At 39.4% G+C, this 72,089-nt stretch overlaps 3 protein-coding genes across 3 annotated transcripts; 2 read left to right on the forward strand and 1 right to left on the reverse strand.

Annotated features, from left to right (window-relative positions):
- The first annotated feature begins 18,642 nt into the window (after positions 1–18,642).
- On the forward strand, positions 18,643–27,985 carry LOC121981730 (zinc finger CCCH domain-containing protein 36-like). The gene is made up of 5 exons (XM_042534419.1): positions 18,643–18,892; positions 25,096–25,279; positions 25,767–25,939; positions 26,058–27,409; positions 27,491–27,985. The coding sequence occupies exons 1-5, from the start codon at positions 18,712–18,714 to the stop codon at positions 27,518–27,520; spliced, it is 1,920 nt and encodes a 639-aa protein (XP_042390353.1). The 5' UTR covers positions 18,643–18,711; the 3' UTR covers positions 27,521–27,985.
- Positions 27,986–28,091: 106 nt separating this feature from the next.
- Positions 28,092–29,132, forward strand: LOC121981731. The gene has a single exon (XM_042534420.1). The coding sequence runs from the start codon at positions 28,136–28,138 to the stop codon at positions 29,084–29,086; it is 951 nt and encodes a 316-aa protein (XP_042390354.1). The 5' UTR covers positions 28,092–28,135; the 3' UTR covers positions 29,087–29,132.
- Positions 29,133–29,602: 470 nt separating this feature from the next.
- On the reverse strand, positions 29,603–31,052 carry LOC121983234 (peroxidase 7-like). The gene is made up of 3 exons (XM_042536189.1): positions 30,629–31,052; positions 30,213–30,555; positions 29,603–30,137 (listed from the first exon to the last, which is right to left on the reverse strand). Exons 1-3 carry the CDS (start codon positions 30,866–30,868, stop codon positions 29,722–29,724), a joined length of 999 nt encoding a protein of 332 aa, XP_042392123.1. The 5' UTR covers positions 30,869–31,052; the 3' UTR covers positions 29,603–29,721.
- Between the last annotated feature and the right edge of the window lie 41,037 nt (positions 31,053–72,089).

Consider the following 72,089-nt stretch of genomic DNA (forward strand, 5'->3'; position numbering starts at 1 on the left):
TAGTCCAAGCATGTGGCAACTTATTCACCTTGTCTTAATCAGGTATCAGAGCCCTAAAGTGTAAGCATGCTTAAGCTTAACACTTCTTTCACCAACTGTCTAACCGTTAGCTACTTGCTGATTGCCTAGAGGGCAACAGCTTTCACTTGGTTAGTCAAGTAAAGTCATTTAGTCCAGTTAGATTTGACTAATGCTGGAAGACTTGACTTAATTGCTGTTAATAAAGTATTTAACGCCCAGACTCATATTGATGCACAGTAATAAGCATTCTTGAGTCCAGGCTGTACCCTATGCATCTCACACCATTCTATGTTTTGCAAGCAAAGTATATCTAGGTGTTTGTGAGATGCTCTGGCTTAAATCTAGGGGAACAAGATTTCTAGGGTAGATCCTAGGCTAATTCATATTTTTGAAAATTCAAAGAAAATGGGATTTTAAAATCATTATTTTTCCTAGATTTTGAAAAGAATAAAAGAACGAGTTTTGAAGTAAGACAGTGAGTTTTGAAAAATTAATATCTATTCTACCCAGCACATTCCTATTTGCCTTCTAAGTGAGCTGAACTCAAGTTCAGGTAAGGGCTTTGTGAAGATGTCAGCTAGGTTTGATTTTGACTCAACATAGTTGAGTTCAATATCACCCTTAGCTACGTGATCCCTTACAAAGTGGTGTTTCACTTCTATATGTTTAGTCCTTGAGTGATGAATTGAGTTTTTTGTTAGATTTATTGAGCTTATATTATCAATTGAGATTTTAGTTTTATGATACTCCAGTTGATAGTCTTTAAGGGTATGCATCATCCACAGCAACTGAGATGTGCATTCACCTAAGGCTATATATTCAGCTTCAGTAGTAGATAAAGCAACACAGTGTTGCTTTCTACTTGACCAACTTACTAGGCATTGCCCTAGAAATTGACAGCTACCACTTGTGCTTTTTCTATCTAGCTTGCATCCGGCATAGTCTGAGTCAGAGTAGCCGTTTAGGTCAAGGGTGCCAGTTCTAGGGTACCATAGTCCTACATTTAGGGTTCCCTTAACATACCTAAGGATTCTTTTGACAAGGGTTAAGTGAGACTCTTTTGCACAAGATTGGTATCGTGCACACATACCTACTGCAAAAATAATGTTTGGTCGACTTGCAGTTAGGTACAGTAGACTTCCTATCGCACTCCGATAGTATTTCAAATCTACTGATTTACCTTCTAAGTCTGAGTCAATTTTAGCATTTGTAGCCATTGGTGTATTGATTATTTTTGAGTTTTCCATGCCAAATTTTTTAATTAATTCCTTAGCATATTTAGTTTGATAAATGTAAATTCCATCTTTAGTTTGCTTAATCTGTAAACCTAAGAAGAAATTAAGCTCTCCTACCAGACTCATTTCGAATTCATTTTCCATAAGTTTGGTGAATTCTTTTAGAAATCTAGAGTTTGTGAAACCGAAAATAATGTCGTCAACGTAAATTTGGGCTATAAAAATGTCATTTTCTAGGGTTTTTACGAAAAGGGTTGGGTCTATTTGACCTTGTTTAAATTCTTTTGATATTAAGTAATTGGACAGACGTTCATACCAAGCCCTAGGTGCTTGTTTTAGTACATATAGGGCCTTTTTTTAATTTAAAGACATAATTTGGTTGTTCTAAATCTTCAAATCCTGGGGGTTGCCCTACATACACTTCTTCTTTAATAAATCCATTTAAAAATGCGGATTTTACGTCCATTTGAAATAGCTTGAATCCTTTGTGTGCTGCATAGGCTAACAACATCCTAATGGATTCAAGTCTTGCTACTGGAGCATAGGTCTCGTCATAATCTAACCCTTCTACTTGACTGAATCCTTTAGCTACTAACCTAGCTTTGTTTCTAACTATTTCACCTTGATCATTTAATTTGTTTCTAAAAACCCATTTAGTGTCAATTATGGATTTGTTAATGAGTTTTGGCACTAATTCCCAGACCTGATTTCTTTCAAATTGGGCCAATTCTTCTTGCATTGCTAGAGTCCAATCTGGGTCTGGTAGGGCTTCTTCTATGGTTTTGGGTTCGATTTTTGAAATCAAAGCTATTTGGCTCTGGTTTCTATAAGATGATCTAGTTTTGACTCCTATAGTTGGGTCACCCAAAATTTGGTCAGATGGGTGATTTGTGCTTGTTCTAGTTGGTCGTAAATCATTTGAGTTAGTGATTTGTTCTTCAGATTCAATAGGTTCAGGTTGAATTTCGTCATCTTCTCTGTTTATTGGGTTAATATTTTTTGTATTTTCAATTTCATTTATTGTGTTGGATAACTTATTTTCTTCATCAAATATTATATTTATTGTCTCTTCTACCTTTAGGGTATTTTTGTTATACACTCTATATGCTCTACTAGTTGTTGAATATCCTAAAAATATTCCTGGGGTTGTTTTTTATGTAAATTTCCCTAAGTAGTCTTTAGTGTTCAAAATGAAGACTTTACACCCAAATACTTTTAAATAGTTTAAGTTGGAAATTTTATTATAATAAATTTCATAGGGTGTTTTATTTTGAATTTTGTTAATTAAAATCCGATTTTGAATGTAACATGCTGTACTAACTGCTTCAGCCCAGAATTGATTAGATAGTTTATATTCGTTTAACATGGTTCTAGCAGCTTCTTGTAGGGTTCTATTTTTACGTTCTACTAAACCATTTTGTTGAGGGGTCCTAGGACAGGAGTATTCATGTTTGTATCCATTTATTTCACAAAATTCAGTAAAGTTGTGATTCTCAAATTCTCCTCCATGGTCACTTCTTATTCTTTTAATTTTAGTGTCTTTTTCATTTTCTGTTAATTTACAAAAATTACTAAATATTTCAAAGGTTTCATCTTTTATTTTTAGAAATTTTACCCAGGTGAACCTGGAGAAATCATCTATAATAACTAAGCAATACTGGTTCTTGCTTAGTGACTTGGCTCCGTGTGAATTGAATAGGTCTAGGTAAAGGAGCTCAAGTAAACAAGTAGTTGTACCTAGATTGGTTGACTTGTGGGTTGACTTGGTTTATTTTCCTTGTTGACACGCATTACAGATTAAATTTTCAATAATTTTTAATTTGGGCAATCCTCTGACTAGTCCATTTTGACTAATTTTTGAAATGAGTCTTGTGTGAGTGTGACCCAATCTCCTGTGCCACAACTCAGTTTCCTCTTGTTGTGTTAGAAAACACTTTATCGAGGGTGTTGGTAGATAAATTGTGTAGACATTATCTTTCCTTGTGCCCTTAAGTATGATTTTTGGATTATCAATATGTTTGACTATACATTCGGACTTGGTAAAATTAACTGAGTAACCAATATCGCATAATTGGCTTATACTTAATAAATTAAAATTAAAATTTTCAACTAATAACACTTTTCGAATAATAAAATCGGAGTTAAGTGTTGGTGCAACCTTGGTCAAGGTTGACCTGGTTGACCCGACTCGAGTTGACCTGACTCGAGTTGTATTTTGATGTTTGACAAGAACAGAAACTTGGGAGGTTGTGGGTGCAACCCTTGGTCAAGGTTGACCTGGTTGACCCGAGGTGAGTTGACTTGGCACGGAAAAGTCCAAGCAGGGAGCTTGGCACGGGAAAAGTCCAAGCAGGGAGCTTGGCACGGGAGAAAGTCCAAGTATGGAGACTTGGCACGAAGAAGTTCAAGTATGGGAACTTGGCAAGTGGAAGTCGGAGAGGGCTCGGTAGCTCGTTCTCCGGACTATAGTCAGAGAGGGCTTGGTAGCTCGTTCTCTGGACCGGATGTGGAAGTCGGAGAGGGCTCGGTAGCTCGTTCTCCGGACTAGGTCAGAGAGGGCTTGGTAGCTCGTTCTCTGGACCGGACGAAGTCGGAGAGGGCTCGGTAGCTCGTTCTCCGGACTAGGTCAGAGAGGGCTCGGTAGCTCGTTCTCTAGATCAGGAAGGCAGATGGAAAATCCTGGTGAGTGAAGCCAGGTGAAAATCCTGGTGAGTGAAGCCAGGCAGATGGAAAGTCCTGGTGAGTGAAGTCAGGCAGACAGAAAAGTCCTGGTGAGTGAAGCCAGGAAGATTGGAAATCCTGGTGAGTGAAGCCAGGTGAAAACCCTAGTGAGTGAAGCTAGGTGAAAGTGAAAGTCCTGGTGAGTGAAGCCAGGTGAAAGTGAAAGTCCTGGTGAGTGAAGCCAGGCAGTTGGTGAAAGTCCTGGTGAGTGAAGCCAGGCAAGGGAAAGTCCTGGTGAGTGAAGCCGGGCAAGGAAAAATCCAGATGGATCAAGGCTGATCAGACATCTGGTATTGTGAAGGTCAAGTAGGTCAAGGGAGTGACCGGATACTTGGCACGAAGAGAAAAGTCTAAGTGGGTCAAAGGGATTGACCGGACACTTGGTAGGGAGTCTTAGCAGGTCAAGGGAGTGACCAGATGCTAAGCATGAGATACCAATAGGTCAAGGTTGACCGGATATTGGTTTGGAAAGCGTGGGACTTGGTTTGGGCAAAAACCAAGAGCTGGATCGATCAGTGGATCGATCCAGTGATACACTGGGTTATCTGATCGGTCTGGTGACCGATCAGTAACCAAACAGTATGCTACTGTATGTTATCTGATCGGTCTGCAGACCGATCAGAAAGTGTACAGAAGTTCGGGAGAAAAGGAAGGGACATGCATGCTGATTGGTCCCTGGACCGATCAGAGGAAGCTCTGATCGGTCCCCAGGACCTATCAGGGTCTTCCTGGACCGATCAGGATATGTCCTGATCGGTCCAGGTATATCCGTTGAGATTCAACGGGTATCTCCGTCTTATTCGCTGTCTGCTTTGCAGGTGCAGTTGCAGGTGGATGCAGGCTATAAAAGGGCTGAGGGCTTCTACAGTGGACTCTCTCTCTGATACTTCTTCCTTCTTCTTCCTCCTCTGAACTGAGCTGCTGTTCTTCTGAAAGCTGTGCTCTTGAGCTTTGCTGAGCTCCGAAGCTTCGTGTGATCTTCTTCGACTGAGTTGCTTGTTGGCATTCGTCCGTGAAGTTGGTGCTTCATCCGGGACTTCAGTCGACGAGAAGGCAAGCGAGTATTTGTACATTCATTGTGTATTTTGTTCTTGCTCTTCTTTGTATTTCCATATTGTTGTTGCAAGCTATTGTGGCGAGGTTTCTCCACCCACAAGGAGTTTATATTAGCCGGTTTTCCGGGGACTCATCCACCGACGGATTGATAGGCTTCGTCCACCTTACGGACACGCCGAGGAGTAGGAGTATCATCTCCGAACTTCGTTACATCTTCGTGTTGAGGTTTGCTTCTCCTTTTTCGTTTCTATTTGTTATTTCCACTGCGCTAACCCTAATCGTAGGAAGAAACGAGCAATTTGGGGTCGGCTATTCACACCCCCCTCTCTAGCCGAGTACGACGATCCTAACATTAAGTTTGATATTACCTTTTCCGATTACTTTCAGTTTTTCATCGTTGCCGAATGCAACTGATCCTAGGTTCTTTAATTTTAGCTTAGTGAACTTCAACCTATCTCCAGTTATATGTCTGGAGCATCCACTGTCCAACACCCATTGATCCAATTCCTACACATAAAGTAATTGATGGATCAAAAGACAGTTTGATTGAAGTAAGTCTTTAAGTTTGCATCCTACCCAATCTGAGTTAATTTTTTTTAATTTTTGAGAAAGTAGTTAATTGAAAATATCTAAGTTATTTTTAATTTGAAAAATAATTAAGTTAATTTTAAATTGAATGAATGATTAAGCTAATTTTAATTTGAATGAATTTAATTTTAATTTAATGAATTTAATTTTGAATTAATTAATTTAATTTTGAATTAATGAATTTAATTTTGAATTAATGAATTTAATTTTGAATTAATGAATTTAATTTTGAATTAATGAAGTTAATTTTGAATTAATGAATTTAATTTTGAATTAATGAATTCCTTAGTCATCTCACCCGATCTAAATTTTCAATCAGGGACTCCTATAATTTTTATGAGGTGAATTGAGGTTCAATTTTAGAATTATGTTTAACTTTGTGTTAGATTCAGGATTAACTTTGGGTTCAACAAGTAAGCATTCTTTGGATAAACTTCTGGGCTATGGTGAGTCACAAGGAACTCATTAAAGTAATCATGCCTTCGAGGTTTTCCAAATAGTCCTACCCATTGAACTTAATACTAAACCTTGGTCTAACTAGTTAGGATCCATTTAAGGGTAGCTTCGGTCAGTTCCACTTGGCCAAATGCACCAGGTCGAAGCCATATCTTCCTAGACATGCGATGTCCAAGCTTCCCTAACGTACTATCATCCAAAAACTTCACCAGTACCGTGGCTCAAGTTAAACCTAGTCCATTTTATCTAACCTTAATTACCCTGCCGGGTAGACTGTTCTTGTTTACCCATTTCGGGTAGATTAAGTTTGGTTACCCAGTCGGGTAGTTTAGATGCGGGTGCCAGCTATTCTGGATCCTCCTTCTATTTTCAATTAAATTTAGAATGTTTAGTTTAATTTTGAATTTTAATTTAATTTTTTATTTTTAATTAATTTAATTTTTCGGTTTTAATTTTTAATTTTAATCGTTTTAGCTCCCCCTGGATCATAGCCTCGATATGGTCTATCGAGGTAATGTATTTGATCCTTGGAAATCCAATATTGTCCCAGTCCAACTTGATTGATCAGGTTGGACTTGGCAACCCATGCTTGGACCGTTTTTCTATTTGTTCTTTGTATGAGAGATAAGTATGACTTATATTTCTTTTTCGATTTGTATCCTAGTCCAGTTCTATTGTAGATTGCCCTTTGTGTTCCAAGAATCAAGTCAAGATTCTTGGATCCCAGGGAAAATCGTTCTAGGGTTGTCTTCAAATCCATGACTTGATTTTTCATGTTGGAATTCTCTTCCTCAAGTCTTTGAACTTGAGTTGAGGTTCCAGTCTGAGCTGGATCAGTCAAGGATTCGTTATTAGTCGTTTCTTTAAGGAGTGTTACCTCCTTTAGAAGCGACTTGATTCGAATTTTTGACTTAGCTACTTTATGCATTAAATAATTAATTAAGCTATATAAACGGTTTGTACTTACAGAGGGGTTTGGCCCTTCGGAAACGGATGCGGATCCGTGGCTTCTTTCGGACTCGGATTCCGATTCGTCCTCGCTTTCGGATTTGTTGGTGTAGTCCCGGGCTGTTAGCGCGAGAAAATTCGTCTGCTCGAGTTCTTCGTCGTCGGATTCCTCGGAGGAAGACTCGTCCCACGTTGCTTTCAAGGCCTTCTTCCTCCTTGTTTTCTTTGGATCTTTTTGGTTCGAGCAGTTTGCCTTGATGTGCCCCTTCTGATTGCACCCGTAGCAGGTCACTTCGAATTTGGCCTTCGAGCTTGATTGGGCTTCTTTAGACTGGATGGCCTTTCTCACATCCTTTTTGTTGAAGCCTTTCTTTTTGTAGAGTTTCTTTACTAGATTGACTATTTCGGTTGTAAGCTCGTCATCATCTTCCGAATCTGGTTCTTCTTCTGACTCAGGTTCGGTTCTGCGCTTCATCTTTGATTCGCGCATTCTTCCTGTTCCTGCAACCAAAGCCAACCCTTTCTCGGTCGGGCGTGCATTAGTCTGTTCATGTAATTCTAATTCCGAAAAGAGTTCATCTAACTTAATAGTAGATAAATCCTTAGAAACCTTGTAGGCATCTACCATGGATGCCCACAAGGTGTTCCTCGGAAAGGCGTTTAGAGAATACCTTATGATGTCCCGGTTATCTACCTTTTGTCCAATTGCATGAAGACCGTTGAGCAGATCTTGAATCCGGGCGTGGAGTTGGGCAGCTGTCTCACCTTCCTGCAGTTTGATATTAAATAATTTATTAAAGATTAGGTCTCTTTTACTTACCTTAGTGTCAGACGTTCCTTCGTGAAGTTCAATGAGCTTCTCCCACAACTCCTTGGCACTGTTGAAGGGGCCGACGCGGTTGAGTTCTTCTTTTGATAGGTCACACTGGAGGGTGCAGGTCGCCTTAGCATTAGCTTCCACCTTCTAAATCAGAGATGCGCCCCAGTCCTCGTATGGTAGTGGTTTACCGGCGCTATCAGTTGGTAGTTGGAGTCTGATTTTGACTATCATCCAGACTTCAAAATGAGTCTGGAGATATGCCTCCATCCGACCCTTCCAGTACCTGAAGTCGTCTCCGGTGAATAGCGGGGGGCGGGTTGTACTGTAGCCTTCTTGAAGGGCCATTTTAGATCAACTAAAAAGGAAAATAAACAACAAAAAGTTCCAGGACTTAGTCCTGGCTTAGTAATGCGCAAGGAAAAGAAAAGATACGAACTCGGGTGGTGTTGCACCAACTCCGAGCAGAAAAACCAATTCGAGAATAAGAATTAGAATATAACTATGAAGCTAAATTCTAATCGACTCCAAAAAAAATACCACGAAAAAATTATTTTGAATGGTGGTTGCACTGATTCAAAATGACCCCGCTCTGATACCAATTGTAGGATCGAAAGCGCTAGAGGGGAGGTGAATAGCGCTCGTGGCTATTTTTAGCGATTTAAAACTAAGAGTAGAAATGCAGCGGAAAATAAATGCAAACACAGAAGACACGAGTATTTTACTTCGTTCGGAGCCTATAGTGACTCCTACTCGAAGGCCCGCGGTCCTTGACCGCTTTCGGTGGGCAACAACTATAAAATCGAAATTATTACAAGCTAGAGTACAATTAGTGCAATAAAGAAACTATACCAACGAAAAGAAGAATAGAGAACTTTGGAGTTGATTCGTTGGAGTAGCAGAGCTTTGTTGAGGCGTTAGCAGCAGTACACGGAAGAGCGCAATTTTCTTGTTCGAATTCGATGATCTGAGCTGCACATCGAGGCCCCTTTTTATAGCTCTGCAAGGTCTGATCCAGATCCCCAAGTCTCGGGATCAGATTTGACCCGAAGCGGATCGGTCGACCGATCCCAACGTTCGGTCGACCGATCAGATGATCTCCACTGCATCTGATCCGTCCATCCGTCGCTCCGCTTCGATCTGATCAAACTTTTTCCCTGGGATCGGTCGACCGATCCCAATGTTTGGTCGACCGATCAGTCTCCTCTGACCCGCACACCTCGGCTTGATCCAGTCGACACCTATCCCAGGTTCGATCGACCGATCCCGAGGTCCGGTCGACCAATCCTTGGTCGAACCTGGTCCAACTCCTGGCGATCTGGTCTGGTAGCTTGGAGGTTCGGTCGACCGATCCCAAGGTTCGGTCGACCGATCCCAAGGTTCGGTCGACCGATCCCGGTCAGTACTAACCCTGCACAAAAGTGTTAGTTTCCTACAAAACAGAGTTAGAACACAAAAGATAATATATAAACAATTGAGTTGACAGCCTTTGGACTGTCCGGGTCTGACTTCAGGTTTCCGACCGAAAATCCTAGGTCGACCCGACGCCTAATGTTCCCTCTACGGGGAACGCATCCTCACCTACTCCACTCAGGAGATTTACCTGATGTCAGTCCGGTCCTCTAGACCGACTGGACTTTCCGCCTAGGGTTACCACCCCCTAGGACCTAGGGTTACCGCCCCCTAGGGTTTTTCTCCACCTAGGGCTACCACCCCCTAGGACCTAAGGTTACCGCCCCTTAGGATTTTCCTCCACCTAGGGTTACCACCCCCTAGGACCTAAGGTTACCGCCCCTTAGGGTTTTCCTCCACCTAAGGTTACCACCCCCTAGGACCTAAGGTTACCACCCCTTACGATTTTCACCTGCCTAACCGCAGTTAGGACTTTCCTACACACTTGTTTAAGCTCATTAGATAACAAAACAACTTAACTTGAACCCTTTGACATAATCAAAACACCAGTTCGATCGTCGGATGCTTCCCGCACCAACAATAGATGCAGTATCTTGGCAAAAGGCAATGTATTCCGAAATAGAATCTATGTATTCTAATAAGGTCTGAGAACTTGTAGAACCACCTGATGGTGTAAAAGCCATTGGATGCAAGTGGATCTATAAAAGGAAAAGAGGGACAGATAGGAAGGTAGAAACCTTCAAAGCAAGGCTTGTTGCGAAGGGGTACACTCAGAAAGAGGGAATCGATTATGAAGAGACCTTTTCGTCGATAGCTATGCTTAAGTCTATCCGGATACTCTTATCCATTGCCGCTCATATGGATTATGAGATTTGGCAAATGGATGTCAAGACAGCTTTCCTTAATGGAAGTCTTGAAGAAAACATCCATATGAAGCAACCAGAAGGGTTCATTGAAAAGGGCAAAGAGCATCTAGTGTGCAAGCTTAATCGGTCCATTTATGGACTGAAGCAATCTTCAAGATCTTGGAACATCCGGTTTAATGAAGTAATCCAGTCATATGGATTTATTCAGTGTCCGGATGAGTCTTGTGTATACAAGAAGTGTAACGAAAACATGGTGGTATTTCTTGTACTATACGTAGATGATATTTTGTTAATTGGCAACAATGTCAAGGTATTATCAGACGTAAGAGTATGGTTGTCCAAACAATTTGATATGAAAGACTTAGGAGAATGTGCACACATCCTTGGGATCAAAGTTATAAGGGATCGCAAGAAAAGAATGTTGTGTCTATCCCAAGCTTTATATATAGATATAATCCTTGCTCGTTTTAGCATGAAAAACTCCAAGAAGGGTTTCTTACCTTTTAGGCATGGAGTAGCCTTATCTAAAGAGATGTCTCCAAAAACATCAAAGGAGATTGAGGACATGAAGGCAGTTCCTTATGCTTCGGCTGTAGGAAGCCTTATGTATGCAATGTTGTGTACGAGACCTGATATCTGTTTTGTCGTGGGCATGGTTAGCAGATATCAAAGTAACCCTGGACAAGGACATTGGACTGCAGTAAAGCATATATTAAAGTACCTGAGAAGGAGAAGGACTAGAGATTATATGCTAGTTTACCAAGCAGACGATTTACTCTCTGTGGGTTACACGGATTCGGACTTCCAATCAGATAGGGACAACAGTAAGTCTACATCAGGCTATGTGTTTACTTTAGGAGGTGGAGTCATTGCATGGAGGAGTGTTAAGCAGAAATGCGTCTCAGACTCAACTATGGAAGCTGAGTATGTGGCAGCCTCTGAGGCAGTCAAAGAAGTTGTATGGCTCAGGAACTTTCTAATGGACTTGGATGTGATTCCTGGTTTGCCCAAGATCGTCACAATTTATTGTGATAATAATGGAGCAGTTGCAAACTTGAAGAAACCATGAGCCCATAAGGCAAGTAAACATATAGAGTGCAAGTACCACCTGATACGAGACATCGTCAAGTGAGGAGAAGTTGTCGTCGCCAAGATAGCATCAACAGATAACCTGGCAGATCCTTTCACTAAGGCCCTTCCGGCGAAAGCTTTTGATCGGCATGTGGAGGGGATGGAAATCAGATGTATGGCAACAGATATGGCAGCTTAAACTTTTAGTATAAGTGGGAGATTATTGGAGTGTATACTTAAAAGTTTAGTTTTTGTACACATTTATTTTGAAATAAAGAATCACATTGGTCAAATGTTTACATTTATTTGTTAAATGTAATTGTTCAATTAATTTATATAGTAGATAACATGGAGTATGGAGTCACACTTAGAAGATCATGTTGTCGATTCTCTATAAATTATAAACAGTTGCTCACGACTAAGATGGAAAGGAACAAACCATCAGAATAGACGTAGTGTAATTAAGTATTAGTTTATCTCGACTAATAAATTACACTGATACACTTTAAGTGTATTGAGTAGGATCATTTAGGTAAGTTCTTTTTGTACTTACTTAGTAAAAGAACTAGACCTTAGTTATTATGGAAGTGTGTGCTCTTAATCCTAATATAATAACAAGCATGTATATTTAATATTTATTTCTTTGACTTATCAAAAGGTGAGGTTTAGCTCGATAAATCAATATGCCCGATAAGTTGGGAAATGATATTACTTATAGTATGTGTTGTTGATTATAGAAGGAATCTGTGTCCTAGTTATCTAGGTTGAGAATGCCCCCAAGAGGAGCTCATAATGATTGCTATGTTAAACCCTGCAGGTGGACCTAGTCCAACATGACAATAAAGTTGGATGGTACTACTCTTGGAGCTAGATATTAATTAAATGAGTTGTCAGTAACTCACTTAATTAGTGGGCATTCGTAATCTTAAACACAGGGAGACTAACACACTCATGATAAGAAGGAGCCCATAATGTAATTTGGGATTGGTGTGGTAGTGCGGTAATAACTCTCTAGTGGAATGAGTTATTATCGATGAACTTGAGTTGTGTGTTGGGGGCGAGCAAGGGATACTCGAGCTCATCGAAAGGCCAAAACCAATTTCTCCTCTAGGTCCCTGTTGTAGCCTCAATAAAGCCTCAAGTCCATCCAAAGAAAAGCCTATCTTGGTGTCCAAGAAGGGGTCGGTTCATTGCTGGGTGACCAAGCAATGGTCGGCCACATATTCTCTAGAAGTGGTCGGCCCTTGCCTTGGGCAAGGGGGGCCGGCCGCAATATTTAAATTAGAAAGGTTGTTTTTGAATTTTTAAATTTCCTCAGATATTTACAATTTGTAAAAAGAGATATTTTAAAAATTTATAAAATTTTCCTAATTTAAATTAGGCCACAAGGTTTTAAAAGAGAGTTGTAAAATTTATAAAACTTTCTTTTAAAAAAGAAATATTATTAGAGATGTTTTAAATTTTAAAACTTGGTTTTAAATTTTAAAACTTTCCTTTTAATATCCACATTAGAAAAAAAAAGTTTGTAAAATTTTATTAGAAGTTTTCTTCTTTTAAATTTTATAAAAAAAAAAATTCTTTCCCTTTTAATAAGTGGTCGGCCACTTTGCTTGGTGCCCAAGCAAGGGGTCGGTCAAATAATTAAACATCAACAAATAGTTGTTTAATTAATAAATCAATCTAGGATTGATTAATTAAAAGGAAAGAAAAATAAAAAATTAAAAAGAAATAGGAATGAGTCTAATTTTTTATAAAACTCTTTCCATAATTTTCCGTTGGAAAACTAATATAAAAAGGGGGGAAGGGGAGGCCTTGAAAAATATAACAATTGATATTGTGTTGTTGGAGATCATCAAGTGGTCGGCCCCTCTCCCTCTCTTCCCTTTGCTCTCTTTTGCTCCTTTGTGGTGGTGGTGGCCGAATTCTAGAGAAGGAGGAGAAGCTTTCCGGGTGGTGTTCGTCTTGGAGGATCGTCGCCCACACGACGTCTAAGAGGAGGCGAGGGATACGGCAGAAGATCTCGAGGTTTTTAGCATACAAGGAAGAGGTATAACTAGTATTTAATTTTCGCATCATACTAGTTAATTTTTCTTTGTATAAATACCAAATACAAGAGGCATTCGATTCTTGTTTTTCGAATTTAATTTCGATGTTGTGTTCTTTTTCTTTTTTCCTTGTGATTTGATTGTTCCTTTTGGTTAACCTAGAGTTATATAAGGAAATTAAATATTAACTTTCCTTAAAAGGCTTTGTCTAGTCGGTGGTGGTTGCTCTCATATCCAAGAAGGCCAAGTGCCTCGCCATGCAGCACTGGAAGCCAATTTTGGAAACTAATATTTAATTGAATTTATAATCTAGGTAATTTGGATCAAACGTGTTAAGTTCCGCAGGAGATCCAAATCTAAACCTAAAAGAGCATATAAGTTAAACTTGGAATCAAACGTGTTAAGTTCCGCAGGAGATACAAGTTTAACTTAAAAGAACACATGGTAGCTAGGAAAGGTTCAGATCACGTACAAAATTTTTGTACAGTGGAGTCATTGGGTTTTTCGAGTAGCAACCAACAATATGGACTACACTATACGAGATATCCTGTTGTGATCGAAGAATACAACAATGTGAGTTAGATATCTAACATAAAAGATTCTAAGTCTATGAGTTGATGTGTATTCACTCTTGGAGGTGCAGCCATATCTAGAAATCTTCTAAGCAAACGGTAATAACCAGATCCATGATGGAATCAGAGTCTTGACAAATGTAATGAAGAGGCTAAATGATTATGGTAATTCTTAGAAAATATTTCGAGATGGCCAAAACATGTACCAGCAATTTTCATACATTGCGATAGTCAATCAGCAATCAATTGGGTACAGAGTTATCTGTATAATGGTAAGTCTAGACATATACATCGTAGACATAATATCATTAGACAACTACTCTCAACGGGAGTTATCGCTGTTGACTATGTGAAATGTTGGTACAAAGGAAACCCAACCTATGCAGACTGGAGATCTCAAGAACTAGGTTCAAAGGGACAACCTAATTGTACAAACAAAGTTGCTCACTGTGAAAAAACATCCCAATGAATCAGTGAAGGATGGAGGTTAAGCACATGACTTTTAATAATCCGAGAAGAGTAATGTGGAATACTCTTAAGAGATCACCTATGTGAGAAAGAAATGGGGACACTTCAAAGAGAATTGAAGGTACAATTCTTAGAACTTCTCACAAAACCAAACATGTTCATGGCTAAGAACGAACACACTCATGAGAACTGAGTTGTATCAAGGAGAGTCTTGGGTGAGATATGTCAATGCTTATATAAATGGTAGAACAGTTCAAGGGTATCACGTCTACTATCAGTCAATAAGCAAGCAGATCTTCACAAGGGAAGGTTCAAAAGATAAAACCTACCTGTCCTATACTAGACTCAACTGATGAATGCTATCATATACCCTATCCATTCATGTGGGGGATTGTTGGATATATGTGAATGGAGAAGAGGTTGAAGAGGCGTGAAGCTTCATTGTGTATGGGACTTTAGTCCCACATTAGAAGTTTCAAGATATATTGGTTGGTTTATATTGATTCACATACATTGATGATATAAACAAATGCATGAGGAGAGGCTCTCTCACATATGGGTGCGCAGGGAGGGTACAAATCTAGGGTCCGGATTACACTGAACCATGTTGACTAGTGTGTGAGCACGACATGCACGTGCGCCGAATGCCGGACCGATCGGAGCAAATTTGCCCAACTAGAACAACCAACATTTTACCACATAAACTTTTTGCTACTTATTTAAGGATGTAACGGATGCATTAAATTAAACATTAATGCAGCCGAGTGAAACGTTGGTGTTTCACAGCTAGCGAATAATGATCATTAAGCAATCATTAACGCTACCCATTGATTTGAGCTCCTATATAAGGAGGTCGCGTCCATAGGCCAATGGTTACACTCTCAAAAAGATGAAGCTCTCCACCTACATTCCCTTTCTCCTCTATCGTGCATCTCTTGCTTAGCGGAGTACCCGTGATGGCAGTTGGATACCTCTCAGTTCGTCGTGACCATCAGTGCTTGGTGAGAATCATGATTCATTGTTGTATCCTAGGAAATAGACAATCCGAGGAAACCTTGAAGTATAGCCGGAGGTGGGGTGAATCTGTTTCAAGGAAACTACGACCCTCACAGACCTAAGTCCATCCGCCCGCTCGAACTTTGCATTCGCTCGGACGTTAACTCGGTCTACCGCTAACTCGGTTAGTATTTTCATCCGGTCAGTTGCATGCCTGTTCATTTGCTCTGCTACTCGACCGGTCTGCTTGGCCACTCGCACGGTCGCTTGGCTGCTCACCCATCCGGCCGCAAACCTGCTCGGACTCTTAGTCTGCTCTGCCATACTATTGGTCCGTTCAGTCGTACGCTCATTCGCTCGGCCGCAAGCCCGTCCAGCTGCACGCTCGCTCGGTCACTCGCTCACCCGACCTCTTCTTTGCTCGGCTACTCACCCGTCCGACCGCAGCTTGCTCAGCCTCTATGTTCATCTGGTCGCACGCTCATCTGGCCGCAGCTCGCTCAGCCTTTACGTTCGTTCGGTCGCACGGCCATCCGACCAGTAGTTCGCTCGGCCGCTTGTTCGCTTGCTTGCTCGGCTGCTCGGTTACTTGATCTACGACTCACCCATCTGGTCGCTCGCTCGCCCAGCCGGTCACTCATCTGAGTTCAACACTTGGCAGAAAACAACCTCTGCTGATAACCTGAAATTATCTGCTCAGGTCATCTCGACAGATAAATTGAATTTAACTTGGTGTATTTAAATTCAGCTAATTTTCAAAATCTCCGATAATAAATTATTTTATCGAACAGAACCAATAGTTATCATTCTTTAAATGTGTCGAACAAAATGTTTTATAGATAAAGTACTTGTTTCAAATACTTTCCATGTTACTAAGATGATAGTAAATGAGAATTTGGATGAAATTATTGAATTTCATAATAGGTAATTCGATTATTCAATTTCGTATTAATATTTAATCATTTTATAAATATAACTAAATATTAATACAACATTAATTTTAAAGGTTATTATCAATTACAAGATCCCAAATTCAATCTGTATTATTTTACCGTCATCTACTTAAATAATTTTAGAAGAACTTTTGACTATAAAAGTCTATTTTAGGACTATAGTGCAAGTTTATGAAAATAATGAGGTCTAATTGATATTTTACTCTAAATTCCATTGTGATTTTACTCTGTGTTTTGTTAGATAACAAAATCTGATATATAATATATTATTATCTATAATTATGTGAAATAGGATTACACTTCTACAATTTTATGTTGTACTTGTAATCGATTTTGTTTTGTCTGCCTATAGGTTGAGAGTTTTTGGATTTATACGAGGATCGTAGGTGTAGAGGCTTACGAAAATTTATCATATTTATTATGCAAAAAATATCTGAGAAGGTCACTCTAGTGGATGATAATTTTTATTGTGAAAGGTGTGCCCATTTTGACATGATTCGAAATTTGAGATTTGCTCAATTAATATAAGATAATCTTCTACACTATGTTATTTATTAGAGCAATCAATGTATCCTTAGATTTTGATATTTGAATAAAAAATTTAAATAAAAGTTTGTATCTGTGTTTGATATGCATTGTTAAGTGTGCAAGTGACAAGTACAAGGAAAGACCAAGTGTGATCTTGGCAATGGTGAAGTCAAGCATAGGAGTCTTGGCGATATAAATCCAAGCTTAAGGCTTGGCCATGTAAGTCTAACTATCCAAGTGTAACTTGGCAAGATGAAGACCCGAAGCAAGGAGCTCTTGGTAAGGATGAAGACCCGGAGCAAGAAGCTCTTGGCAAGTGAAGTCCCAGAAGCAAGGAGCTTCTTGGCAAGGATAAAGACCAGGAGGTAAGGAGTTTCTTGGCAAAGGAAGACCCGACAATAAGGACAAGACCAAAGGAAGCTCTTGAAGGCAAGACGTGAAGGATGAGAAAACATCCGAGGGACACAAGGTTGATGGAGGAGGTTAGAAGACAAGGTCAAGGTTGTACGGGCGAGGGTGAGTACATGAGTGATTCTACTCGGGGGTAAAACCCAAGTTAGGGTTTTGCCAGTCAACTAGCAAATTCACCAGTCAACTAGTAAAGTCACCAGTCAATTGGTCTAGTCGACTAGGCAGCTTCTGTTCGCTCAACCCATGAAGATCAGTCGACTGATCCATGGTGAGCAGTCAACTGACATCAAGCCGTTAGGTTGTAATAGTTGAATTCCATAGAGACCAGTCGACTGGTGGCGAAAACATAGCTTGGGTGTTTCCTCCCAAGCTCTATATAATGGAACTCGGATGGCTGGATTGGGTGACGAAATTAGATGTGGTTAATCCGTAATAAAGTCTCCAAAGCTCATAGCAATCCAAGAGTTCTTAATCGAGTTTATATTGAGGTTTCTCCACCAACAAGAAGGATTGAGCTAGCCGGAGTTCCAGAGATAAATTCATCAATAAATTGAGAGATCATCCACCATATAGACAACCGCGTGAAGTAAGAGCATCATCTCCGAACTACGTAAACAAATGTGTTAGGGTTTATTTCCTTTGCTCTTATCTCTAGGATTAGCTTTCATATTTAGTTGTGTGTATTTTTGCTGAACTAATAAGTATAGAAAAATGAACGAAGTGGGTAATTATCTATTTACCCCTCTAGCCGATTATTAAGGTCCCATCATTATTTTAATGTGATATATTAGGATTTATTTAAAAATTTATGGTTTGATAGGTTCAAGATTTAAGTCAGAGTTGTAGACAATACTAAAAAAAATACTCGTTTCCTACGTTGGGATAGAGAGTAGGTTGAAACTTATTCAAAAAACAGAACTCTTAGTTGAAGCGCCAAAATGAAAAATAAGATTTTCATCATCGATTTTAAATATATATTTTTTTAATTTTTCTTAATCTATTAAAAATCAACCTAATATTTGAGGACTTCAATTTATTTAAGAAAGTTTTTCAAAATTTATAATTTTTTATTTTCTAATTGTAGGATTTATAATTAATTTAGTCTATTTGTATTTTAAATAATCTTTTTTCGAAGTGATTAAAAATTAATATTTTATAAAAAAGAATTATCTATGTCACGTAGTATTCCTAAAGGTCGCTCATAATGTAATTTATTCAGGAAATTTATATCCGACTGAACGAGTAGAGGGTGGGAATTTTTTTTTTAAAAAAAACTTATTTATGTCATCGATCTCTGGAAGGATACAGTGGGCTTCATTATAAAATCGTGTGGAGCCCCTCTTATTTTTTTCTTCTTCCATTTAGAGTTTGCACTTCTATTTTGATGAAAGGACGTGACGGAAAGTTCTGTAGTTTGAAAGGGCTAGAATGTAATTTTGGTTTAACATAAAAGGTAATTTTTGTCTGAGTACACGGCGGACATTGTTTTAAGGCGCCGTGGTTTTTCTTCGGTGTTTGCCTTGGTAGCCTTCGCCGCCGCCGAAAGATGCCGGAACCCTCGCCGAAGTCGGACCGTGCTTCTCCCTCACTTCCATTGCAGGTTGCTGATTCCCTGGCCGACGATTGCGTGTCCCCGGAGGAGGATCGAAGGGAGATCGGAGAAGAGGGCGAGAGAGTGGCGGAAGAGGAACGAGACGAGGGGCGGCGACGCGATGACGAGGTCAATGGTGTGCCCTTTTATCCATCCGTTTCTCTTCTATGTTTTAGAATCTTTTGGACCCATTTCGTGATTTTGGTTCCTGGTTTCGTTCCTTTCCCGCATTGGATTTTGATGTTTCTGCAGGAGATGATACTTTGTAGTTGTCCTGATGCATCCACTGAGCATATTGAAGTTGAGAAGCAACGATTTGTCTCATTTTTTTATGTACAGGATGATTTAGAATTCTTGGAGGGTTTATGCCCTTTTGCCTCGCCTATTGGCGCACTTGTAGTTTTATGTCGTAACTATTTTTGCTTAGATTTTGTCATCCGATGGCATGGATATCTCTAGTGTAGGGCCTTGTTGCGTTCTTTAACAATTTCACCTGTCCCGATGAAGATCTAGTGATCTACACTACACCCTGATTGGGTTTGCGTAGCAACGATAGATGGCTTGCGGATGGATGACAAAGTTAACTTTTTTGTGGGGGTGTAAGATTTTTACATCCCTCCTAGGTTGCTTTTCCATCGCTTGCCCATCATAAAATTTAATATAACATATTTATATATTAAATTCCCCCTTCATGAACCCACACTACATAAGAAGAGACATGTAGCATGAATGGTTACCCCATAACATGCTCGCCTTGGCCTTCCCTGATTCTTATGTGGGGTGGAGATGAGGTGTTAATCCACGTGCATCCCTAGTAAGCACATAAATGGCTCGTATTTTTTAAAGGTAAATTAATTATATTTGTAACAACCAGGTCCAATGAGAATGGGAAGTTGGGAAGTGATCATTGGGGTTGCGAGTTCAAACATGGTGTGACTCTTGGTAAGCTTCTAAGCCATTTGGGTAGGAAAATCTAGGAACATATATCAAAGCTGAGAAAATGTGACTAGCACTGAGGGTTACTTGCCTTAAATGAATTAAATATGTATTCCCATAATAATTTGGCTTTTGCTAGAATTGACTGATTTCTCTATAAGGACTCTTTAGTTAAGCTATAAGTGGGCTTGGTGTGGAGTAATGTGTAACCATTTGGAAAGCTCCTCACTTTGGCTTTGAATTCCACAATGAGATAAAACCATGAAGTTGATATATATGATACAGACTCTGCGGACAATGCAAGAATGTTACTAAGTACATCGCATGTTACGTACTAGCATCTGAGAAGGATCCTTCTAATATGATATATGGTTTGAGGATGAACCAACTGAAGATGGTGGGGTTGTAATACTCTAGTTTCTTGAGGGTAGGGAATGATCAACAAGCAAAGAGCAACAAGGTACGTTTCTTGATAGGCTTCAAGGCGCAAGGAAAAGGAATGTGTAGGAACACATGTTGAAACAAGAAAAAATGTACTAAACCATGAGTGCAACTTGCCTTAAATAGATTTCTCAACAATGAAATGTCTTTTTGTAATATTTGTTGGTTTCTCTTTAAAAACTCCCGCAGTTAAGCATGATACACGTGAAGCAATTCCAGAATGAGTAATCACTAGGAAAAACTATGAGAATAATATGTGACATTGGCCAAAGTAGGCAACACTTCAATGTTGTTAAGTAAATGATGTGTTACAATATTGACGGTAATATATAACATGATGTGCTAAAAATGTAAATTTATATTTATCTTACAATATTTTAAACTATGGTTTATATATATATATATATATATATATATATATAGTAATTTTATCCCGGGTGACATCCGTACGTGACGCGCATGAAGCTTCCACCAGTGAGTTCCAAGAAAGGGCACATTGGGTCTATTACACGCATTCTTATCTTGTATTTTGCAAGAGGTTGTTTTCACGATTATATAATATATTAAATTAATCAACTTAAACAATAAAAGTAAAATCTACATCTACTTCTTAGCAGTAAATTAAACATTCTTAGTAATTAATAATTCCAAATAAACATTTTGCATATGAACCTTAGCAATAAAAAATGCAGAATGCAACATAAAAAATGCATATTAACCAACTTATATAATTCATATAAAAAAATTGTACACCGATGCATGAAGCTCCCACCAATGTGGAGTCAGGGGAAGAGTCTATTATACGCAGCCTTACCTGCTTTGCAAGAGGTTGTAGGTCGCACAACAATAATTTTACCGGTTCGCTAAGGCTCCCCTTCCAACTTATATAATTCATATATGAATGATATATTGTATGTTTCTTTAAGCAACACAACTAATGTTTCTTATTTGTTAATTTAATAAAATTATTTGATTATTTAGATATTAATTTAGGCATAACTTGATGTGATTTGGACTTTAAAAGCCTAGGGATGGTTTTAGCCTATATAATTGTTGTACTACTTTCAATGGATTCAATTTAGACCCTTACTCCAAAATGCATGTGGCCCCATGAGTGGTTTATGTTGAAGTTTTTTCTAAATAACAAGCCTTGATAGAAATAAATAATTAACTAAAACTAGATACGCATTATTAGAAGTTAGAACTTAGAGGATGCATATCATCTTACTTAATGAAGATTTGTCGTAACTTTTGACTAAATAAATATTGATAGCATCGTGCTTAATTATTAATACCATAGTTGTTAGAATTGTACATATAGTTTTGGATAGTAGAATCATGGCATAGAATTGTAGGATCCTATAGTTTAATTAAATATATTATAATTATAACATTTACATCTATCATACATAATAACTTTCATTTTTATATGTTGTATTAATATGAACTTTTTACATGCATCATTCCATTCTCATGAAGCATAAATAAAATTGAATGCGTTAAGTTCTTACTTATTGTTCTTTCTTCATTAGGCAAGTAGTAACTTCATATCTATAAAGATAAATGATAATTATAAAATTGATGAAAGTGACAATTTTAAAAGAGATTCTTCTATTTATGACTTAATAAGAATCTTATATAATCAGTGTTCTAAATGGCGGTTGAGGCGGCCGCCTAGGCGGGAGGCCAGCATCAACCGCACCGTCTCAAGCAAAGGAAGTGCTTTAGGTGGTAACTCACCTCCTTCCGCCACTGCCGCGCCTAGAACCACCACCGTTGCCTCCACTGCCGCAGTTTCACCACCGTGACAAGTCCGGACATGTCACTTGGGCCCAACAACGTGTCCAAATGTGTCGCGCAAGCCTGAAAGCATTGCGCGAGCTCAGTGACCGGTCGGAATGCGCCGTCGTGATCGGTGATGCTTTCGGGCAATGCATCGAACTCGTCGCCTGACCAAAACGGGATACGCGGTTTAATTAAACTTTAGGTTAATAATTTTAATCAACTCTAACTATGATTGAGATAATTTAAATAGACTTAATTAAAGCCTAATAAATTTTATATATATATATATATATATATATATATATATATATATAATTATTTTATTTTTAAATATTTAGATTAAATTTTTTATCACTGTCTAGGCGGTAGGCGGTTGATAACCGCCCCACCACCAACCTACCGTCATTTACAACATTGTATATAATTAAGAACTTGCTCAAACAAATGATAAAAAAAAAAAAAAGGGCAACCCGGTGCACGAAGCTCCCGCTATGCGGGATCCCGGGGAAGGATCCATTGTACGCAACCTTACCTTTTTGCAAGAGGCTGTGGAATTTCTAGGATTCGAACCCGTGACCTTTTGGTCACAAAGCAACAACTTTATCGTTGCTCAAACAAATGATGGCACAAAAAAATAATTGTTATATTAAATATTAATTTTTAGGATGTCTAATTGGACCTAAATATGTCCTATAATTGTCGGGCATGTTGGGACCTAGATCTTACGTAAAGTAAACATAGAATCGGATTGTAGATTCTTAATGTCCTGAATGATTTCAAATACTATTTGAGATCTAAAATGTTTAGGCCAGTTCAGTAAAACTACAAGATCCCAAGGTTCGGACTGCTATCTTAAGTGTATCACAATAGCTAATCTGAATTTGACAATACCCAATGTTTGAGAAGAATAAAGCTTGTTGATGGATACATAGAATGAGAATGAGAGAACTTGATAGTGACTTAGATATCATGATACATCTAAGTTGTCTACCATTTGAGTACAATGAATTTCTATATCGAATTAATTTGATGAGGAAATTTCTTATTGCCCATTTCTTTTCAATTCTTAATGGGTGAAATAAAAAAATATTTTGTACCTTTTCATCAATGGAAGATACAAATCTATATTTTTTATGATTCAATGTCAACTTACACCAACTATTCTATTATGTTATTGAAAATATGATATTATGTTACAACATTTTAGATAACAAAACTATTATGGATAAATTAAAATTATTTTTAATGTATTTTGTAATTTCTATGCCAAATTTACTATCCATAATTTGATATGATGTAGGATTCAAAGGTTCACTAAAATAATTCATCAGATGAACCTAAAAGATAACCTTATGATTTGTTGGTCATTTGGTTTTAAGTGCTAGTTGCAGATTACTTTGTATTACCTCACTCTTATCTAATTCACCTTTTTTTGTTTAATTATATAAGTAATTTTAGATGTATTTGCTAATAAAGACTCCATATGCATCTCATGCCCATATAATATACTATTGGCCCTATGTATTAGTATGATCATTGACTATCTATATATACTTTAAAAACCATGGTTGCCATCGGAGCAATGGTGCAATGGTTAGGCCCTCTAATGAATAACCAAAGGATCTAAGGTTTGAATTTCAGCTGCAGCGCACTGCAAGGGATTTTCCCCCTAGTGAGAAGCGGGTCTAAGAATGCTAGCCATCTCGATGAGCCTCCGTGAGCACTTCCCGATTTACCTAGTGGCCGGTGGAAAACTTTTGTGGGGCAGGCTGGTTACCCCTAGGATTGGTCGATTCACAGAGCTAGATACCTAGTGCTAACTAACAAAAACCATGGTTGCCTCCCATATGCATCATATCCTTTTTATTTTCAAGTCAGACTTCTCTATCTTTAATTATTTTTAGCTAAGCACGTTGGTGACTTGTTTTCAGAAACCAATAGCTCTACCGCTACTATTGATCCTCATGGCTCCATTATAGTAACTATAGTTGTCAAAATTGGCTAACATTGATACAAATCACCTGTAATTTACCTAGAAATGAGTTAAATTCCATGAAAAATATATCAAAATGATTGAAATCTGGCTAAATCAAGAGTGGAAGTATGAGATCTATTCAAATTTAGTTGAAATAAGTTGAAGTTGGAAACTCAGCGATTTAACAAACCTCTTGCTTGTCTCGGCTCGGTTTCTAGCAAATGTGCACAAGACGATGAAAGACTCTTCTTTACCCTCTTGAATTCCAATTTAAATTTCTCAGCATCGTCACCACTCAAGATTTTCACAAGATTGATAACTCAACCTTGCTATTGCTTATAAACGACCACAAGTTAGATTAAGTGCCTCATTTTTATTCTCAAAACAGAATTGAGAGAAATTAATGCTAATTGACAGAAATAGTATAAAAATATTTGTTGTGATTTAAGTCTCAATTAAGTTTCCTAGTATGTTGAATTTTATTTAATTAATATTATAATCTTATTCAATTTTATAGTGATAGATTTTTAACATTTGCTGTTATAGAATTTGATTTTATTATTTGTTATAATATATTTGTGTTTTTCTTTCATATTAGTTAAATGGTAGTTTGGTGCACGAAGCTCCTTCCAACGTAGGGTCTCAAGAAGGATCGAACCACATTAGATTTACTGTACATAACCTTATCCTGTATTGTAAGAGGTTGTTCCATGACTCGAACCTATGATCATAAGGTCACACGGTAACAACTTTACCGTTGCGCCAACGCTCCCTTCTGCGTTCATATAACTAGATAATATTTATTATTTTTTGATGATCTAGTGTGTGTATGTGTGTGTATTTGATAATGATAATAATTAATAATGTCATTATTAATATTGTGATAATGATAGTAATAAGTTGTACGTTGTTATATGATATTTGGTGAAACATAATGTACAATATTATTATGAGTGAATACAATTTGTTATTTTATATATGAACCTTTCTTTTAATTTTTCCCTTAATGTTTCATAATCACTAGCCCCCACTCATTTATAACGAGTGATATTAATGGTTCTTTTACCATCTGAGCTTTTTGCTGATACCAATTTTGACAACCATCTTAGTTACATCGGAAATTTCTATTTTTGAATTGATGTTCTTTTAAGCCATTTCCTTGACGATGTTTGACCATCTTTGTGGTTGTCCTTTTAATGTAGATACAAGCAAAAAACAGGAAGGCTGTTGCAAGAATCCAAAGTCAATTTCTTCCAATTCTGAGAGATCTTTTGTCAATTCATCAAATTCTCATGCCCAGTATTTTAGGGATGGTGATCTTGGCAATGGTTCTCCATCTAAGTTGCATTACAAAAAGACATCTGAAGACAAAAATGAAGAGCTCTGGTAAGGTTCTGGACAACACGTATTAGTTAACTCAAAAATAGTTTCTACAACCAACTTTGCCACAGATATTCATTAAGGTTAGAGTCGACAATGACAATTCGGAGCTGATTGCAGCGACGGAGTCCCTTTATTAGTTAATAGAAGAGTATTTTTAGCAAATAATATGATGGTTGTATGGAAAGGAAACATTAGATTGTCCTACCAAAAAGGATACAATTCCATATTCTGATACATCACAGCTAAATGTTATGTTATTTATAATAGTGAGCTCCTTTCACATATATTGGAACTCATATTTCACAGCGTGATTATTGAAGGACTTACATTTGGAAATTATGCTAGATTACTAATTACAATATTCAACTCCACACAGAACTGAAACTCATACTTCACAGTTAGACAGTATATCTTCTGTTTATCTATTTATGTTGCTTTCTCCCTTTTATATCAATGCTTAGACAGTAATCGTACTCTGTGTCTTTCTCAGCCAACCTAAAAAAAGGCCATGGAGTTCTCCTTTTATTCAGCATGAACGTGAAAATAAAAATCCTGCAATTGTTTGCGATTTTTTTGCTCAAGGTTGGTGCATCAAGGGAAGTTCTTGTAGATTTCTTCACAAGAAAGACGTGGTTGGCGACTCTGGTCTGGAGACACAGGAAGGTAAGGGTACTGCTGACAATTCCATTGATTGTCAATGCTAGTAAATGATGTATCTAGAATTTTATTGATTTACCATGTTTTAAATCTTTGATAAATGGAATTTTACTTGATTCAATAGGCATATCGGACATGCCAATTTCAGAATATTCAACAAAACCAGATTTCCATTTACAAAGGTCTCTTGTCAGAACGTACGGCAAGGAAATGCATGGATTGTCTGAATTCAAGAGCCATGATATTCTTCATGCATCAAAGAACTTTTGTGATGAGCATTTTCAATCTGGCAGTGGTAGGACATCTGCTCTCCTATGCGATGAAGTAAGACAGGAATCAATGTTCCAAAGAAAAAACACAATAACAGGACTAGTACCTATGGTTGATTTTACTGCTGATAGATACTCAACTAGTGGAGAGATTTCATCAAGACATTTTTCAAATGAAAGAATGATGTACAAGGAAATGCCAATTGGCGATCATAGAAATGATGCATCTTCTTTGACAGAAAACCCATTAATTTCAGAATCTGTTTTGTTCTCTGGTGTATCATCTACACCAATCGATGTCCACAGAGATAGCGACGATGCCTATTCTTTTGGAGAAAAGCCAGATGACCTTTCTGGACAACATCGAGGGAGCTGCTTCACAATTCATGATTCTTCTTGTCTAACAAGTTTCAAGTCAAATTTTGACAACTCTACTTATTCAATTCAGGGATCTGCTGCAACTGAGTCACTTCATTCATTTGCTCAAGCAGGCACAAGATTTATTCATGGACTTCCAGTAAGTGATGAACGCGGAGATGTCCATACAATGTTAAACCACTGCAGCAATTTCACTACTTATGGACAGCCAAATGTTGCTGGGGATTCGTTGTCTCGGCTGCAACAAAATCTTGAAGAGAACACTTGGGAAAACTCTATACCTTTTCAACCGTCATTTTCCTTTGCTTCTTTTATTGAATCCTGTTCCGATAGCCAATTTGATGCCCTTGGCAGCAACATTGGTCATCCAAAAGAAGTCACAACTCCTGTATTAGCTGGAGATTTTAAACCAGGATATGATGCCAACAAATCTGCAAATTCTTTTACTTCTGCTAGCGACACAGCTACTGTGGCTCCTGGTCTCACCACAAATGACGAGAAAGGGAACATCCCTCGTATGACTGATCCTGCTCCTATTAATGATGCAAAAGTTGACAATAACATGAGAGATGTAAACAATTTAGATAATAATATTATGGAATCAAAGTCAATGAAGATGGTTTATGCAGCTTTGGTGGAATTCTTAAAGGAATTGCTAAAGCCATGGTGGAAGGAGGGTCACTTGAGTAGGGATACCCATAAGTTGATAGTTAAGAAGACAACAGAGAAAGTCTTAGGTGCATTGCAACCCCATCAAGTCCCTAATAGCCCGTTGTCAATACAACAATATTTATCCTCCTCCAGGCCAAAGCTTTTGAAACTAGTGGAGGTCTACTCTCTACCTTGGCAATCAAAACCTAAGTCTTATCTTTTTTTATATAAAAAAAATTCTATGTTTTTTTTTTTGCAGGCCTATGTGGATAAATATACTCAATCCTGACATGACTGCTCTTCTCGTGGATCTGATCTCTTCTTTCGGTGGGTATTATAAACTTACATTCATGCTTACTGCTTATGGTAAGCACGCAAACCTTTTCCCCTCCATTTCGATCCAGTTTTTCCTGGATTATGTATACTTTTTAATTGTCAAAGTCATAGCGAGAAATTGTAACATTAAATTTGGAGTTAAGGAATGGCCAAAGGCCATGGATAATTAAGGATATTTCGTGTTAAATGGATGCACATACTGAAGAAAGTTGGTTTGTGTTCTACTCGATGTTTTAAAGGGCATATGTAGACGTATTTAAAGTGTTTAAGGGATTTTAAATGTCAAATTAGAAGGTAAAAAGTGATTTGACCCGAAAGGAAACAAAAGGTCAAATCCGATATAAGAGGTTTTGTATATTCTTATTAATGGTCAACTCTACCAAGAATTGACCTTTGACGTTCGGGAGCAAGAAGATCATCTTAAGAACATGGACGACACTATGCCAACGTGCTTGCAACATCCAACTAAAGTCAGCGCTCTCGTTTTCAAATTCTTGAACTCGTTCCCGGCTCCGCTCACGGCCAAGAGGAAGAGCAGACGACTTCTCCTTCGAAGCTCAAGTTCCCAATGTCCATGGGGAGCGAGAGGAAGATCTCGGTGGATCCCCTCTCCTTGAAGCTTGTCGCCGAGGACGGAGGAGCTCCTCCGGCCGTCGACTCGCCCCTGTTCTTGCTTCCGCCGCTCGCGCAGCCCGATCTCTTCAGCGGCAGCCTCCAAGGAGGCTCCTTTAAATCGCCTAACTTGGCGCAGCAGCGGCACCACCTCGCGGCCGTCACCAGCCTCGGTCGGCAGCACTCCCTCGCTCTCTCCCGCTTCGCCGCCGAGCAGAGGGCGGCGCTTTGCCGGAGCAAGTCGTGCGGCGAGGGGCGGTCCTCCGTGCCTTCCGACGGCTTCATTGACATTTTGTCGAGCAGAGAGAGCGCCGCTCGAGTGGCCCCCGGTCGCCAGCAGAGCCACTCTGTGGGCTCGGGGGAACCACGAGCGGCGCAGCGGGTGAAATGTGGGTGCTTGTTCTTGCCCGGTTTGTCCCACAAGAAGAAGCAAATGAGCCTCCGGAATCGAAGCCAAATGGAGGAAGAAGGAGAAGACGAAGAGGAGGAGGAGGAGGAAGTAGAAGTCATGGACGCGAGCCACGTGTCGAGGACGGTCTCCCTTGAGAAATTCGAGAACGCGTCGTGGAATTCGTCGTCGCCGGTTTCTGGAAGTCCCAGAGGCTCCTTATTCCACTTTCCGACTGAGCTGTTGCTGATCGGCCGCAGCGAAACGAATTCGCCGGTGAGGGCGGCGTTCGTGTTCGACGGCGGCGCCGGGAACGCGAATACCGTACTGAAGCGGAGCTTGTCAAGGTTGGGGTCGAGCAAGTCGCAAGGGGCTCTTCTGTCGAACCGCCACGTGAGGTTCACGGCGACGGCGTCGCCCGTTTCAGAGCCGGCGTCGCCGTCGTCTGCTCCCATAACGCCGCGGTTGCAGAAGGCAAGAGAGGAATTTGATGCGTATTTAGAAGCACAATGCGCATAGGATACAAATCTTTGAAGATACGTATTTACTTTTTCTCCATTTTATATCCAAATCTGTGGCAAATTTTGCACAAAAAGAAGAGAAGAAGAATGTATCTATCTTGCGGGTTGTGAATGCTTATTTTATTCCGGTTAAGCAGCCGTAAGCACGCAGTAAAAATGCATAAAAGAGCTTCCATATCTTCCGCTCCTTATGATAAAACTCCCTGAGAGGCGATGAATATGAACAAATAAGAATTTTTATCACATTAGTAGAGATTGATCCTTTGAGTTTAATAACTATTTTGATTTTGGGTAGTTTTATCTATAGCTTGATTCTGTTCTGAATCCGAAGGATCGAATATCCTACGTATTCTTATCTTTTCTGGAATTGATACGATGGACCGCATATTTTAAATTGGTCTCCAGAAATTAAATAGTAATTAGACAAAATATAAACTAACGAACTAAAATCTTTATACTATTAAATTCTTTTATAATTTTGTATAGGAATAATAGCAAAAACTCTCCCACGACATCTGGAATGTCACAAACTGAATTGATCGGTACTCAACGAAGAAGCCAAATTACATTCACGATGTCTCGAAACACCACCAAAATACAAACTCCGTCAACACGTCGATCGACGACGATCGATCACTTCTTCTTCTCGTTCACAAAGTTGCAGTTGATCCTGACCTCCCCCTCGTCGTTGCCCTCCAGCACCAGCGCCTCCGCCAGGTTCTTCATCGACTTGGCGAACTGGTGCTTGAACACTCCTTCCTGCGACGCCAGCGCTTCCACGATGGGCTCCGTGCGCGAGTCGGAGGCCAGCAGCTGGTCCGTGCCCAGCAGCCCCATGTGTCGCTTCAGGTTCCGGTAGTACTCGTTGTCGAACTCGGTCGGCGTCGTGGGGTCAAAATCCACCTCCGTCGACGCCTGCCGGCACTTCCTCTTCAGGTAGTTCAGGTAGCGCGGGTCGATCGACGGGTCCGACTCCCCGGCCACGCCGCCGTAGTTGTACAGCCGGTGCTGGATCGCGCCGCACGTCGCTTTCCCGATGGTGTGCGCGCCTGATCCCATTCACGGATGATCCGTCAATTCCAAATAAATGTAATCGCTGGATGATCAAATTAAATTGGTCGGACCTGAGAGGACGACGAGGTCGAGGATGTCGAGCCCCAGCGAGTCGAAGAAGTCGATCAGTTCGGTGATGCTTTCGCGGCCGGTGGGGACGGCCTCCGCCTCCTTGGCTAGGGAGACCCGCCCGTCCTTCCTGCCGTATACGTTGTCCCAGTACGGCCCGCCGGCCTTCAGAGTGGCTTCCCGGGCGGCGGCCACGAGGATGTCGGCGCAGGACACCGTCTCGGGGCACGTCTTCTCCAGCTCCGCCTTGATGTCGTCGATCACGCGGAAACCTCTCAGAGACGCCGCCGCCGGAGATCTCCTTTCGCCGCCGGTGTTGTTCAACAAGATCGACGCATCGCATCCCTGCGCGCAATGCCCGACATTAATTGACAACACTTACACAAATATGATCACGTTCACGTCTCTCCCTGTGTACCCTGACAGCGCAATCGAAGAAGAGGAGGTGGATGAGGCTGGGACTGAGGGAGGAGTCAAGAGAATGCCAGTAGTCAATCTTGCAGCCGACGGTCTCCTCAAACCTGGGGCAGCTCCGTGAGTAGTAGTTTTTGGTCAGATATTCATCATCGTCCTCCGGAGGACCGGCAAGGGCGGCCGTGAGCAAGTAAGGGAGGAGGAGAAGGAGGAGGAAGAGGATGTGGAGAGGAGATGACCTCATTTTCGGGTAGCAAGGATAGATTCGTGTTCTTGACTTCTCGTGAGTATTAGTTACGTTGTTGCGAGATATATATATCCAGAGAGAGAGAGAGAGGGAGATCGGAGAAGAGGAAAGAGGAGAATCCGTTCGTGCATGCACGAACTAGAAGTCAAATTTAGTTGAAGAGGGGAAGAAGCTAGTAGTACGTGATGTGCAGTAATGTTTCTCCGGGTAGAAGTTCTTTGTTCTGTTTCTTTGTTTATTAAAATCCATTCTCCTGGAAGGAAGATGACGACGTTGATATATGTATTATTAAGTGATTTAAAATTGTAGAGTCAGCTTCTCGTTATATTTGATTAATTGGATTAAGCGTCTGATGTCAAATTAGTTTGAAACACTCAATATATAAGGGGTGTTTAATTTAGGGGAATAGGAGTAGGGAATGAGAATGAGAATTATTGATTGTCATTGTTAATGTTTTGATTATAGGAATAAAAATACAAATAAGGGAATGAATTCTTGAAATTGGGTAATAACTCATTCTCATGTACCTCCCCTTCAATGAGTCATTACCCTATTTTCATCAATCAAAATATTCCTTTATTCCAAAAGTACCCTTGAGCTAAAACTAAATTTTTCTCCCTTAATATCAAATATCAAAATATATTTATTTATTTTTTCTTTCATATCACTTCTCTCTCCTTGTTCTCTCTCATCATATTTTCTCTCTCATCATTTTATCACACACTTTCTCTCTCCTATCACACTCTCTTTCCTTTTTTCCCATCATTACACTTTCTCTCTCATCATACTTTCTCTCTCTTCAATCTCTTCCATCGTACTCTCTTCCTTCTTTTTTTCCTCATCATACTTTCTCTCTCATCATACTTTCTCTCTCCTCAATCTCTCCCATCACACTCCCTTTTCTCTTTTTTTCTCATTATACTTTCACTCTCATCATACTTTCTCTCTCCTCAATCTCTCTTGTCACACTCCCTCCTTTTTTTCCTCAACACACTTTCTCTCTCATCATACTTTCTCACTCTCTTTTCTCATTTTCTCTCATCACATTTTCTCTCTCTTCATTCTTTCACATCACACTTTCTCTCTCTTTATTCTCTCATCACACTTTCTCTCTCATCATTCTCTTTCATCATATTTTTCTCTCACATTCATCTTTCTCTCATATCTAATTTTTTCTCTTATTTTTCTTTAAGGGTAAAAAAGGAAATTTTGATTTATTCCGATAAAAAATATGCAACTAACCAAACATTGCTTTTAAGAGTGATATCTATGCTCATACCCATTCTCATTCCACAATACAATGATTCCTATTCCGATTCATATTCCTAACAAAGAACCAAACGCCCCCTAAATCTCTGATGATTCGTGTTCTTAAAATCAAACAGGGTTGGTCGCTTAAATAGAAAGAGAAACACTAGATGTTATATGAATAGGACAAAAGTTGAGAAACTTTGGATAAAAATCACAAGATGGTCGGTGTCCTATATTTTGTCTTTTTTTAAAAAATAGTATTCCCATTATCATTATTATTTTCTATCTAAATTCTAAATTAGTAATACACAGTACAATAACTATAATTTTATAACTACTATAATTTCATAATCGTTATAATATGAATATTAAATAAATCAAGTTGAATATATAATTGTAATAGCTACGAAATCATAATTACTATAATTGGATTGAATCGGTAGTTTTGCATTTCTGTTTCGCCTGACTGGCATCAGCTCACTCGACTTATCTGCTTCGCCCGATCGGCCACTTCGCTCGACCATCTACTCACTTGCAAGCTCGTTCGGATAAACTACCCAGCCGACCTACAACTCGACTGACCTTAATCTCGCTCTAGCTTCTCGGACAAACACCTGCTCGAGCAGACTCTGTTCGGCAAAGCTATCACCCGGTCGGCTACATTACATGATCTGCCACTTGGCCTCTACGCCCGCTCAACAACACATATCTCAGTTGATCTGCCCGCTCAACGACTCAATCTGATCGGTCGCTCTTTGGCACATTGCATAAACCAGTCCCTGCTGACAGTCTGAGATTATCCGCTCAAGTCATCTCGACTGTAAGTTGAATTTAATTCAGTGTAGTTTAAATTCAGCTCATACCCCATAAATCTCCGGCATCAGATTGTTTCAGCCAACAGAAAGGACATCAACTAGCAAATCCAATGGAGTTTGCCTCTACTTGTATCCACGCCGAGTTGTTGTTGAGACAACTTCATGAAGCCACGAGTCATTCGTCTCCGATCGGTACTAGCCAAGAGTGAAGACGAAGCAATCAGAGAGAACTCCCACGGCATAATTTAGTGGACGACGTGACATCGAATTTGTCGGCATCGAATTCAGTAGCTGGAGATGGCTGGCAGTAACTTTGGGCAGCAAGATCTTAGGTGACGGCTACATAGAGGGAGAGAGAGAAAAAGATGAGAAGAAACTCTAATCAAATTAGAGTTTTCTCTCAAATAATAAAATTAGGGATGACAATGGATCGAGTTTAAACCCGACCCCATATTAAATCTGGCATGTTCAGGGCAGGTTTAAAGTCAGTCAAGGGTTTAGAAGCGGGTTCAGGGCGGGCTAGGGTTTAGGGTTTAGGGTTATATATATATATATAAGGAAGCCCTAATTCTGGCATTCTGCTCGCCGTCTGACCCGTCTCCCTTCCTCAAACGGCATACCTGTATAAGGAAGCCCTAATTCTGCTTGTCGTCTCCCTTCTCAGGTTCATGTACTCTCAAATCTATAACCTATTCTGGCATTCTGCTCGCCGTCTGGCCCGTCTCCATTCTCAGAGTTTTCACCCTTCCTCAAATGACAAACCTGTATGAGGAAGCCCTAATTCCACCCATCGTCTCCCTTCTCAGGTTCATGTACTTTCAAATCTATAACATATTTTGCACTAAAACTTAAATCTATGCAACATGTTAAGGTCTCAGTTTTTGCAAGTAGGAGAAGGGGAAGAGTGGAAGACCCGATCTTTGCGATGAAACTTTGATATTTGAACTTTGAGACATTATTTTTAGGGGATCCTTTTTGGAAAATTTTGGTGCAAAACAGCAAGGGTATGTTTTCATTTTTTGCCTATATTTATTATTTACTTATTTTTAGTTGCAAAAATTCAATTTTGCAACTATTTTTGTTAGTAGATGGAATCTGAGCAAGCATCTATCAATCTTCAAGAAAATAATAATGCATTGGAAAATACTTCTGAGAATAATGATGATGGTGATGATTTAAGAGTTGATAGTATTTCTAAAAGAAGTGGTAAGAGGAAGCACACTTTAGAGGTTTGGAACCATTTTGAGAGAGTTATGGTTGAAAATATTTAACATGCAAAGTGAAACTATTGCAAAACCCGTCTCAAAGCTCCAACAAGCCATAGAACTAAACATTTGACCATTATGAGAAGACTTGTAAAAAAATGTCCCAGAAAAATGGATATATGCCAAAGTCTCATGAAGAAAACTTGTGAAAGCTAGGACTTGACTACCCATATTTTCAGCCAAGAGGATTCAAGGTATAAGCTTGTTGTAATGGTCATTTTGTATGATTATGCACTTGGTATTGTTGATCATGAGGGGTTTCAAGATTTTGTTGCTAGTCTCCAACCTTGTTTTAATATGATCTCAAGAAATACCTTGAAAAGTGATATTTTAAAGATTTATAATGAGGAGAAGACAAAGTGCTACAAATTGTTGGGCAAGCTTAAGTGTCGAACTGCAATCACAACTGACATGTGAGCATCAAACAATACTAAAAAAGGTTTCATGGCAGTTACTGGGCACTTCGTTGATGATTCATGGACACTACGAAGTGTTATCTTGAGGTATGTTTAATTTATGTCTAGGTAATTATATTTAAAACAAGAAATATTTATGATATTTAATTTTTATGTAGATTTATATATATTCCGGTGCCACATATACCTGAGATTCTAGCCTATAAGCTTGTTGTGTGCTTTTTGGATTGGAATATTGATCGCAAAGTGTTAACAATTACAATTGATAATTGTACGACCAATGATTCCATGCTTCATCTTCTTTTAGAGAAGCTCCCAAGGAAATATTTGCCACTAAATGGAAAGGTACTTCATATGCGTTGTTGTGCTCATATATTGAATCTAATTGTGAAAGATGGATTAGAAATAATAAGTGATGCAATTGAGAAAATACGTGATAGTGTCATATATTGGAGTGCTTCACCTTCAAGAGTTGAGAAATTTGAGGAAGCTGTGCACCAATTGTAAATTGATTGTACTAAAAAAAATTATCTATCGATTACAAAACTCGTTGGAACTCTATTTTTTTTGTTGTTACAAACTATAATAATTTATCGAGATGTGTTTCCATGACTTAAATGTCGAGAGAAACAGTACAAGAATATTCCAACTGATGACGATTGGGAGCGTGCAATTGAAATTTATGATAAGTTGAAAATATTTCATGAGATGACTGAGATGTTCTTTGGTACACTTTATCCCATATCTAATTTTTATTTTCCAAATATTTGTGATATAAAATTACAATTAGATGAGTGGGTGAATAGTTCAAAGATGATGATTCAATGTATAGCAAAAAAGATGTTTGCAAAGTATGAAAAATATTAGAATTCTTGCCATATTATGATGGGGCTGCTATTTCTAGATCCTAGGTACAAAATGAGATTGGTTGAATTTTATTTTTCACAAATTTATTGTAAAAGATCACAATTTAAGGTAGATGAGATTCATCAAAACTGTTATGATTTATTGGTGGATTACCAATCAAGGAGTGAACCTAAGGAAAATAGCTTGAGTATAAGAAGTTCAGTGGTTGTAGGAAGAATATCATCATCTTGTGTTTCTGGTTATGTCGTGAGTGCCACTTTACAAAAGTATGATCAATTTGTGGCTTTAAGTTCAAATTCTCTTACTTTGATTACCAAAACTTCAGAGTTAGATTCATATTTGGGAGAAAGTATCTTGCCAAGAACTAAAGATTTTGACATCCTAAGTTGGTAGAAGACAAATGGAGTTAAATATCCAATCTTAAAAAAAATGGCAAGAGATATTTTAGTCATCCATGTTTCAACAGTTGCATCTGAGTTTGTTTTTAGTGATAGTGGAAGATTGGTCAGTCCTCATCGTAGTAGGCTTCATCTAACTACTTTGGAGGCATTGATGTGTGCTCGTCGTTGGTTTGTGGAATAACATGAAAGGTACTATTTTTATTATGTTTTATACTAAGATGTATAACAAAATTTACACAGTTTGTTTGTTTATTTTTGTAGGTAATTTGGCTGCCAATAATTTATTAGATTGACCATGATGCTTGATGACATTGACTCCTAAGAGATTGTCCAGTTTGTTTTGTTATTTTCGGTCCGAACTTTATGTTTGAAGTAATTTTATTATATTGTGACTTGTGAGGTGTTTAATATGTAAACTTATAAGTGTAATTTTTTTATTATTTTTTTTAAGACTGATATAAATTACTATGTTGTGGCTTGTTGTTACAGTCTGACCTGGCTGTTGTTTTGATGTTGACACGGATTTAAGTTTGTATCAGATATTAATTAAACTTAGTTTGATTAATGATCAAGGTTGATCAAGTGGAAGGGAAAAGTCCAAGTTGGAAACTTGGCACGCGAAGTCGGAGAGGGCTCGGTAGCTCGTTCTCCGGACTAGGTTAGAGAGGGCTCGGTAGCTCGTTCTCTGGACCTGACGAAGTCGGAGAGGGCTCGGTAGCTCGTTCTCCGGACTAGGTCAGAGAGGGCTCGGCAGCTCGTTCTCTGGACCTGACGAAGTTGGAGAGGGCTCGGTAGCTCGTTCTCCGGACTAGGTCAGAGAGGGCTCGGCAGCTCGTTCTCTGGACCGGACGAAGTCGGAGAGGGCTCGGTAGTTTGTTCTTCGGATTAGGTCAGAAAGGGACCTAAGTGGACATTCCATGGTACATTGGATCGGTCTGCCGACCGATCCAGTGAAACATAAGACAGTGGATCGGTCGGCAGACCGATCCAATGAAACTAAGTTTCCCGATCGGTCTGGTGACCAATCAGGAAACACTCAGTAGCACACTGAGAGTAATCTGATCGGTCTGTAGACCGATCAGGAAACACTCAGTAGCACACTAAGTGCAATCTGATCGGTCTTGGAGACCGATCAGGAGATAGTATTGCGAAGAGAAGAAGGCAGGGGATCGGTCCCCGGACTGATCCACCTGCAGTCTGATCGATCTCCACGACCGAACAGACAAGTTGTGGACCGATCAGGATATGTCCTGATCGGTCCATGGATCGGTCTGGTGACCGATCCACACACACAATCAGATTTGTTTCTGCGATTCCTCCACTGCATTTGATCTGCTTGATTCATATAACTCTCTGTGCTGTTAGCTTTTGAGTTTGCAGGATCACAGGTATCATTCCAAGCCTAATTTCAAATTAAGTCCATAAGAGGAATACGACAAATGGCCTTTCTGCTGTGATTCGCGGCGCATGGTGCATTTGAGGCATCAACGGCTACTGGTGTGATCTGGCTGCGATCCGCTTGACTCCTGGTGATTGGTTCGAGCTCAGAAGACACCAGTGAAGACTGTGATTTCATTGGTGTGAGTTCAGAGAACCAGTAAGGAGGAAGAGGGATTGGCTGCAGCGATGATTTTGTGCAGATTGACCACGATCCGTGACAGCAGAGGACAGGGGCTTAAGAAGCAGTAAAAAGCGAGAGGAAAGAACAAAAAAAGTAAACAAGAAAGAAAGAAAGTTCTGTTGATCGCTGAGGTGTGCTAAGTTCTTGAGCTCTCGGGTGTGATACTGCGATCTGTGAGTTCCCTGTTTCCACTGATCCTCGCGTGGTTGTAAGCGTTAATTCATTCCTCTTTGCCACCGAGCTCTGTAAGTCTTGTGCTTTAACATACATATTTCTTGAGACTTTGTGGAGAGGTTACTCCACCGAGAAGGAGGATCTTTAGCGGGAATTTTTCCGGGGTGCGATCTACCGAAGATCGAGGGGTCGTCCACCTTACGGACACGCCGAGGAGTAGGGGCAAGTTATCCCCGAACCTCGTAAATCCTTGTGTTAGTGTGCTTGTGTTCTCTTGTTTTAGTTTCCTAATTCCGCTGTGCTAACAAGTTTCTTTGTAGAAATTTGTGTTTAAGTTTTTAAGAGGCTATTCACCCCCCTCTAGCCATCTAAGATCCTAACAAGTGGTATCAGAGCCTGGTGCTCTTCATCTGGACTAACATCCTAAGGAGCAAGAAGATGGCCATGAAGGAAGGATTCAGCACCAACAGACCACCCTTCTTCGATGGAGCAGATTTTCAGTATTGGAAGAGCCGCATGGAGTATTACCTCAAGACTGATATCTCCATGTGGTTCTCGGTCAAGGAAGGATTCACACCACCGAAGGACGAAGAAGGTAAGGAACTCGATTCATCAAGGTGGTCTACCGAACAAACTCGTAAAGGGCAAGCCGATGCCAAGGCGGTAGTCACTTTACAATGTGGGATTGCCAAGGACCAACTCATCAAGGTAGGTCCATTCTCAAGTGCGAAAGATTTATGGAACAAGCTTATCGAGCTCCAAGAAGGAACTCGAGATTCTCGGATAGCCAAGAGGGACCTATTCTTGAATCAACTACAAAATCTCACCATGAAGGAAAATGAAACGGTAAGTGAACTACATGGGAGGTTCAAGGAAATCATCAATGGTCTACATTCCGTGGATGAACGCGTGGAGAATCGCGATCTAGTAAGGTACGCTCTTAAATCCTTTCCAAGGAATGCCTTGTGGTCATCTATGGTAGATGCCTACAAGGTTTCCAAGGATCTTTCCATTGTTAAATTAGACGAATTCTTTTGTGAAATGGAACTTCATGAACTTGCTAACAAAGGTCAAAGAGAGAAAGGTATTGCCTTAGTTGCAGGACCAAAGAACAAGGATGGAAGAAGAAAGAGGCAAAAGAAGAAGGAGAAAGAGATTTCTTCATCTACATCCTCCTCCGAGTCCGATGATGAAGGTGGATCATCATCAAGCGAGATGGCAAATTTTGTGAGGAGGATCATGAGAAGAAGTCGAAGATACAAAGGAAAAGGTAAACCTAATGATCAAAATATCGATAAGACTAATGTCACATGTTATGAGTGTAGCAAGAAAGGCCACTACCGGAGTGAGTGTCCAAAACTCAAGAAGGAGGAACGGGCCAAAAGGAAGGAGGAAAGAGCCAAGAAGAAGAAAGCTCTCAAGGCCACTTGGGATGAATCTTCCTCAAGCTCTTCGGAGGAGGAAGAGAAGAAGGAGAAGAGTACTCGGCAATTGGCACTCATGGCAAGGGAGGAGTCCAAGTCCGAGAGTGATGACTCAAGCACTTCAGCCGCGGCTTCATCATCTTCGGATGATGAAGAGGTAACCTCTTCTCACTTAGAAAAATGTTATAAGACTATTACACATTTGTCTACCTTGCTTAAAAAATCAAAAATAGAAAATAAATCATTAAAAGAAGAAGTAGAAAACTTGAGGACCCTTAGGGAAGATGAGGTTGATGACCTACATCTAGAGGTCCTTGAGGATGAGAACAAGGCCTTGAAGGGTGAGGTTGAGAAACTCAAGAAAATGCTTGAAAAATTCTCAACTAGCTCTAAGACCCTAGACATGATTCTAAATGCCCAAAGGGCGGTCTACAACAAGGCTGGATTAGGATACCAACCTAAGGAGTCTAGCTTTATTTCTTTAGTGTCAAGAACCCAATTTCATAGATCGCATGTTTCTAGGGTTCATGAGACTAGGAAGAAGGTAACAAAGGCATGGGTGCCTAAGTCTTTCATTGTAGATGCATTAGGTCCCAAGATTTGGGTACCTAAAACATCTATCTTTCGTGTCTTGTAGGCATTGGTAAAGGGGGAGCGTCTATTAACTTGGTTTGTTGATAGTGGATGCCCTAAGCACATGACCGGGGACAAGTCACTATTTTCTACCATTCAAAACAAAAATAGAGGTAATGTGTCCTTTGGTAATAATGGTAGCCTTAAGGTTATAGGGGTTGGAGACATTCATATATCCGAATATCTCCAAATCAAGAATGTCCTTCTAGTCAAGGGGATGACTTTTAATCTCCTAAATGTCAGTCAATTGTGTGATACGGGTTACACAATTGAGTTTCATTCGAGTCAATGTCTAGTCAAAAACATTGACACACTTGACACGGTACTAGTAGGCACGAGGGTAGATAACATTTATCAAGTTTCTTTTAAAAGTGCTACTAATGCCCTTGATAAGTGTTTCATGTCAAAAGAAGAAGAATCGTGGCTTTGGCATAGGAGGTTGGCTCATGTAAACATGAAGAATATCCGGAAGCTAGTCAACAAAGGGTTAGTACGAGGCTTACCTAGCATCCAAGTACCAAAAGACCAAATTGTGTGATGCATGTCAGAAGGGTAAGCAAACTAAAGCGCCTCATAAAGGTAAAAGCGTTGTAAGTACAACTACTGCCTTAGACTTATTACATATGGATTTGTTTGATTGCAGTAGTGTTATTTCATTAAATGGAAGTAGATACTGTTTTGTGATTATTGATGACTTTACTAGGTATACATGGACTTTCTTTTTGAAAACTAAGGATCAAACCATAGATATTTTTATTTCCTTTTGTAGAAGAACTGAAAATGAAAAATCAACAACAATTAAAACCATTAGAAGTGATCATGGTGGGGAATTTCAAAATCATAGGTTTTTAGAATTATGTCAAGAAAAGGGATATAGGCATGAGTTCTCTACTCCAAGGACCCCACAGCAAAATGGGGTTGTGGAGAGAAAGAACCGAGTCTTACAAGAGGCTGCACGAAGTATGCTCAATGAGTACTCACTACCGAGTTACTTATGGGCTGAAGCTGTAAATACAGCTTGCTATGTGCAAAACCGAATCCTGATACATAGGTTTTTAGGAAAGACTCCCCATGAACTTTGGTTTGGAAAACCCCCTACAATTAAACATCTTAGGGTGTTTGGTTGTAAGGTGTTTATTTTGAACACCAAGGACCATCTTGGAAAATTTTCGGCCAAGGCTAATGAAGGGATACTGGTCGGGTACTCGCTCACCAGCAAAGCCTATCGAGTCTACAACAATAGGACTAAATTGATTGAAGAGTCCTCTGATGTAGCTTTTGAAGAAATCCCTAACTTGAATGATCAATCAAGGGATGTAGGAGAAATTCAATTTGAACTTTGAAGGCTAAGTTTGAATGATCGAAACATAGAAAGAGTCGAAGTTGACTCTGATAATGATGAACAAAGGCAACAAAGAACTCAATCTGATCCTTTGCCTGATATTGAGTCCTTGCCTGTGCCTAGTGAGACCATTCATGAGGCACCCCCAACACCAAGACAATCTAGGATAGCCACTAGTCATCCCCAAGATCAAATTGTGGGAGACATCCAACAAGGGGTTAGGACTAGGTCATTCTTTAGGAATGAGTCTAATGAGCTCGCTTTGATCTCAGAAATCGAACCAAAATTAGTTGATGAGGCATTGCACGATCCTGATTGGATCATAGCTATGCAAGATGAGTTAGGTCAATTTGAAAGGAGCCAAGTGTGGGACTTAGTTCCTAGACCTAAGAAGACCACCATTATTGGAACCAAATGGATCTTCAAAAATAAGTTAAACCAAAAGGGAGAAGTCGTAAGAAACAAGGCAAGACTTGTAGCCAAGGGCTATAGTCAAGTCGAAGGCCTCGATTATGATGAGACTTATGCTCCCGTGGCTCGATTAGAGTCTATTCATTTAATGCTAGCTTTTGCTGCACATAGAGGCTTCATGCTCTATCAAATGGACGTTAAATCGGCCTTCTTAAATGATTTCATTAAAGAAGAGGTCTATGTTGAACAACCACCGGGGTTTGTGAATACCGAAGCTCCAAACCACGTGTACAAGCTCAAGAAAGCTCTTTATGGGCTTAAACAAGCACCACGAGCTTGGTACGAAAGGTTGTCAACTTACTTACTAGAAAAGGGTTTTGTAAGAGGTCAAATAGACCCAACACTATTTCTGCGTAGAGATGGTGAAAACATATTTGTAGCCCAAGTGTATGTCGATGACATAATTTGTGGCTCAAATAACAAGGGCTATTTGAATGAATTTATCACTCACATGGAAAGTGAGTTTGAGATGAGCCTGGTGGGAGAACTGACATTCTTTCTTGGACTTGAAATCAAACAAACTCGAGATGACATTTATGTCCATCAGACAAAATACACTCAAGAGATGCTCAAGAAATTCAAAATGAGTGACTCTAAGGAAGTATCCACTCCAATGGCGACTAACACTCGCCTTGACAATGATGAGAATGGAAAACCAGTTGATCTAACGCAATATAGAAGCATGATTGGTAGTCTTCTATATCTCCACATCAGCCTTGTACTCTTTGAACTTATCAAAGCACTCAGACTTGTGGCGCATTAAGTAAATGTATCCATATCTTGAATAATCATCTATAAAAGAGATAAAATATTCAAAATCACCTCTAGCCTGGATAGACATAGGACCACACAAATCAGAATGAACCAATTCTAACACTTCTTTGGCTCTATACCCCTTGGCCTTAAAAGGTCTCTTGGTCATTTTACCTTCCAAGCAAGATTCATATGTTGGAAAGTTTTCCAACTCTAATGGACCCAAGAGTCCATCGGCTACAAGCCTTTAAATCCTACTTAAGTTAATATGACCAAGCCTTAGATGCTAAAGATGTGTTTGGTCCATTTCCGAAGGTTCTTTTCTCTTATTAGAGTTAGAAGATGTGTTATTAATTTTCATATTTTGCTTTGTGGGAGAAATTGGATTTAAAGTATATAAATTACCAACCAATGCACCAGAACAGATAATCGATTTATTTCTCTTTATAACCACATTGTTACTAAAGGAAACTGAATATCCATCCAAATATAGTTTAGAAACTGAAATTAAATTCTTTCTAAAACTAGGTACATAAAGACAATTTCTTAAAACCAATTTCCTATTCCTATCAAATGATAAGTAAACGTCTCCTACTGCAACAGTCGCCACCTTAGTAGCATTGCCCATGTAGACAGTTATCTCTCCATCAAATAGTCGTCGAGTTTCCTAGAACCCCTACAAAGAATTGCAGACATGATCAGTGGCTCCCGTATCTACACACCAGGTGCTGGTAGATAACACCACTAAACATGTTTCAACTACTAGAGCATGAGATATACCTTTATTGTTCTGATTCCTACGAGGACAGTCCGCCTTCCAATGCCCTATCTGCTTGCAAATGAAGCACTTGTCTTTCGACTTCTTCATTCCAGCTTTTTGTCCCTGAGGTTTATTCACTCTCTTTGCTGAAAAAACCTGTTTCTTCTTCTTCTTGCCTTTCGACCTAGAAGTAGAACCATTTTCAGCATAGTGAATCTGAAAACTTTGACGAAATATACCTTCTGCTGCTTGTAGTTCTGTCAGAAGTTCCGCCAACGTATACTCTCTTTTGTTCATGTTATAGTTCAGGCGGAACCGCTCAAAACTTCTAGGTAGCGTTTGGAGAATTATATCGACCTGGGTTTTCCCATCGATTTCTCCTCCAAGGACTTGTATTTTATTTAGATAAGCCATCATTTTGAGGATATGATCCCTTACGGGTGTCCCCTCAGACATGGTGGCTGTCATTATCTTTCTCATTGCCTCTTGCCTTGCAGTCTGACTCTGGTGCCCAAAGAGTTCTTTGAGATTGTTCATTATATCATAAGCTATTGGTAAATCTTGATGCTGATGTTGCAATACATTTGACATTGACGCCAAAATATAACACCGCAACTTCTCATCAGCTTTTACCCATCTCTTATGATACTCAATCTCCTCTGGGTAGAGTCACCGTCAGGTGCATCAGGGCAAGCCTCAGTCAGTACAAACTTATAGCTTTCAGCAGTAAGGACAATGTCCAGGTTTCTTTTCCAATCTATGTAGTTGGGTCCAGTAAGTTTGTTCTCTTTCAGTATAATAGCCAGTTGGTTAAAAGTCATCCTAAGAATCACAAAATAACTTTGGTCAGGACTCTAAATTTAGAATAATATTGATTCCTTAAACAATACTATTTTAAATTAACCAACACCTCAAAACACCGTGAATTTTGTATGTCACGATAGTGTGGACGTATACAAATTCAACATTTGTAAAAGGAGGATGTAACCCATTAATTTTATTATCTTGTCAACCTAACTTTTTGACAAATAAAATTAATAGTTGGTTTCCTTCGGTCACATAAATAATAGCAGTGACTCCGATGGGGAGGATACTATTAGACGTGCCTAAGTGTATACCATTATTTGACACTAAGTCCATTAACAAGATTGTGCCCCTTCCGATGGGGAAGATCACACACTCTTAATTAATTTCCTATAGTCATCCAAATTGGAAGTTTGATCTAGTGATTCGCAAACAAACTCATCCGATATGGAGGAAGGCACTCAGAGCCAACGCGCAAGTTTGTTTGCATCACTTACAAACCGGTAATGGAGACCGTGGAATTTACTAAAATAAATCTCTCTCCCACTTAGTTATTTAAAATGAGGAATTTTAAACTATCCTAGCATACATCAAATGCATACACACACATCACAGTAAATAAAAGCAATAAATATGGAAATTATTTTCTAACTATTATGGCTTTTTCCTGTTTCTGTCCTCCATGTGCTCCAACCCTAGCTGCTGCCATCTTTAGCAACTGCCATCGGGTCGAGTCCTCACATCCATCTTGCTTCTTATTCCGCTGCGCCTCTGGTGCTCCAAAAGTACCACGCCTCACAAGAATCCGATCCGCGACAAAAATAGAATTTTACATATATCGATCCTATATTCCACGAGCGAATGTACATGTAATCTAGATTAAAAAATAAAATTCTAAAAATAATACAACTCCTGCTGTATTTTATACATACAATCATGCACACAAATAATGCTCTTGACATGTCCAAGGGTCCAATTACACACAATATCAATAAGCCATAATAGTTGGAGCCTGCAACCAAAGAGTTAGCACATCCTACTATTTTCCTACCTAAATTATGTATGACATGTGCATAACCTATTTGACTTCTAAAAATACACAGAGGCAAACCCTAGCTCTGATACCAATTGTTGGTTAGTCCTAGGAAAACGTACCGGTTCCACTGTACAAAATTTTTTGTACGAGTGTCGAACCTTTCCTTAAATAACCTATTGTGTTCTTTAGAAGTTAAATTAGGAATCGCAGATGGAACTTAACATCATTGATTCCAAATTTAACTTATTTGTTCTTAATGATTTAGATTTGAATCGCAAGCGGAACTTAACACTATTGATTCAAATCTACCTAAGTTATTAATTCTATAAATATTAATTTCTAAAATTGGCTTCCAGGACTGCATGACGAGGCACATGACCTTCTTGGATATGGGAGCAACCACCACCGCCTAGGCAAAGCCTTTTAAAGAAAGCTAATATTTATTTCCTTAAATAACTCTAGGTTAAACAAAAAGAACAATCGAATCACAATTCGAAAAAGAAGAAAACACAAACTCGAAAAACTATTTCAGAAAACTAGATCTAATTGCCTCTTGTATTTAGAATTCTTACAAAGAAAATAACTAGTATGATGCGGAAGAAAATTACTAGTTATACCTTCTTTTTGTAAGCTAATGACCTCGAGATCTTCTGCCGTATTCCTCGCCTCACCTTGGACGTCGTGTGGGCGACGATCCTCCAAGATGAACACCACCTAAAAGAGCTTCTCCTCTTCTTCTAAAATCCGACCACTAACACCACCAAGGAGAAGAGAGCAAAAGGGAAAAGAGAGAAGAGAGGGAGGGTTGACCACTTGATGATCTCCAAGCAAGAGAATAAGAATTGTATCTCATGAAGCCCCCTCACCCCTTCTTTTATATTACTTGCCCAAGACAAATAAGGAAAAACCTTTTACAAAAAATAAAATCATCCAAGAGTTTTTCCTTTTCCTTTTTTATTTTTCCTTTTCTTTCCTCTTGACTGAATCAATCACTAATCAATGGTTGTTATCAATCCTATTTGGTTTAGGATTGTGTTTTGGCCGGCCCCTTGCTTGGGCACCAAGCAAGGTGGTCGGCCACTATATTTAGGAAAGAAAAATAATTTTTTTATAAAATTTTTACAAGAAGAAAAAACTCTTATAAAATTTTACATGCTCTCTTTCATAGAGTTAAAAAGGAAAGTTAAAATTTCCCTTTTTAACATGATGATAGAAAATTTTAATTTTAAAATTTATCTCTCTTTTTTTCTTAAACCATAAGGATGGTTAAAAAAATGAAAATTTTAAAACTTTTAAAACTCTCTATTAAAACATGAGGCCTAATTCAAATAAGGATAATTATAAAAATTAAAATCTCTCTTTTAAAACTTATAGTTTTCTACAAAGAGAAGATTTTAAAAATTCAAAACACCCCTCCTATTTGAAATAATTGTGGTCGACCCCTACAAGCTTGGTCACCAAGCAATAGGGCCGACCCTATTAAGAGGAGATGTGGCCGGCCATTGCTTGGTCACCAAGCAATGGGTCGGCCCCCTTCTTGGACACCAAGAAGGGCCTTTCTTTGGATGGACTTGAGGCTTTAATGAGGCTACGACAGGGACCTAGAGGAGAAATTGGTTTTGGCCTTCCGATGAGCTTGAGTATCCCGTGTTCGCCCCGAACACACAATTCAAGTTCGTCGATAATAACTCATTCCACTATAGAGTTATTACCGCACTACCGCATCAATCCCAAATTACATTATGGGCTCCTTCTTATCATAAGTATGTTAGTCTCCATGTGTTTAAGATTACGAATGCCCACTAATTAAGTAAGTTACTGACAACTCACTTAATTAATATCTAGCTCCAAGAGTAGTACCACTCAACTTCATTGTCATGTCGGACTATGTCCACCTGCAGGGTTTAACATGACAATCCTTATGAGCTCCTCTTGGGGGCATTCTCAACCTAGATAATTAGGACACAGATTCCTTCTATAATCAACAACACACACTATAAGTAATATCATTTCCCAACTTATCGGGCATATTGATTTATCGAGCTAAACCTCACCCTTTGATAAGTTAAAGAAATAAATATTAAATATATGTGCTTGTTATTATATTAGGATTAAGAGCGCACACTTCCATAATAACTAAGGTCTAGTTCTTTTACCAAGTCAGTACAAAGAGAACTTACCTAAATGATCCTACTCAATACACTTAAAGTGTATCAGTGTAATTTATTAGTTAAGATAAACTAATACTTAATTACACTATGACTATTATGATGGTTTGTTCCTTTCCATCTTAGTCGTGAGCAACTATTTATAATTTATAGAGAACCGACAACATGATCTTCTGAGTGTGACACCACACTCCATGTTATCTACTATATAAATTAATTGAACAATTACATTTAACAAATAAATACAGATATTGACTAATGTGATTCTTTTATTTCAAAAATAAATGTTTACAAAAGCTAGCCTTTTAGTATACACTCTAACACCTATCCTCCTCCATCAGCCTTGTGTCCCTCAGATGTCTCCCCATCCTTTATGCCTTACCTTTTGGAGCTTCCATCGGCCTGATCATTGTTGTTGGGTCTTCCTTTGCCAAGAGGCTGCGCCTCCGGGACTTCATCCATTGCCAAGTCACACTTGGACTTACGTTGCCAGGACTACATGTTTGGACTTAGACTGTTAAGACTCGCCCTTGGACTTTTCTCCTTTGCCAAGATCACACTTGAACTCTCCTTGTTGTATCTGTATCCTGCACACTAACAATGCATATCAAATACAACAATAAACCTAACTTAAATCTTTGCGCAAACATAAAAACTTAGGGTATCCAGATTGCTCCAACACAATCTTCTGCTCCGGCTTTTCGTCCCTCGGAAATGTCGCGCGTTTCGTTCTCATTTGCTAGTGTACTCTTCTACAACACCTTGTCTCTTAGACGCACCGAGCCCGTTGACTCTTTCCCGTGCCACCCTTTTCGCTAGTTGTGTATTTTGCTTGACTACTTGTGCTCCTAAGTTCCTGCACACTTAAACACAAGTATCAAAACACCGCAGGACCTAACTTGATTTGATTGATCACACTAAAACTACTACATGGTACTTACAGTATACCCTATGACCACTTGGCAGGATTATTATTCAAAGTCTTTGGCCAAAGTAGCACACGTTAAGAGTATTGAACTCTTGGACACATGTACGAGTAACTTGAATCCGCATGATGAGAAAGTATTACTTGGGCTAGGTGTGACGTAGTCGGTCTAGCGGAGATTGACACACAAATCATATCATGAACCAAGTGGGTATAAGACGAGTGAAATGAATGAGTCATAGCTCATTATAGCTGCTGAAGGGTTCAAAAATGGTTCTGGAATCAACTGTGATTTTTCAATCAATTGGGGATCATGATGTACTAATAGGTATCATTCATGATCATTTCATAATTAATGGTTAATTATGAATGACCAAAATAATTGGGAACCTATAGGGTCACACGTACTATGAGTTTATCTTAGAGACTTAAAACGAGTTGAGAATTGGATGCTCAAATAGAGAGAGAGAGAGAGTTTGATAGGACTAAACAGAAAGGAAAAATATGAAAAGATATTTGTCAGAACGGAAACACAGATGAGACATAACTATTGTAGGAGATATGGATCCATTATGGTTTGAAAATAAACTAAAAGAGGTTTGATTTAGTTATAAAACAACTTAGTTTAATAATAAATTAAAAGAGTTTAGTTTAATTATGAGCCAAGATGGGTTGGTTTTGAACCAAACTTAATCTTAATGGTAATGAATCAGATTGACTTTACTTATTGAGTTTAAGAGATGACTTGCTTCCCAAGTCATATAGAGGTGTATAAATATCCCTCTATGAGTGATTTTATTTATGACAATGGATCGAGTTCGGGCCTGGTTTGGCCAATCCCAGAACTCGCTCCGTTAGTAAAAATGAACTCAAATCCAGACCCAACCTGTCTAATTTTTCAATCCATCCCGCCCCAAACTTGCTCAAAACCCGATGGGTTCGGGGTGGGTTGGACCCTCCAACTTGCTAAGTTAGCCATGTTAGGATCTTAGATGGCTAGAGGGGGTGAATAGCCTCTTAAAAACTTAAACACAAATTTCTACAAAGAAACTTGTTAGCACATCGGAATTAGGAAACTAAAACAAGAGAACACAAGCACACTAACACAAGGATTTACGAGGTTCGGGGATATCTTGCCCCTACTCCTCGGCGTGTCCGTAAGGTGGACGACCCCTCGATCTTCGGTAGATCGCACCCCGGAAAAATTCCCGCTAAAGATCCTCCTTCTCGGTGGAGTAACCTCTCCACAAAGTCTCAAGAAATATGTATGTTAAAGCACAAGACTTACAGAGCTCGGTGGCAAAGAGGAATGAATCAACGCTTACAACCACGCGAGGATCAGTGGAAACAGGGAACTCACAGATCGCAGTATCACACCCGAGAGCTCAAGAACTTAGCACACCTCAGCGATCAACAGAACTTTCTTTCTTTCTTGTTTACTTTTTTTGTTCTTTCCTCTCGCTTTTTACTGCTTCTTAAGCCCCTGTCCTCTGCTGTCATGGATCGTGATCAATCTGCACAAAATCATCGCTGCAGCTAATCCCTCTTCCTCCTTACTGGTTCTCTGAACTCACACCAATGAAATCACAGTCTTCACTGGTGTCTTCTGAGCTCGAATCAATCACCAGGAGTCAAGCGGATCGCAGCCAGATCACACCAGTAGCCGTTGATGCCTCAAATGCACCATGCGCCGCGAATCACAGCAGAAAGACCATTTGTCGTATTCCTCTTATGGACTTAATTTGAAATTAGGCTTGGAATGATACTTGTGATCCTGCAAACTCAAAAGCTAACAACACAGAGAGTTATATGAATCAAGCAGATCAAATGCAGTGGAGGAATCGCAGAAACAAATCTGATTGTGTGTGTGGATCGGTCACCAGACCGATCCATGGACCGATCAGGACATATCTTGATCGGTCCACAGCTTGTCTGTTCGGTCGTGGAGACGGATCAGACTGCAGGTGGATCGGTCCGGGGACCGATCCCCTGCCTTCTTCTCTTCGCAATACTATCTCCTGATCGGTCTCCAAGACCGATCAGATTGCACTCAGTGTGCTACTGAGTGTTTCCTGATCGGTCTACAGACCGATCAGATTACTCTCAGTGTGCTACTGAGTATTTCCTGATCGGTCTACAGACCGATCAGATTACACTCAGTAGCTACTGAGTGTTTCCTGTGTTAGAGTGTATACTAAAAGCCTAGCTTTTGGTATAAACATTTATCTAGAAATAAGAATCACATTGGTCAAATGTCTACATTTATGATAAATGTAGTTGTTCAATTAATTTATATTGTAGATAACATGGTGTGTGGTGTCACACACAGAGGATCATGTTATCAGTATCTTATAAATTATAAACAGTAGCTCACGACCATAATGGAAAGGAACAAATCATTGGAAGGTCGTAGTGTAATTAGGTACTAGTTTATCTTGACTATATAATTACACTAGTACACTCAGAGTGTATTGAGTAGGACCATTTGAGGTCGTTCTTTTTATACTGACTTTATAAAGGAACAAAGACCTCAGTTATTATGGAAGTGTGTGCTCTTAATCCTAATATAATAACAAGCACATATATTTGATATTTATTTCTTTAATTTATTAATGGGTGAGATTTAGTTCGATGAATCAATAAGTCCGATAAGTTGGGAAATGATATCACTTATAGTGTGTGTTGTTGATTATAGAAGGAAACTGTGTCCTAGTGATACTAGGTTGATAATGTCCTCAAGAGGAGCTCATAAGGATTGTCATGTTAAACCCTGCAGGTGGACTTAGTCCGACATGATAATAAGGTTGAGTGGTACTACTCTTGGACTAAGATATTAATTAAATGAGTTGTCAATAACTCACTTAATTAGTGGACATTCAATATCTTAAACACAGGGAGACTAACACACTCATAATAAGAAGGAGCCCAAAAATGTAATTTGGGATTGGTGCGGTAGTTCAATAATAGTTCTCTAGTGGAATGAATTATTATTGATAAAATTAAGTTGTGTGTTCGGGGCGAACACGGGATGCTTAATTTTATCGGGAGACCAAAACCAATTCCTCCTCTCGGTCCCTATCGTAGCCTCTTATTTATCGAGTTCTATACCCACCTATACCCACCTTCTATACCCACCAATAGGGGGTCGGCCAAGCTAGCTTGGGAACCAAGCTAGGGCCGGCCTAGGTATAAAATTGGGTGGCCGGCCCTAGCTTGAACCCAAGCTAGTGGGGGTCGGCCAAATTAAATTAAAAAGGAATTTTAATTTTAATTTTTATTATGTGGAAGAAATAATTTATTAAAGAGAATTTAAATTAAAATATCTCTCTTATAAAAGATCTACAAAAGATTAAAGAAAGAGATTAGATCTCTTTCCTTATTTGTAGATTGGTGAGATATTTTATTTTCTCTCTAAAAATTATTCACATGTTGTAAAATTAAAATTATAGAAATTTTCTTTTATCAACCATGAAGAGATTTTTGAAGAGAAATTTTAATTTTAAAATTTCTAGAGATAAATTAGGAAGTTTTAATTTGTTGATTGAAATTCTCCTAATTGTTCTCTATTGTTTGTGGCCGGCCAATACATGGATAAAAAGGAAGTGTTATTTAATACTTCAAATTAATTCATGTCAAGAAAAATTAAGGAAATTTTATTGTAATTAAATTTCCTAATTTGCCTAGGCCAAGGAATATAAAAGAAGGGGTGAGGGTGCCTTCAAGAGACACAACATCTATTATTTTCTCTCCCTCTTTTGTTCCTTGGTGGTGTGGCCGGCCATCCTCTCCCTCTCTTCCTCTTGTGGTGGCCGAACCTCTCTCTCCCCCTTGGAGCTCTTGTGGTGGCCGGATACTACTTGGAGAAGAAGAAGAAGAAGGAGAGAAAGCTAGCATCTCTTGGAGCTTGGTTAGTATTTTGGTTTTTCTCCTTGGTGAAGTTTTCCTTTGTGGACGAACCTTGCTTGGAGGAGAAGAAGGTGGTTGGTGGTTTCTCATCTCGGTAGATCGTTGCCCACACAACGTCCGAGGTTAGAAGAGGAATACGATAGAAGATCAAGAGGTTTTTCTACAAGGTATAACTAGTAATTTTTATTTCCGCATCATGCTAGTTATTTATAGAAATAATACTAAATACAACAGGCTTACGTTCTAGAATTTCGAATATGTTTTTTCGATGCTGTGTTCTTTAGGTTTTTCTTTTCCTTGTGATTTGATTGTTCTCTTTGGTTAACCTAAAGTTATTTTAGGAAATTAAATATTAGCTTTCTATAAAAGGTTTTGTCTAGTCGGTGGTGGTTGCTCAACAGACGTTTCTCCACATCAGCCTTGTATAAGCATGATTGGTGACCAAAGAAGAGCTCAACAGAGTCGGTCCATTCTCCTCCGCAAAGGAACTATGGGAGAAACTGATCGAACTACATGAGGGCACCTCGGAAACCAAGGTAAGTAAGCGTGATTTGTTATTAAATAAACTATACAATTTGAAAATGCAGGAAGGCGAGACGGCAAGCTCTTTGCACGCCCGAATTCAAGATATCCTGAATTCTCTACATGGAATCGGGCAGAAGGTAGAAAACAGAGATATAATAAGGTATGCCCTTAACTCATTCCCTAGAAGTACACTATGGGCATCAATGGTAGATGCCTATAAAGTCTCTAAGGATTTGTCTTCCTTAAAATTAGATGAATTGTTTAGTGAATTCGAACTCCATGAACAGACTAATGCACGGCCATCCGAGAAAGGGATTGCTTTGGTTGCAGGAACGAGTCGAACACGGGAATCAAGAGGACGGTGAAAAGTTGAATCGGAATCAGAAGACGAATCCGATTCAGAAGATTCAGAAGATGAACTGGCCGGCGAATTTGTGAATCTTGTAAAGAAACTCTACAAGAAGAAGAAGGGATTCAACAAGAAAGATCTGAAGAAGGCAGTTCAATCCAAGGAGGCCCAATCAAAGACAAAATTTGAAGTCACATGTTACGGGTGCAACCAGAAGGGCCATATCAAGGCCAACTGCCCCAATCAAAAGGAAGCCAAGAAGCAAAGAAGAAAGAAGGCTCTAAAGGCAACCTGGGACGAATCTTCTTCGGAGGACGAAGACGACGAACTCAACCAAACAAGTTTACTCGCATTGATGGCCCGGGACCAGATCAGCGAATCCGAGAGCGAGTCAGAAGCCGACTCTGAGCAAAGCCACGGATCCGCATCCGTTTCCGAAGGACCAGACTCCGCTGTAAGTATTCCTAGACTCAATAATTTAGTCAATTATTTACTTCGCAAATTAGCTAAGTCAAATTTGAAAATTAAGTCACTTTTAAGAGAAATAACCACTCTTAAAGGAGTAACTAACTCAAAATCTTTAACTGAAGATTCAACTCAAGTACAACGACTTGAGAAAGAAAATTCAAATCTGAAAAATCAGTTAAACAAGTTAAAAATTACTCTAGAAAAGTTCTCTCTGGGTTCCAAGAATTTGGATCTAATTCTTGGGACACAAAGAGCTGTCTACAATAGAACTGGGCTAGGATACAAAAGTAAAAAGAAATATAAATCCTATTTATCTTTAATAAACAAACAAAGTAGTAAATCAGTCCAAGCATGGGTCCCCAAGTCCAAATTGATCAATCAAGTTGGATCTGGTCAATACTGGGTCCCGAAGGATCAAATACACTACCTCGATAGACCATATCGAGACCATGATCCAGGGGGAGCAAAAAGTAAAACGATATTAATCAAACCAAATTAAATTCAAAATTTAAATTATAAATTCTAAATTCGAAATTAGATTAAAATTCAAAATTCAAATTACAAATTCTAAATTCGAAATTAAAATAAAATTCAAAAATCAAATTACAAATTCTAAATTCGAAATTAAATTAAACTTCAAAAATTCAAAATTCAAAATTAAAATTACAAATTCAAAATTTAAAATTAAATTAAAATTCAAAAATTCAAAAGTCAATAGAAGAAGGATCCAGAATAGCTGGCACCCCCAACTAAATTACCCGACTGGGTAACTGAACTTAATCTACCCGGAATGGGTAAACAAGAGTAGACTACCCGGAAGGGTAATTAAGGTTAGATAAATGGGCGAGGTTTAACTTGACCGACGGTACTGGTGAAGTTTTTGGATGATAGTACGTTAGGGAAGCTTGGGCATCGCATGTCTAGGAAGATATGGCTTCGACCTGGTGCATTTGGCCAAGTGGAACTGACCGAAGCTACCCTTAAATGGATCCTAACTAGTTAGACCAAGGTTTAGTATTAAGTTCAGTGGGTAGGACTATTTGGAAAACCTCGAAGGCATGGTTACTTTAATGAGTTCCTTGTGACTCACCATAGCCCAGAAGTTTATCCAAAGAATGCTTACTTGTTGAACCCAAAACTAAATCTAAATCTAACACAAAATTAAACCAAACCCTTAAATTGAACCTCAATTCATCTCACAAAAATTATAGGATTACCTGATTGAAAACTTAGATCGGGTGAGATGACTAAGGAATTTAAAATTCAAATTAAACTCATAACTATAATTCTATAATCAATTAATCAATTTGAAAAATCTTTTAAAAAAAAAATCTTTTAAAACTTCATTTCAAAATTATTTAAAAAAAAAAACTTTCAAAATCATTTTTAAAATCTTTTTAAACTTCATTTCAAAATTATTTTAAAAAAAACTTTCAAAATTATTTTAAAAATCTTTTTAAACTTCATTTCAAAATTATTTGAAAAAACTTTCAAAATCATTTTAAAAATCTTTTAAAACTTCATTTCAAAATTATTTGAAAAAACTTTCAAAATCTTTTTAAACTTAATTTCAAAATCTTTTAAAAATTCTTTTCAAAAAACATTTTAAAATCTTTTCAAAACTTAATTTTGAAATCATTTTAAAATCTTTTCAAAAATTTATTTCAAATCCTTTGAAAAATACTTGAAAAACTTATTTCAAAATCCTTTGAAAAATATTTGAAAAACTTATTTCAAATCCTTTAAAAATACTTGAAAAACCGATTTCAAAATCCTTTGAAAAATATTTGAAAATTTTATTTCAAAATCCTTTGAAAAATACTTGAAAAACTAGTTTCAAAATCCTTTGAAAAATATTTGAAAAACTAGTTTCAAAATCCTTTGAAAAATATTTGAAAAACTTATTTCAAAATCCTTTGAAAAATATTTGAAAAACTTATTTGAAATCCTTTAAAAATACTTGAAAAACTGATTTCAAAATCCTTTGAAAAATATTTGAAAAATTTATTTCAAAATCCTTTGAAAAATACTTGAAAAACTTATTTCAAAATCCTTTGAAAAATATTTGAAAAACTAGTTTCAAAATCCTTTGAAAAATACTTGAAAAACTAGTTTCAAAATCCTTTGAAAAATATTTGAAAAACTTATTCAAAAACCTTTGAAAAATCTTTGGAAAACTAATTTCAAAATCCTTTGAAAAATACTTGAAAAACTAACTTGAAAATCTTGCTCCCCTAAATTTACTAGACTTACAAGAATATGGAATTAGCCCTGAAGGAAATGGAGATTTGAAGTTTGAGCATGCTCATATCTTAGGGCTCTGATACCTGAACAAAACAATCTGGATAACTTAAAATCTATTTAACCTCCTGCTTGGACTTAAGGACCAACTGAATAAATAACCTAAATTAAATTTTTAGCTACTCTCTCTCTTCAACTTAAAAATTAACAAGTTTTTTAATTAAGCTAAGTCACTTTTCACTTAAGCTAAATTTTCAATGTTTGCAAAAGGCTTAGCTAAGTGGTTCATAGAGCAACTTTCAAATTTTTTTTCAAACTTAGCCAACCTTGAAACCTAACATTATATATTATTGCTAAGATATTTTCTAGGTTACCTTTCAGATAGTTTTGTAAAATTTTAACTCAGTGCTTTCAAAATTTTAGGTGAAAATTTATTTTTCAACTTAGCACTTATCCTGTTTTTTAGTCTAATTTATTTTTCAAAAAGAAAAATTGAAACTGGCTTATTTTTTGATAAAGGCAAAGGGGGAGAATAAGAAAATTCAAAAGTAAACTTTAAAAAGTAAAAATTTAAAAAGGAAACCCTGTATTAAGGGGGAGCTTCACAAAAGTTTAAGTGTTAGCTTAAGTTAGGCGTTGATTTGATTTTATATACTTAAGCTTGCTCACTTAAAACCTTTTTATGCATTTGTTTTTACTTAACTTTGAATTTGGGTTGCCATAATCAAAAAGGGGGAGATTGTTGGTACGAGAAGCATCTAACGATCGAACCTGAGTTTTGATAATGGCAAAGGATTCAAAGTTAAGGTGTGTTGTGATCTAACATGTTGAATGAGTATTTCAGAAAAAGTCCTAACTGCGGTTAGGCGGGTGAAAAACCCTAGGGGGTGGTAACCCTAGGTGGAGAAAAGTCCTAACTGCGGTTAGGCAGGTGAAAAACCCTAGGGGGTGGTAACCCTAGGTGGAGAAAAGTCCTAGCTGCGGTTAGGCAAAGGGAAAAACCCTAGGGGGTGGTAACCCTAGGTCATAGGGGGTGGTAACCCTATGCGGAAAGTCTTGGCAGGTCGATGGCTTCAGGTAAAAGTCCTAGGGGGTGGTAACCCTAGGTGGAAAGTCCTGGTGTCGCGAACCAGGTGAAAGTCTGGACTAGCCGGGAAGCGGATGTCCAGCAGAAAGTCCGGAAGTATCGAGTGCTGAGCAAAAGTCCAGTCGATCTGGAGGATCGCACTGGCAGCAGGTAAATCTCCTGAGTGGAGTAGGTGAGGACGCGTTCCCCGTAGAGGGAACAGTAGGCGTCGGGTCGACCTAGGGTTTCAGGTCGGAAATCCGAAGTCAGACCCGGACAGTCCGGAGACTGTCATAATTTCATATTCACACTATTATTTTGTGTTAACTTTGTGTTGCAGGTATTTTTGGATTAACATACTTGCAGGTACCAAAAACACAAAGAAGAACTCGGATGAACAGTGTCCGAGGCGCCTCCATGAGGCTTGGAGGTGCCTCGGGTGCAAAACCTGAAGCTGGTTGCGAAGTGGAGCTGGAGGCGCCTTCATAGGGATTGAAGGCGCCTTGGACCATTGAAGGCGCCTTGGAGCTTGATGAAGGCGCCTTCAGGTTGGGATAAGCAACAGTCAGCGGAGGTTATCACAGCGCAGGAACAGGGATAAGTTTTGGGGTTCAAGGCGCCTTGACTGGCACTGGAGGCGCCTTGAACGCCCAATAAAAGGACATCTCGACCAGCAGCTTGAATAATCGTCTTCCAAGTGAACTGTCTGCTACAAGCTGCCTACGAGACGATCCCGAAGTGCTGTAACGACACCCCGACAACCCGGAGCTTCAGATTTAGTCTCTTGTTGTCGGTATAATCTTTTTACTGCTTTGAATTGTAATTAGTTTGTAATAGTTTTTACGAGCTTATAGTTGTTGCCCACCGGAAGCGATCAAGGATCGCGGGCCTTCGAGTAGGAGTCGCCTTAGGCTCCGAACGAAGTAAAATCGACTTGTGTCTTTGTGTTGTTTGTTTTTATTCCGTTGCGTTTTAATTACTCGAGTGTTTTACGAATCGAACGATTTAGCCACGAGTGTTATTCACCCCCCCCTCTAGCACGTCTCGATTCAATAGGTATTGCTTTAGTTGCAGGAGAAAAGAGCAAGGATGGAAGAAGGAAGAAAGAAAAGAAGAAGGAGAAAGAAATTTCTATATCCTCATCCTCCTCCAAGTCCGATGATGAAGGTGGATCATCATCAAGCGAGATGGCCAACTTCGTGAGAAGAATCATGAGAAGGAGCCGGAGATACAAAGGGAAAGGTAAGTCTATTGATCAAAATATTAATAAGACTAACGTTACGTGTTATGAGTGTAGCAAGAAAGGACACTATCGGAGCAAGTGTCCAAAACTCAAGAAGAAAGAGGAAAGGGCCAAGAAGAAGAAAGCTCTCAAAGCTTCTTGGGATGAATCCTCCTCAAGCTCATCGGAGGAAGAGAAGGAGAAAACCACTCGTCAATTAGCACTCATGGCAAGGGAGGAATCGGACTCCGGAAGTGATACATCAGTCGCGGCTTCATCATCTTCGGATGATGAAGAGGTAACTTCTCCACATTTAGAAAAATGCTATAAAACTATTGCACATTTATCAACTTTGCTTAAGAAATCAAAAACTGAAATCAAATTATTAAAAGAAGAAGTAGAACACTTGAAGACTCTTAGGGAAGATGAGGTTGATGACCTTCATCAAGAGCTTCTTGAGGATGAAAACAAAGCCTTAAAGAGTGAAGTTGAGAAACTCAAGAAAATGTTTGAGAAATTCTCAACTAGCTCTAAGACCTTAGATATGATACTAAATGCCCAAAGGGCGGTCTACAACAAGGCTGGATTAGGATATCAACCTAAGGAGTCTAGTTTTATTTCCTTAGTGTCTAGAACCCAATTTCATAGATCACATGCTTCTAGGGTTCATGAGACTAGGAAGGGTGTGACCAAGGCATGGGTTCCTAGGTCTTTCATTGTAGATGCATTAGGTCCCAAGATTTGGGTACCTAAAACATCTATCTTTCGTGTCTTGTAGGCATTTGTCAAGGGGGAGCATCTATCAACTTGGTTTGTTGATAGTGGATGCTCCAAGCACATGACCGGGGACAAGTCACTCTTTACTACCCTTCAAAACAAAAATAGAGGTAATGTGTCCTTTGGTAATAATGGTAGCCTTAAGGTTATAGGAGTTGGAGATATTCGAATATCCGAATGTCTCCAAATCAAAAATGTCCTTCTAGTCAAGGGGATGACTTTTAATCTCCTAAGTGTCAGCCAATTGTGCGATACGGGTTACACAATTAAGTTTCATTCAAGTCAATGTCTGGTCAAACACATTGACACACTGGACACGGTACTAGTAGGCACAAGGGTAGACAATATTTATCAAGTATCTTTTAAAAGTGCTACTAATGCTTCTGCTAAGTGTTTCATGTCAAAAGAAGAAGAATCATGGCTGTGGCATAGGAGGTTGGCCCATGTGAACATGAAGAATATTCGAAAGCTGGCCAACAAAGGATTAGTGCGAGACTTACCAAGCATCAAGTATCAAAAGATAAAATTATGTGATGCATGTCAAAAGGGTAAGCAAACAAAAGCGTCTCATAAAGGTAAAAGCGTTGTAAGTACATCTACTGCTTTAGACTTATTGCATATGGATTTGTTGGATTGCAGTAATGTTATTTCATTGAATGGGAGTAGATACTGTTTAGTGATCATTGATGATTTTACTAGATATACATGGACTTTCTTTTTGAAAAATAAGGATCAAACCATAGATGTTTTTGTTTCTTTTTGTAGAAGAACTGAAAATGAAAAATCAACAACAATTAAAACAATTAGAAGTGATCATGGTGGAGAATTTCAAAATCATAGATTTTTAGAATTTTGTCAAGAAAAAGGATATAGGCATGAGTTCTCTACTCCAAGGACCCCACAACAAAATGGGGTTGTGGAGAGAAAGAACCGAGTCTTGCAAGAGGCTGCACAAAGCATGCTCAATGAGTACTCACTACCGAGCTACTTATGGGTTGAAGCGGTAAATACCGCTTGCTATGTGCAAAATCGAGTCTTGATACATAGGTTTTTAGGAAAGACTCCCCATGAACTCTGGTTTGGGAAACCCCCTACAATTAAACATCTTAGGGTGTTTGGTTGTAAGGTGTTTATCTTGAACACCAAGGATCATCTTGGAAAGTTCACGGCTAAGGCGGACGAAGGGATACTAGTCGGGTACTCTCTCACCAGCAAAGCCTATCGAGTCTACAACAATAGGACTAAATTGATTGAAGAGTCCTCGGATGTAGCATTTGAAGAAATCTCTAAATCAAATGATCAATCAAGGGATGTAGGAGAAATTCAATTTGAACTTAGAAATCTAAGTTTAAATGATCAAAACATAGAAAGAGTCGAAGTTGACTCCGATGGCGATGAGCAAAGGCAAGAGAGGGCTCAGTCTGATCCTTTACCTGATACTGAGCCCTTGCCTGTATCTAGTGAGATCACTCATGAGGCACCGTCAACACCGAGGCAATCTAGGATAGCCTCTAGTCATCCCCAAGATCAGATTGTGGGAGACATTCAACAAGGGGTTAGGACTAGATCATTCTTTAGGAATGAGTCTAATGAGCTCGCTTTGATCTCAGAAATCGAACCAAAATTAGTTGATGAGGCATTGCACGATCCTGATTGGATCATAGCTATGTAAGATGAGTTAGGTCAATTTGAAAGGAGCCAAGTGTGGGACTTAGTTCCTAGACCTAAGAAGACCACCATTATTGAAACCAAATGGGTCTTCAAAAATAAGTTAAACCAAAAGGGAGAAGTCGTAAGAAACAAGGCAAGACTTGTAGCCAAGGGCTATAGTCAAGTCGAAGGCCTCGATTATGATGAGACTTATGCTCCCGTGGCTCGATTAGAGTCTATTTGTTTAATGCTAGCTTTTTCTGCACATAGAGGCTTCAAGCTCTATCAAATGGACGTTAAATCGGCCTTCTTAAATGGTTTCATTAAAGAAGAGGTCTATGTTGAACAACCACCGGGGTTTGTGAATACCGAAGCTCCAAACCACGTGTACAAGCTCAAGAAAGCTCTTTATGGGCTTAAACAAGCACCACGAGCTTGGTACGAAAGGTTGTCAACTTACTTACTAGAAAAGAGTTTTGTAAGAGGTCAAATAGACCCAACACTATTTCTGCGTAGAGATGGTGAAAACATATTTGTAGCCCAAGTGTATGTCGATGACATAATTTGTGGCTCAAATAACAAGGGCTATTTGAATGAATTTATCACTCACATGGAAAGTGAGTTTGAGATGAGCCTGGTGGGAGAACTGACATTCTTTCTTGGACTTGAAATCAAACAAACTCGAGATGACATTTATGTCCATCAGACAAAATACACTCAAGAGATGCTCAAGAAATTCAAAATGAGTGACTCTAAGGAAGTATCCACTCCAATGGCGACTAACACTCGCCTTGACAATGATGAGAATGGAAAACCAGTTGATCTAACGCAATATAGAAGCATGATTGGTAGTCTTCTATATCTCACAGCTGGACATACTTTTTGCTGTGGGCATGTGCGCTAGATATCAAGTATGTGCCAAGGAATCTCATTTAATTGCAGTTAAAAGGATTCTGAGATATCTTAAGGGCACAATTCGAGTTGGTCTATGGTACCCTCGTACGGAGTCTTTTGACTTGATAGGCTATACCGACTCCAATTATGCTAGGTGCAAATTGGATCGGAAAGTACTAGTGGGGGTTGCCAATTTCTAGGTTCATCATTGGTTAGTTGGTCAAGTCGGAAGCAACATTGCGTTGCTCTCTCCACAACCGAGGCTGAATACATTGCCATGGGAGAGAGTGTGTCACAATTGTTGTGGATGATCCACACTCTAGAAGATTATGGACTTTCGTATAAGGGAGTGCAAGTGTTGTGTGATAACATCAGCACGATAAACTAACAAAAAATCCAGTCCATCATTCAAGGACCAAACATATTGAAGTGCGTCATCACTTCATTAGAGATCACGTAGCTAGGGGAGACATTGCACTCACATATGTTGAGTCAAAGTCAAACCTAGCCGATATTTTCACCAAACCTCTTCCGGAAAATGAATTTAGTCATTTGAGAAGAGAATTGGGGATATGTTTGGCTCAATAAGCCATTAGGACCCCATCATGATCAATAAGGACAATTAAAACAACAAAAAAAATTAAAAAATTAATTTGGGTAACTTGGGGACATCTCACACAAACTATAGGATTAACAAATGATTTTTGTTTGCTAGAAATGGAGTGAGATGCTAGGATCAGCCGAATTATTCAAAATGAATCATGCATCCCTTGAATAATTAGGTTGAAGAGACATAAATTGAGTATGGGGAAGACCATTACATAATTCATGTGTATTTGGTTCCTAGATCTTACTCATATATTCCAACCAAGGAAACTTGGTTGGACCTTTATCTAGAAATAATGTAATTTTGGTTGATGGACTGTTTGATACATTTGAACGATACTTTTCATGATTTTGATTGAAACTAGGACAAGTCCTTGAAAGAATGATAGCAAGTTGGTTATATTTTGACAAACTTGAAACTGAACATAACAAGTCAAAAATTTCAGTTTTCAGGCCTTAAGTTGCCTGTTTTCTAAATGTCTGAAATTTTCGGGCTATAAACAATTTCAGATCATAATTTTTGGAAAATAGTTATGCTTGTAGATTCTCCAAGTTCTAGGTACTGAACTTGGAAGTATTCCTGGAGACACTTCTATCGAACATCTCTACGAACTTCAGTTACTGAAATTATTGAAAGTTAAGTATCAGACACTGATCGGTCTACGGACCGATCTCTCCACCCTTCTGTGTGTAATCTGATCGGTCCGGGGACCGATCAAGTCAGCCTGGCACGCAGAGCCCGCTACTGATCATCTTCTGATCGATCTACAGACCGATCAGGTAGTTCCCTGATCGGTTCGGGGACCGATCATGTCAATCTGGCACGCAGAGGGCTACTGATCACCTTCTGATCGGTCTACAGACCGATCAGAAGGTTCCCTGATCGGTCCAAGGATCGATCAGCGACTGCTAATTGTCTCCTGATCGGTCTACAGACCGATCAGGGTGTCCCTGGATCGGTCCAGGGACCGATCAGGAGATTCCTGATACCTCCTGATCGGACAGCCGTCCGATCATTTCATCATCTATTCACCCATCTCCCTTAAATCTTCCCGATCCTTTCTTTCCTTCTTTCATGCAGAAGCCCTAGCTGACTCTTCCCTACACATCACCTCTTCTCTTCTCTTTGCACGCCGGAACCCTAGCCGAAGCCCTAGCCAAAGCTCAATGGCACCAAGGTAACTCCTTACTTCTCTAGAACTTGGCATTTCGGTTTCATTTCTCACCATATTTGTGCTTTTTGTTTTGGGTGTTGGTGGCTCCGATGCTCACTTATTTCCCCTATTGGATCCCATTGTTACACCTTAGGAAGAAACAAGTAGGTGAGGGGACCTTTAAGACACCTGAGAAGTCTAAGTCTAAGGCTCCCTCCCGACCTCAACCATCTGTCTCCGGGAGATTTCCAAACCATCATTTTGAGGAAGTCTTTAAACAAAAAACCTTTAAATTACTCCCTTGTAGGTCTGTAGATCGTAAATTCATGGACGAATTTTGTCCAACCGTGTCAGAAATCATTGCCTACTACAAACTTGATTCACTTGTTTATTTAGAACGAGATATCAACTATGACTTAGTGTCTGAGTTTTATAACAACCTTCATCAGACTAATGATGTAAGTTATAAAACAAAAGTTGCTAAGTAGACTCTTGATTTCAGTTTCTCATCCTTCTTTGACTATCTCGGTTGCCGGAGGTGTTCCGGTAATGTTTTTTCGATATATCCTGACTTACCAGACCCCTTACCTCCACCCTTTGATGTCTCATCTGACGATATTTATGAGTACTTCTTCAGACATCCTAGACCGGGTGGCCTTGATGAGTTAGATGTTGATTTCCCTACTTTTGCTGCCTTGAGATTATCTGCTCAAGATTACATTCTTTTTAAAATTGTCACGAACTGCCTTCTGCCTATCACATCAAAACCCTTATCTGAGATCCGACCATATCATTGCCTGATGCTTTATGGACTGCGTCGGCGTCTCGACTTTGACATTATGTCCAGCATCTACTCTTCGATCATCTCCTATAGCGAGCCAAACAGCTTCACTGTTTATATGCCTTATGGGCATATAATTACAGATTGGCTCGAGACCCTTCAGATTGATGTCTCCAAGGGTAGAATAGTCAAGATGGTCAGGCAGGATTGCAGACTTAGGAAACGGGCATTTTCCAAGTCTGACATCATAGGACAAAATGGGGATGTTCGGTGGAAGGATGGGAGAGCACTAGGTGAGCTACCACGGGCACCTCCACGACAGGTTGCGGCTGCTCCTGTTGCTGCTCCTCCTGCTGCTGCTGCTGACGATGGAGAGGCAGATCCTGATCTGCGCTGGCAGATCGCCGAGCTGGAGAGTCGCTTTGATCGACACGATGAGCTGCTGGTTGCTGAGCTCCACGGGTTGCGCGTCCGGATTGACCAGCACTACGATAAGTTACGCAGTCAGCAGCTGGCGACACATCAGGCGATTATGGGATGGATGGCCAGATACCCACCTCCGCAGGATTTCCCGGGCTATCCATCCTCGAGCAGCGGCATGCCACCTCAGGGACCCATTCCTCCCATTGATGATGCTGATGCTCCTCATGATGAGGAGGCTGATTGATACACATTATTCTATGATGTCATTTTGACTGTCTATGCTTTGGATGTTGTGTGTTGGATATTTATGTCTGACCTGAATATTTGCCGACTTCATATATTTATGCTGCTCATTTTTCTCTATGTTTCACTTCTTATTTGTTATTAACATGCTGTTCATATGTCATATCTTGTATGTCTCTTATTTCTTTATTACTGTCTTATAATACACTTAGAGGGCATTCTAGGAGGATTAAGAAAAAGACAGTATGGGTTAAGGGGGAGTCCTTTAACGTTTTCTTACCTAATTCGCGCCTTTTTGATGTTTGACAAAGGGGGAGAGAATAACTAAGTTTAGAGATAAATGAAAGTTTGACTTTAGGGGAGGATCTTGATTCCCCTAAAATTAAAGTATGAATATTTCTGATCTAAACTTAAATCGTGTTGTCAAACAACAAAAAGGGGGAGATTGTTGATACGATCTGACCTGGCTGTTGTTTTGATGTTGACACTGATTTAAGTTTGTATCAGATATTAATTAAATTCAGACTGATTAATGATCAAGGTTGATCATGTGGAGAGGAAAAGTCCAAGTACGGATACTTGGCACGCAAGGTCAGAGAGGGCTCGGTAGCTCGTTCTCTGGACCGGACTAGGTCAGAGAGGGCTCGGTAGCTTGTTCTCTGGACCGGACGGAGTCGGAGAGGGCTCGGTAGCTCGTTCTCCGGACTAAGTCAAAGAGGGCTCGGTAGCTCATTCTCTGGACCGGACTAGGTCAGAGAGGGCTCGGTAGCTCGTTCTCCGGACTAGGTCTGAGAGGGCTCGGTAGCTCGTTCTCTGGACCGGACGGAGTCGGAGAGGGCTCGATAGCTCGTTCTCCGGACTAGGTCAGAGAGGGCTTGGTAGCTCATTTTCTGGACCAGGAAGACATTAGGGTTTAGGGTTGGGAGGCTCTAAAACTAACACAGGGACATTGGATCGGTCTGTTGACCGATCCAGTGATACTTTGGTTGACTGGATCGGTCGACAGACTGATCCAGTGATACCTGAGGTATCTGATCGGTCTGTGGACCGATCAGAAACCACACAGAAGCTTTCTGTGGGTTATCTGATCGCTCTGTGGACTGATCAGTTACCACATAGAAGACTTCTGTGGGCTATCTGATCGGTCTGGTGACCGATCAGTAACAAGCGATGGGATTCAGGGCAATAAAGGGGGATCGGTCTGTGGACCGATCCACCCATAGGCTGATCGGTCCACAGACCGATCAGCACAATCCCAGACCGATCAGGGTGTGTCCTGATCGGTCCGGAAGGATATGGATCGGTCTGATGACAGATCCATAGCAATGTCGTTTGTTTCTGTTGCTTCTCTAATATTTCTGATTCACTTCTGATTCACCTGATCAAATCATCTGCTGTGAGATTTTTAAGTTACAGGTTGCAGGTGTCGTGCCAATGGTTGATTTCAAATTAAGCTCCATCAGAAGAATAAGACCAAGTGATCTTTCTGCTGTGTTCCGCTACAAATGGTGCATTTGGAGCATCAACGTTCACTGGCGGCGATCAGTGGCTACAGCTTGACTCTTGCTCATTGGTTCGAGCTTAGAGACACCAGTGAAGACCATGGATGGTATTGGTGTGAGTTCAGAGAACCAGATGAGGAGGAAGAGTGACTGGCGACGCAGTGATTCGATACAGGTGACAGCGATTCGGCTCTGGTTGAAGACAGTGAGCAAGCAGAATAAGAAGAAGGAGAAGAGAGGTTTGCTAAGGTTCTGAAAAAAACTCTCTGTCGATAAAACAAGAGGCTGTGTTGTTGAGCTCTTGGCTTCCTTCTGTCTTTGCATTTTGCTTCGTGGCTGTAAGTTCATTTGTTCAATCCTTTAGCCACTGAACTCTGTAAGTCATTGTGCTTTATTTTCAAATCTATTCTGTGACTTTTGTGGAGAGGTTACTCCACCGAGAAGGAGAAATACTTAGCCGAATTTTGTCCGGGGTGTGATCTACCGAAAGATCAAGGGATCGTCCACCTTACAGACACGCCGAGGAGTAGGGGCAAGTTATCCCCGAACCTCGTACATCGTTTTGTTAGTAGTGGTTTGTTATTTTCCTTACATCAGTTTTCATTTTACTTATTTCCGCTGTGCTAACAAACTCTTGTGAGGAAATTGATTGAAGTTTTGAAAGGAGACTATTCACACCCCCCCCTCTCTAGCCGTCCGAAGGTCCTAACATTTTCATCAGTCGACTGGTAGTCGACCGTTGGCTTATAACAGTCAAATTTCACTTAGGATCAGTCGACTAATAGTTGTATCAATCGACTGATGGCGAGAAAACAACTTGATGTTTTTCTCCCGAGCTCTATTTAATAGAGTTCGGGATGCTTGAACAAGTTGACGAAATTAGTGATGATTAACCCTAATTAAAGTCTCTAAGTGCTCAAGTGATCTAGTGTGGTCTTGTGCGAGTTGTGGTGAGATTTTTTCACCCACAAGGAGCTACGTGAGCTAGCCAAAATTTATCGGGGATTAATCCACCAATAGATTGAGGTTTTGTCCATCTTACAGACACGTTATGGAGTAGGAGCCTTAATTTCCGAATCACATTAAATGTGTAGGATCAGAAAGAACGTTAGAGGGGGTGAATAGCGAATTAATCGAAGTACGCAGCGGAAGGAAAAATGAACCAATGCTAGCAAACCAAGTTTTATTTGGTTTGGAGCTTTCGACAACTCCTACTTCAAGGTCCGCACTCATCGGGTGCTTTCGTTGGGTAATCTACTAACAGTTTGCAAACGATTACATGAGTTAAGTACAAGAATTGAAATAAAAGTTACCAACAACAACAATAAAATAGAAAAGTCTTGGTCGCCAGTTGTCGGTGGAGCGTAGTAGCATTGCGAGAGCCTTTTCGAAGCACCGAGCAAGAAGAAATCTTGTAGTAATTGTCATTCTAAAGCTCCAAATCGAGGGCCTTTAAATAGATCCATTTTGGGCGCCTGGAACTGTGAGTGATCGGTGGTCGACTAGAAGGGGGGTTGGATAGCTAGGTCACCCCCAACTTCTTTTCTTCTCTACAAAAGATTAGTGCACACGCGGAAATACAACTAACTAATGAAAACAATAAAGAAAGAATACCAAATCGCTAACAAGCTCGATGTAACGTGGTTCGGAGATTGCTTGCTCCTACTCCATGGCGTGTCCTTGAGGTGGACGAGCCCTTGATCTTTCGGTGGATCAATCCTCAGCAATCTCTGGCTAAAGCTTTCTCCTTCTCGGTGGAGCAAACCTCTCACAAAGGATCTCTTCCTCTTTACAATGATGAACTTAGGTTTAGGAGGAAGAGAGTAGGCTTGGAAGCTTTGGGCAATGACAAGGAGTTATTCAACAAGTATGAGTGACCTCCTTCAAGCCCCAAAGCTTCCCTTAAATAAGAGGAGAGAGTTAATCATCATATCAATTCATCTCAACACCAGTCGACTGACAAAACCATCAGTTGACAGGTGTTACTGTTAGAGATAGCCAACGGCTACTTTACAGCACCAACGGTTGACCAACGGTCATTTACCAGTCGACTGCATATTTTATCAGTCGACTGGTCACTGCCGACTAAGCGAACAGAATGCTTCTGTTCGCTGCCAGTCGACTGTGCAGTCGACTGCTAAAACATGCAATCGACTGGTGCAGTCGACTACTAAAAGTTGCAACCGACTGGACTGCACCTTGTTACACACTCACACTCATCCTCTCCGGAGTCGCCCTTGAAGTCCTCTTCCTCGGCCTTCGTCCCTCAGATGCACCCGAGCCCACGGCTCCTCTCCGTACCATCCTTCACTTTGCCTTGAAGTCTACTTCCCTCGGCTCCACTCCGTTGCTCCTCGTCCGGCGATCCCTCGGATGCCTTCCACATCATCCTTCACCGACTCAAGGATCCGAGCCCTAGGATGAGCTTCCCAAGCTTAGTTGCACTATGCTCCTCATGTGTGTTTCACCAAGTCCTGCAAGACTCAAACACACATATCAAACATATATGAAAGTCTAACTTAAACTCTTTAACACACACATCAAAACCATAATCGTACCGATCAAACTTGGGTCGATTGCACCAACAATCTCCCCCTTTTTGATGTGTGACAATATGTTTAAGTTAGACATTAATAACAACATGAAAATTAAAAGCAATATGTAAACATGAAGCATAATTTCCAAGCTCCCCCTTAACATATGCTCTTCAACCTTAATTTTCAAGTTTTGGACATAGTTGCACATAGTTAGGTTTCTAACTTAAACCTACCTATTTCTCCCCCTTTGACACCATCAAAAATTGTACCAAACATGTACACATACCAAGGTATCAATGTGGACTTAAAATTTTCTAAAACCAGCTCTTGATAGTGCTGGAAAATAGGTACCAGTCGACTGCCATCTATTGCAGTCAACTGGCACATTACTAGGCTGAATTTCAACTTTCCGAAGTCAACTTCAGAAATGCATAAAAAATTTTAAAAAATTCAAAAAATCATGAAATTTTGAACACATATTTCTTATAATATTCTTTAACAAGGAAAAATATGCTTCCATGAAAATTCATCATATTTTTGAAGTTTTGATAAAAACTCAAACACCTTAAAAAACACTCAAGTTTGTATCAAATTAAACCCTAGTTTTGAATTCATATGTTTCAAAATAACTATCCACTGTAAATAAAACATAGAATTATTTTCAAAACATTTGAAATGTTCAACTATGATCTATGGGCAAGATGTCTATTAATTAAACATTTGCTTTACACATAGTTGGCCTATGATCACTAAAAATTTGATACATTTCATAACTCATCAAAATGTCATAAGAATAAGTGAATTATTTGTATCATCCTAATATCTCACATTTATGGTTAGAAAATAATGCAAGTCATTGTGAGATAAAGGTAACATCTACTTAGCCCTTTTGATCATGAATCTCTATCAACGCTAAGTGCTCCCCCTTAAAGTCTCAAATCAACCATTTTTCAAGGATTTGAATAATTATTTCTATGGTTGACTTGACCTAAAATCCTATAACCCTTGAGAATTGATTTTGGCACCCAATAGAAATTCTTTCTAATTGGGTTAACCAAATATTCCTTGGGGATCCATTTTCTATCTATGGTCTTGGTTTTTGATTGCCCCCTAGTAAGTAGACAATGGTAGGTCTTTTCATTGTTGGGTTCATTGTATCCTAACCCATTTTTCTTAAAGCTTGCCCTTTGGCTCCCAATGATAATGTTTAGGGTTTTAGAGCCAATTTCAAATTTTCTAAGGGCATTGGTCAGGTATTCTACTTTTTCCCTTAATTTCCTATTTTCCTCTTCTAAACATGAATCATTTGAACTAGAAGAGGAAGAAGCATGCAAATCATTATCCTTAATAGACATGGATTCTAATTTCTTCTTAAGCATGCAAATATCATTTTTCAAAGATTTGTTTTTCCTTTTGACCTTAAACAAATCATCATTTGTACTTTTAATAACTTTAATTTAAACATGGGGAGGAAGATTGTATACCTCATTTATCGAGACACCCGAATCCAAAGTTTGTCCTCCCCCTTCACTTGAGCTCCCTTCTTCATCTTCACTTGAGCTCCTTCCTTCTTCTTTTTCGGATGAGGTGGAGGCTACATCATCAATTCCCATTAGAGAAAAATTGACTACATGATGCTCTTCTTCCTCCGATGATGATGATGAATCATCCCATGTTGCTTTTAGGTTTTAAGCCTTTTCCCCTTTTTCTTTTGTCTTCTTCTCCTCCTTTTTCTTCCCTTCATTCTTCTTCAAGAGAGGGCAATCATCTCTTATGTGTCCTTCTCCTTGACAATTATAGCAAATGATCTTTCTTGTCCTACTTTTGCTTCTAGAACTTTTCCTAGCATGAGATTTGTTAGAAGAAAAAGATTTAAATGCCTTTCTCATCTTCCTTACCATATATGCCTCTTGATCGCTATCCATTGAGACACTTGATTCTTAGGAGTCGGAAGATGTTGGTGATGAAGATTTCTTCTTCTTTCCTTTTCCCTTGTTTGCCACAAGGGCTACTCCTCTTGATCTAAGAGCTTCTTCATCTAATCCTTCAACTCTTATTTCGTGAAGCTCCATTGTTGAGAAGAGTTCATCTAGAGAGGATTTCTCTAGGTCCTTTGATATGTAGTATGAATCTACAATGGATCTCCAAGTTGTGGTTCTTGGGAAAGTATTTAGGGCTTTCATCATCATGTCTCGATTTGAAAGTGTCTCACCTACACTTGTCAGCCCATTAATAATTTCCTTAATTCTAGAATGTAAAATTGATACCTTTTCTCCTTTATCAAGCTTGATATTGTTGAGTTGAGTTCGAAGGAGGTCTCTTTTAGCCAATTTTGCTTCCGATGTCCCTTCATGAAGCTCCACTAGCTTTTCCCACAAGTCTTTGGCACTTGTATAGTTTCCAATTCTTGTTACTTCTTGTTGTGGAAGAACATGTAGTAGGTGATGCATTGCCTTGGAATTTGCTAGATGCTCTTCTTTTTGCCTTTTGGTCCATCTTGTTATGTCGATTGTCTCATTGCATTCATCCATGGGTTCTTCAAAACCACTTCTCATGATTAGCATAATGTCAAAATTGGTATTGAAAAATACTTCCATTTTCTTCTTCCACCATGAGAAGTCCCCTTCGAATTTCGGTGGATGAATGTTTAAGCCGACCATTTTGATGAAGTGCTCTTCTCGGTGATTAGTCCGTTGAAGGGCGTCCTTGCTCTAATACCACTTGTGAGGGATCAGTGGTCGGCTAGAAGGGGGGTTGGATAGCTAGGTCACCCCCAACTTCTTTTCTTCTCTACAAAAGATTAGTGCACACGCGGAAATACAACTAACTAATGAAAACAATAAAGAAAGAATACCAAATCGCTAACAAGCTCGATGTAACGCGGTTCGGAGATTGCTTGCTCCTACTCCACGGCGTGTCCTTGAGGTGGACGAGCCCTTGATTCTTCGGTGGATCAATCCCCGACAATCTCCGACTAGAGCTTTCTCCTTCTCGGTGGAGCAAACCTCTCACAAAGGATCTCTTCCTCTTTACAATGATGAACTTAGGTTTAGGAGGAAGAGAGTAGGCTTGGAAGCTTTGGGCAATGACAAGGAGTTATTCAATAAGCATGAGTGACCTCCTTCAAGCCCCAAAGCTTCCCTTAAATAAGAGGAGAGAGTTGATCATCATATCAACTCATCTCAACACCAGTCGACTGACAAAACCATCAGTCGACTGGTGTTATTGTTAGAGGTAGCCAACGACTACTTTGCAGCACCAACGGTTGGCCAACGGTCATTTACCAGTCGACTGCATGTTTTATCAGTCGACTGGTCGCTGCCGACTGAGCGAACAGAATGCTTCTGTTCGCTGCCAGTCGACTGCGCTCGACTGGTGCAGTCGACTGCTAAAAGTTGCAACCGACTGGACTGTACCTTGTTACACACTCACACTCATCTTCTCCGGAGTCGCCCTTGAAGTCCTCTTCCTCGGCCTTCGTCCCTCAGATGCACCCGAGCCCGCGGCTCCTCTCCGTACCATCCTTCACTTTGCCTTGAAGTCTACTTCCCTCGACTCCACTCTGTTGCTCCTCGTCCGGTGGTCCCTCGGATGCCTTCCACACCATCCTTTACCGACTCAAGAATCCGAGCCCTAGGATGAGCTTCCCAAGCTTAGTTGCACCAAGCTCCTCATGTGTGTTTCACCAAGTCCTGCAAGACTCAAACACACATATCAAACACATATAAAAGCCTAACTTAAACTCTTT

The sequence above is a fragment of the Zingiber officinale genome, chromosome 5A, assembly GCF_018446385.1.
Source record: "Zingiber officinale cultivar Zhangliang chromosome 5A, Zo_v1.1, whole genome shotgun sequence".
In the NCBI taxonomy this organism is placed as follows: Eukaryota; Viridiplantae; Streptophyta; class Magnoliopsida; order Zingiberales; family Zingiberaceae; genus Zingiber; species Zingiber officinale.

What these genes read in the sequence shown, in the direction of transcription:
- LOC121983234 (XM_042536189.1), bottom strand. Translation starts at nt 30,868, where the DNA reads ATGAGGTCATCTCCTCTCCACATCCTCTTCCTCCTCCTTCTCCTCCTC. An exon ending in TCTTCGATTGCGCTGTCAGG is followed by an intron (nt 30,556 to 30,628) that starts GTACACAGGGAG and finishes CATTGCGCGCAG; the next exon opens with GGATGCGATGCGTCGATCTT. An exon ending in CGACCTCGTCGTCCTCTCAG is followed by an intron (nt 30,138 to 30,212) that starts GTCCGACCAATT and finishes GAATGGGATCAG; the next exon opens with GCGCGCACACCATCGGGAAA.
- LOC121981731 (XM_042534420.1), top strand. Translation starts at nt 28,136, where the DNA reads ATGTCCATGGGGAGCGAGAGGAAGATCTCGGTGGATCCCCTCTCCTTG.
- LOC121981730 (XM_042534419.1), top strand. Translation starts at nt 18,712, where the DNA reads ATGCCGGAACCCTCGCCGAAGTCGGACCGTGCTTCTCCCTCACTTCCA. An exon ending in GACAAAAATGAAGAGCTCTG is followed by an intron (nt 25,280 to 25,766) that starts GTAAGGTTCTGG and finishes TGTCTTTCTCAG; the next exon opens with CCAACCTAAAAAAAGGCCAT. An exon ending in TGGTCTGGAGACACAGGAAG is followed by an intron (nt 25,940 to 26,057) that starts GTAAGGGTACTG and finishes TTGATTCAATAG; the next exon opens with GCATATCGGACATGCCAATT.